At 32.8% G+C, this 72,089-nt stretch overlaps 7 protein-coding genes across 7 annotated transcripts in view; 4 read left to right on the plus strand and 3 right to left on the minus strand.

Moving 5' to 3' along the window:
- Positions 1-16,154: 16,154 nt before the first annotated feature.
- LOC145589702 (rop guanine nucleotide exchange factor 12-like) lies at positions 16,155-19,311 on the minus strand. The gene is made up of 7 exons (XM_081646380.1): positions 18,922-19,311; positions 18,656-18,772; positions 18,002-18,156; positions 17,825-17,899; positions 17,437-17,703; positions 17,028-17,348; positions 16,155-16,824 (listed from the first exon to the last, which is right to left on the minus strand). The coding sequence occupies exons 1-7, from the start codon at positions 19,265-19,267 to the stop codon at positions 16,399-16,401; spliced, it is 1,707 nt and encodes a 568-aa protein (XP_081502506.1). The 5' UTR covers positions 19,268-19,311; the 3' UTR covers positions 16,155-16,398.
- Positions 19,312-21,852: 2,541 nt separating this feature from the next.
- LOC145589701 (glyoxylate/hydroxypyruvate/pyruvate reductase 2KGR-like) lies at positions 21,853-24,608 on the plus strand. The gene is made up of 2 exons (XM_081646379.1): positions 21,853-22,363; positions 23,801-24,608. Exons 1-2 carry the CDS (start codon positions 21,941-21,943, stop codon positions 24,317-24,319), a joined length of 942 nt encoding a protein of 313 aa, XP_081502505.1. The 5' UTR covers positions 21,853-21,940; the 3' UTR covers positions 24,320-24,608.
- A 3,609-nt stretch (positions 24,609-28,217) lies between these two features.
- Positions 28,218-30,979, plus strand: LOC145589703 (glyoxylate/hydroxypyruvate/pyruvate reductase 2KGR-like). The gene is made up of 2 exons (XM_081646382.1): positions 28,218-28,693; positions 30,097-30,979. The coding sequence occupies exons 1-2, from the start codon at positions 28,268-28,270 to the stop codon at positions 30,613-30,615; spliced, it is 945 nt and encodes a 314-aa protein (XP_081502508.1). The 5' UTR covers positions 28,218-28,267; the 3' UTR covers positions 30,616-30,979.
- A 1,220-nt stretch (positions 30,980-32,199) lies between these two features.
- Positions 32,200-33,225, minus strand: LOC145589706 (dynein light chain 1, cytoplasmic-like). The gene is made up of 2 exons (XM_081646385.1): positions 32,871-33,225; positions 32,200-32,619 (listed from the first exon to the last, which is right to left on the minus strand). The coding sequence occupies exons 1-2, from the start codon at positions 33,006-33,008 to the stop codon at positions 32,470-32,472; spliced, it is 288 nt and encodes a 95-aa protein (XP_081502511.1). The 5' UTR covers positions 33,009-33,225; the 3' UTR covers positions 32,200-32,469.
- Positions 33,226-39,059: 5,834 nt separating this feature from the next.
- LOC145589705 (plasmodesmata-located protein 7-like) lies at positions 39,060-41,552 on the plus strand. The gene is made up of 3 exons (XM_081646384.1): positions 39,060-39,869; positions 41,041-41,160; positions 41,290-41,552. Exons 1-3 carry the CDS (start codon positions 39,146-39,148, stop codon positions 41,295-41,297), a joined length of 852 nt encoding a protein of 283 aa, XP_081502510.1. The 5' UTR covers positions 39,060-39,145; the 3' UTR covers positions 41,298-41,552.
- A 14,212-nt stretch (positions 41,553-55,764) lies between these two features.
- On the plus strand, positions 55,765-58,669 carry LOC145589704 (uncharacterized). The gene is made up of 3 exons (XM_081646383.1): positions 55,765-56,758; positions 57,889-58,074; positions 58,214-58,669. Exons 1-3 carry the CDS (start codon positions 56,294-56,296, stop codon positions 58,493-58,495), a joined length of 933 nt encoding a protein of 310 aa, XP_081502509.1. The 5' UTR covers positions 55,765-56,293; the 3' UTR covers positions 58,496-58,669.
- Positions 58,670-68,719: 10,050 nt separating this feature from the next.
- LOC145587968 (UDP-glycosyltransferase 82A1-like) overlaps positions 68,720-72,089 on the minus strand; it is a 3,514-nt gene continuing 144 nt past the window's right edge. The window contains exons 1-2 of the mRNA XM_081644614.1: positions 71,429-72,089; positions 68,720-69,792 (exon numbers count right to left, since the gene is read on the minus strand). The exon at positions 71,429-72,089 is cut by the window's right edge and continues 144 nt beyond it. Coding sequence (XP_081500740.1) covers positions 68,906-69,792; positions 71,429-71,906 — 1,365 coding nt within the window. The 5' untranslated portion in view covers positions 71,907-72,089 and the 3' untranslated portion in view covers positions 68,720-68,905. The remainder of the gene's footprint in view (positions 69,793-71,428) is intronic.

Here is a 72,089-nt window from a genome sequence, read left to right on the forward strand (position 1 = left end):
CAACCTATTGCTCACCCGACCCAAATGTAACCCGACGTGTTATTAACCCGAGCTAAACCCGACCTAAACCCGATAAGATGTATAACCCGACGTGACCTGACTCAAGCATGACCCAACCCGAACCCGACCCGCATAGACTATGGCATTAACCCGAATTGACCCGAACCGAGTTGACCCAACCCACTCTTACCCGACCTATTTATCCGAATTAACAGCTCTACATACTCTTCATGACATCCATCAAATGGTGTTAAAGAAAGCCTAATTGTGCAAAATTAGACAATGAAAGTGCTATAATTACATCAAATACAGCGAAAATTTAGCCTAAGTAAGGTTGTATAGACTAATGATATTCATCTCCCATAAACAATACAATGGGCCAATGGTCCACCACCTGGAAAAGATTTTGATTAAAGAGAGTATAAAACTAAAATTTAACAAACACAAGTAGGAGCTAGCCCCTAGCCCCCAGTCTATCTCTGATATAATACTTCCTCCATTCTACTAATATTGCAATAGTGGACTTTTTGCACTATTCATCACTCTTATTTGAATATATAACATGATTTATACGTTAAGCAAAATATAATAATGTGAAATCTTATTAGATTCGTCTCATAAAATAGTTTTACAATATCAACTTTTTATGATTTTTACTCTTACACAATTATAGATATTAAAGATATAAAATACATTTTGTGATGTGTAATTTCATCCTCGTTGCAATATTATTGGTACGGCAAAGGTAATTGTATTTTCTGCACAAATAGGCTGTGTTTGCTTTGGAGAAATAATTTTCATCAATTTGTTATAGGATGGAAAACAATTTTTTTCCTAACTATTGTGTACTCGTATATCCTTTTCTCTGCTTGGACTGCTTCCCATTTAAAGATACTTCCTCCATTCTAGTTCTATTGACGCAATTTTGACCACATATTTACATGTTAAAAAAAAATACGGAATATATTCATGTAGATTCTTGTCAAATTCGTCATGTAGTATAATTTCATTATATCAATTTATTACTCCTTATAATTTATACTCTTATAACATAGTAGTATAATAAATTAATAAAATGTGTTTTGGGAAATGTAATTTTCTACGAAGTAGAAAGGAGTATAATACAATAGATTTTTAATTATGGCCTTAGAGACTAAGATCAGAACTAGTATCCTTTTAAGATAAGTAATAATAAGACCAAAAGCCAAAAAAAAAAAAAAAAAAAAAAAAAAACAAAAAAAACAAGAATTTTTTGTAACATCAATACTATACATGATACATCTCAAGTTCTCAACAAAGTTTTATATACACTCTTTTTCCAAAAAAAAAAAAAAAAAAAAAAAAAAGGTAATATACACTCAAAACCTCAACAGAGAAAAAAAATTCACAATATATCTCAGTTTTTTTTTTTTTTTTTATAATTTTTTTTTTTGTGACAGAAATGAAATGTACAATGCAAAAGATAAAATTAAACAAGAAACAGAAGAAAGCAAAGCATGAATTTATAGACAATTAAAGAAGAAATGTACAGAAAAAGGAGGAACAGAAGGTTCAAGCATGTTCTGACAGCAAAGTGACTTAAGAGACTGAAGTCAAAGCCTACACTCTAAACATCTACTCTAGGACAGTATATAATAACTTCTACATTTTCCTTGCTCTCCACGGCTCCTCTCATTCTCTCGGTCCCTGGTATACTACTCCCTCTTTCCCTTTATTACATGCCTATTTCTCATTTTGCATGAGAATTAAGAAAGTTAAAAATTTCTTAAAATTAATAATTGGGAGTATAAATATGCATGTGGGGTTAGAGAGAGATAGAGAGAAAGAAAAGGTGGTTGGGAAATAGAAAAGAGAAAGTACTGAGAATTGATGTTAAAGTACAAAAAAGAAAAAGAAAAAGGGTGACAAATTATCAAAAAGAAAATAATATTGTAAAAAAATACAACCTATAAATATAGGCACTTAATTTTGGTCACCCTAAAAAGAAATACAGACATGTAATAAAGGGACGGAAGGAGTAGTACTTAAATTCCAAAATTGCACTTATAAGTAGGATATAGGAATATTAATAGGACCGTTTAATTACAGATGTTGATAGTCAATTAATACTTTTTTTTTTAATCCTGTTTTACTGTAATAATTAAGTGAGATCTTAAAATTAGGTTTTTAAGTATTATGGAGCACTTTACTATTCTCTCTATTCTTTTGTTGACCAATGTTTGTGAATGATACGGATTATATATAAAAAAAAAAAAATATTGTATATAGTCTTATGGGTATTTATTGTAATCATTTGAATAAGTGGATTATTTAAATTTTGTATCGACATATGTGTCATGTTACTACGTGCCTATGGGGTACTTAAAAAGAAATATAGGGAGTATATATGATAATTTATTGAGATTTTTACCCAAGAAAAAATATTGTCGATTGAAAATCTTATTAGATTCATCTTGATATAAACTTTTATAGCATTTTATTTATATACTCATTTCTAATGTAAATAATTGAAAGTAATTTATATTAAATATTAAAATAGTGTGTTGAAATGTACTTTGTATGACCCAATTCCTAACGTATAGAGTCCCCTGGTCTTAATCACTTGATTATTATGGAGTCCTTCGTACGGAGTATGTTTTAGTGACAATAGAAGTGTATGGAAAAAATGCATAATCATGCACGGCCACGGGTAAATTACTTGTATATGTTGGACCTTCCGACTTCCGTGACCCTTGAAGGTCCTCAAATATACAAAGTAGTTCACAAAGCGTCCGAACCTGTGACACTCCCACAAATGTGTATAATTGTGTTCAATATTTACTCAACAAAAGGTTGTTCTTAGCAGAACCTTTATATCAAACCGTAGATAACAACTTCATAAAGGCGAAATTGGCCTTAACAACACGAACTTTTAACAAGGTGTAAGTAACAGCATGAACTTTGACTAATAGATATAACAACACAAACTTCTTCATTAGGTGTACAAAATATCATAAATGAAGCCTGATACTAAAAATTTTACCGAAGACATGGCATCTAACATTTTATTATCATAAAAAATCGTCTGGTATTGCGTGCCTCGATTTGTATGCGGAAAAAAAAATTATCAAACGAGGTTTTAAAGGTCAATTTTGAGATCAAATTTATTAAAAAAAATTACAAAAAACATCGATTTCTGAAGAAAAATAAAGATTCAATCTTTCTGATTTTTGGTTTTTGAAGCTTTCATGGTTTTTACTCTCATTTCATTTCTTTGATTCTGTTTTTCTTACATCAAAAACGGCTGTCAAGCTAATCAGGGAATTTATATACCTTGGGATTATACAAGAAATATATAGCTGTACTAAGAAACAAAATAAATAAACAGCTCATCAAAATACAAAATAATTATCCATTCTTCATACCCCCTCCTCAAGTTGGAGTTGTGTTTAACAAGTCCTAACTTGAAGGATAGATGGTTATGTTGCTGCTCACTCAAAGACTTAGTCATTAAATCTGCTAACTGCAGAAAGGATTTGATGTGCAGAACGTTTAACATTTGACTTTCGATGTTCTCTCTAACATAATGGCAATCCACATCCAAGTGTTTAGTTCTTTCATGGAAAATGGGATTGTGCGCCAAATGCAAAGCTGACTTGTTATCACAGAACATGTCAATTGGCCTGGGCACATTAAAACCAAGATCATGAAGAATTCCGTCAATCCATACTACTTCGCTAGTAGTGTGTGACATACACCTGTACTCTGCTTCAGTTGAGGACTTTGAAACTGTCTTCTGCTTCTTCGTTTTCCAAGACACCAGGCAATCTCCCAAGAAAACACAGTATCCCATTAGTGATCTTGCACTGAAGGCACAACTACCCCAATCTGAATCACAAAAGGCTGTCATTTTAATCCCTGATTTGGCAGGATAAAACAATCCCCAGTCCAAAGTTCCTGCTAAATACTTAACCACATGTATAGCTGCTTTCATATGTGGTACTCTTGGTGCATTCATGAACTGGCTAAGTTGTTGAACACTATAGGAGATATCTGGTCTTGTCATATTCAAATACAACAGTCTTCCAATTATCCTTCTATAGGATTCTGGATCTTCAAGAAGTTCCCCTTGCTCTATGGAGAGTTTCATCCCTTTCGGAAAGGGAAATTTCGCTGATTTACATCCTTCCATCCCTGTGGATTGTAACATATATCTAGGATAAATTTTATTTGATTCAGCATTATCCCTCTTTCATTCCTAGACACTTCTATTCCAAAAAAATACCTCATTTCCCCAAGAACCTTCACAGTGAAAGCTTTATCAAAGGCTGTCGTTATTGCAATTATCTCATTTTCATCATCTCCGCTTATCAAAAGATCATCAACATATACGAGAATTATTGTCTGCAATCCATTTTTCTTCCTTGAAAATAAGGAATAATCTCTTTTTGATTGTTCATACCCATTTTTCAGAAGAAATTTTGTTAATTCAACATTCCATTCCCTGGATGCTTGTTTAAGCCCATAAATACTTTTGATCAATTTACATACCTTTCCTTCTTCTGCCTGGTACCCTTGTGGTGGTTTCATGTACACTTCTTCCTCTAAGCTTCCATGTAAAAAAGCATTATTGATGTCTAGATGGTGCAATTTCCAGTTTTGTGCAGCAGCTAATGCAATCAAAGTTCTCACTGTGGTGAACTTTGCCACAAGAGAAAAAGTGCTTTTATAATCCTTTCCCTTCACTTGCTTGTCTCCTCTATCTACTAGTCTAGCCTTTAATCTCTCCACTTCACCATTGGGTCTGTATTTAATTTTATAAACCCACTTGCTATCTATAGCTTTCTTTCCTCCTGGAAGCTCTACCAATTTCCATGTATTGTTCTCCTCTAGAGCCTTTAATTCCTTTTGCATTGCCTCCTTCCATCCAGAGTCTCTCACAGCCTCATTAAAATGGTATGGTTCCCTGATTTTCAACACATTTTTCAAGGACCCCACATATTCTTCAGAATAATATTCTGAATGTTTAAACTTACTAGCGATGAAATTTGCAGCTAATTCTCCAAATCTCCCTTTTCCTGGTATTTCCGTGACATAATCCTTAATTTTTTTAGGAATGTCACTCGATCTTGAAGATCTCCTTGTTTCTGGTTCCTTGGACTCTATTCCTTCATTTCCTCCCGCAAATTCCTCTTCTCTTGTCTCTAAATGCTTATTTCTTATTCCTTCTGTTTCCTGATTTGCTGTTTCAGAAAACACATCAAGATCTCCATCGTCTCCAATTTCATCCTCCTTTCTAGCATCCTCTATTGATCTTCTCAGTGATATGATTTTCTCATTGCTTTCTTCCTTTATAATGAAAGGAAATATGTCTTCTTTAAACACCACGTCTCTACTCACAAATATCTTTTTATCATCCAATCTCATCAATTTATATCCTTTTTGGCAATATGGATAGCCAACCAAGATACATCTTATTCCCCTTGGAGCAAACTTATCACTCGGTTTCTTGTGAGGACTTGCATAGCATAAACTCCCTATTACTCTCAGATGGGAATACTCTGGTTCCCTCTTCATTGACCTGTAATAGGGTGTTTCCCAATTGATCACTGCGCTAGGAAGCATGTTTATTAGGTGAGTTGCAGCTAAGATGCATTCTCCCCATAGATAACTTGGTAACCCTGCATGCAGCTTTAAAGCTCTTGCAGTTTCAAGCAGAAATCTATGTTTTCTCTCTACTCTAGCATTTTGTTGAGGAACTCCTTGTATGCTTCTCTCATGTTTGATCCCCTTATCAATAAGGATCTTTCCACATTCACTCTGAAATATCTCAGTCCCATTGTCGCTTCTCAAGATTTTCACCTTTTTGTTAAATTGATTCTCAACATGATATAAGAAAGCATTCAATGCTCCCTTCACCTGCTCTTTGTTGGACAATAATTGTGTCCAAGTTGCTCTGCTAAAGTCATCTACAATAGTCAAAAAATAAGTAGCCCCACTCAAGGCTTTGATCCTATAAGGACCCCATAGATCAACATGTATCAGTTCAAATGTATTATTTGCAATAGATTTGTTAGGCATAAAAGGCAGCCTATGGTGTTTTGCCACAGAACAAGTATCACAGAAATAGTTCTCCAAATTTTTACATTTGCAAAACTCTAAATGTTTCATCTTTGATATTGACACATGTCCTAGTCTAGCATGTATCGGGTTCAAACTTGCTAAATTATTACAATCTCTTGCATTCTTCCTCTTTTCTGCAGCAAACACTTCTTCTTTCTTCTTTTCTTCTCCTTCTTCTTCTCTCACATCCACCAGTTTGTACAAATCATTTATATTTTTTCCAAAATATAAATTTTCATCAGTTGAGAGGTCCTGTAGATAACATCTATTCTTATCAAAATTCAATTTCATATCTCCTTCTTTCAACAATTTACTCACAGATAACAAATTATGTTGAAAATCACCCACATACAACACATCATTCAATATCACATTGGGAGTAAGTTTCACAGTTCCTGTTTCTTTCACAACTTTTATCTTTCCATCTGGCAATCCTACTCTAATATGATTTTTTAGAGTTTTTAGATTGCTCAAAACATTTTTATTCCCTGTTATGTGATCGTTTGCTCCTGAATCTATAATCCAGGTATTCCAATTTATATCACTACACTGACTCATAGCATTCAACATTTTCAGATTACCTGCAAAATTGCTATGACTGTTCAAGGTTCGTTGATCTTCCAGCGCCTTCATGACCTCTTACACGACATTTGCCAGAAATTTGGTGTCCTGTCTTCCTCCATTCTTCTCATTGTTTTGCTCTCCAAAATCCAAGGGGCGTCCTTCAATATATTCATTTCCATCTCTGCTCACATTTCCAACTTGTCTCACAGTTGGTTTTCCCTTAGGATTCTTGAACCAATCTGGATATCCTAATATCTCAAAGCAACCTTCCTTCAAGTGTCCTCTCTTTCCGCAGTGAGTGCATTTCTTCGCTTCCTTCTCCATTCTCATTCTCTTGTAGTCCTTCTTCTGAAAGTTAATGAGGGCACCCAAGCTTTTCTCTTGTTTGTTTGCAGCCAGGGCACTTACTTCAGCTCCCATATTCATCTCTTCAGTCAGTTGCTTTTGCTTCTCAACTTGTAAGACCAAGTTGTATGCTTTATTTACTGGCAGTAAGGGATCCATGCTCAGTAGATTCGTTTTCATCTGGTCATATCCGAAGTTTAGCCCCATGAGAAATTTTATCAATCTGTTAATGGAATCCATATCCATCATTTTCTTCAGCAAATTGCAGGTGCATTTAGCCATTGCCCCACAGCTACACTCGGGCATTCTTGCAGTTCAGCAATCTGATCCCAGAGATCCTTAAGCTTGCAATAGTATTCTCCAACTGATAAGTTTTCTTGCTGAAATTCCCAGAGTTCCTTCTTAAGCTGGAAAAGTTGCGGAGCATTGGTTTGCCCATATCTCTCTATCATTTCTTCCCATAACCTCTTTGTGGATTGCATGTTCACCAAGCTACTTGCAATTTCAGGTTTCATTGTTGCCAGTAGCCAAGATCTCACCATATAGTCACATCTGGTTCACTTCTGAATTTCATCTGGACCTTGAGATGGTTTCGGATGCTTCCCTTCGAGAAAGGCGAGCTTGTTTTTTGCACCAAGTGCTATTTTAATGCTTCTGCTCCAGTTGAAAAAAATTGTTACCATCAAAGATGATACTTCCCAATGGAGTTGCAGCACTCTCATTCACAGCAATAAAGAGTGGATCTTTATAGGGGTTAAGGTTGCTCTGGTTTTGGTTTGTTTCTTGAGCCATCTTACGAAAAAAATTGAAGCTTTTAAAATGAAATTGTTGTTTTGTAAACGGATTACTTCAGATCTCTCGAAAAACCTGCTCTGGTACCATGAAGAAAAATAAAGATTCAATCTTTCTGATTTTTGGTTTTTGAAGCTTTCATGGTTTTTACTCTCATTTCATTTCTTTGATTCTGTTTTTCTTACATCAAAAACGGCTGTCAAGCTAATCAGGGAATTTATATACCTAGGGATTATACAAGGAATATACAACTGTACTAAGAAACAAAATAAATAAACAGCTCATCAAAATACAAAATAATTATCCATTCTTCATAATTTCCGTGCCATAAAAATGTCTCGGTTAGAGTTTTGAATCAATTTGAACCTTGAGGACTAAATATGATATCAAAATTTACAAAAAGTTAATAAAATATTAAAGATTCCACGTATTCGATAAAATTTCTAGTCCTACATTTCATTTATAATATTTTGTGCACCCAATAAAGAACTTGGTGCTGTTACGGCCACTAGTCAAAGTTCATGCTGCTACATGCACCTTGTTAAAAGTTCGTGTTGTTGAGGCCAAAACGGCACTAATTCACATCACAAGATTAAAGCCATAGAACATTTAAATCATTAGTCACTACTAGTGAACTCGAAAAATTAGCTCACCTCCACCTAGATTCAGAAGTTCATAATACCAACATCATACTATGTAGTATAAGAAATCCACTATTTGTCCATAAGTTTAAAATCAATAAATAAGCATCCTGCACAATATGCAAGAACTAATTGAAGCAGCTATTGACAAAAAAGACGAACCAGAACCAATTCAACGACGATGGAGGGCTGATGCCAAGATTATTCTATCATCAAATCAAGTGAACATTCCTTGGAGGCTAACCTTCCTATCTTAAACAGCTTCTTTATCTCTGTATACTCCTTTTTGGATTTCAATTTACAGCATAATATCAGCTTCGTCAGCACTTTCCCATACTTGAGAAAATACTTTGTTATATTCAGCTCTTCATTAACCTGGCCTTGAAATGAACCTATGGTAATAGTCTTGAGGTGAGAGGATAGACAAGAAGGCGGTGTTTTCATATCATTCCAGAAGCATCTCCATTTGTCCTCATAAATAAATGTGCTGACTGGGAGCCCCTAAAAAAGTTGATAGAATGGAAGAAAATTAGGAAAACAAATTCAATTGAAATATCGGATGATTTATGCAGAGGAGATAGATGTACTAACCCCAGGAATCACAAGATTCTCAAGCACGAGAGCGCTGTGTAGAAAAGCCAGCAGTAAGTCTCCGCAAATACCACATGGGCTACTCAAATCTATATCTAAGCAGGACAGGTGATTGAAGCTCGGAAGCTTATATTCACCACAACTTAGAGCCTACATACAACCATCAAAGAAAACACGTTGAGATACTTGAGAATTTACATTGACCAAAAAATAAATAAAAAAATCAAAGTCCAAAACAAATAGCAGGGAACTTAAAGAGCTACCTGCGAACCTCCGGAGAGGTATAGATGTTTGGCACTAGAGACTCCTTGTAACAGTTCTATCATAGAATCACTGAAATTCTGCGGAGGTTCATCATCATCATCATATCATCGCGTAAATGCTGTTCTGATACGAGCATCCACAAGAGAATTTAAATTCATGCTGTAATGTATTGCCAAGATATCCTCATAATCGAAATGTAGCAGATTGGGAAGATCGAGCAAAACATCAGTCCTAGGCCGGTCATAATTACTACTCCCTCCGTCCCCAAAATTTCGATCCTTTTGGGTTGATTTCGCGGTTATTAAAAAACTTAAATAAAAAGAAATAAACAAGTTTGTGGTATATTGTCATGCTATAAACAAGTTTCCTATAAAATAAATATCACCAAAGAACAATTTTATGCTATATTGTCATGCTATAAACAAGTTTCAATCCTTCCTACAGATTGTATATGTAGAGGCACGCATAAAGGCTCATGACACGAGGAGAGACGATCCACATAAAAGTCAAATGAAAATTCATATACACTAAATGTTACCTTGTTACCAATCTTCCAATGTTGGATACTATTTCCTTCTACACATAGAAAATCCCCAACACAATCTGCTCGAGGCATGTACCAAAGAGGTAGTCCAAAAGTATTTTGTCCATGTTAATTAGAAATCAGATCTAAATATATGTTCAACCAAAAACATTTTCCTCTACAATGATTCAAAGACGGACTTCTAATACGCAAAAAATCCATAACATTCAAAAGGTACAATCAGGCAGTAAAACCCATGAACCCATCTCACAGACCCGACTCAGAATTCGAATCTCACTTATTTATTCCCTCCCTAATTTTCTATACAAAACCTTAACTTTCCATAAAATGTTATAGATGTACTTACAAATTCATAACATACTAGTCCAAACAACCATAAAAACCCCAAAAAATATGTCCATCAACCCTAGGTATGGTTACGAATTTAAACTCATACTAAGATTCGTAATCAGCTATCACCAAATTCAATTTTGTTTTCAAAAGCAAAACAACACTAATTTTATTAGGGTTTTACATTAGTAATTAATGTTTTGATTAGGTTTAGGTGTACAAGCATATAGCAGTAACAAGTAAAATAATCAATAAGTTGCGCAAATACAGGTTAATTATTCTCTCAGATTAATATAATAAATAAGAGATTATCAAATCCAAAAAGCTTGATTAATAATTTAATTAAAATGTAACACAATCATAAGAATGATAATTAAAACAGAACGAAGTTGAAGATATTTATTCAAGCCATGAGTAATCAAATAAAAATTAAAGAAGAGATTAGTAAAATTACTTGATCGCAAAACTCGTTTCTCCTAGGAAAATGAATAACATATGATGAAATTATGTGAGCAATGGGTTAGAGTGGTAGACTTATCTGGAAGTGTTTCGATCTTTCTTTATTCTCTCCCACTTCTTTTTACTCCGTAATCGTCAGATATTTCCCGCCTTTTTTTTATTTTTTTTTGTTGGGTGAGATTTAGGTCCCGTTCTGATTTATTGAATTAAACTGAATATTTTATGAGATGAAATTAAATTGAACTGAATTGAAAATAAGCTGAAGTGAACAGACTCTTAGATTTTACACCCTCCAATTTCCAGTACACATTTTAGTGCAAAAATATATTTATGTACCCATTATAAAAATATAATATAATGAATTTAAATGTTGAAAAAATGCCAAAAAAAAAAAGAAAAAAACTGAGAGTGGGGGAGTCTACTTGTGGCTTGTCTGGTCAAACCAAGTCCTGTAAAATAGAGAAGGTCATAAACCAATAGTCCAATATTCTGATATAGTGAAATAAGTAGACTAATCAAATTAAACAATTAAAATTGACTGTTTAATAAATTAATGTACACTCGTCTCATAATATAATTTATACCACTTATACTTTTGAGTATGACTATCAAGAAGATTAATAGTTCAATCCATATAGATTTCCACATTTGTGTATGGGGCGAAGCTTTAAAAGTGAACGCAATTGCCAGATGTTCATTATACTAAAAAAAATAAAATAAAAAAACTTTGTAGAAGTTCATATGCAAAAGGACATGGCATAATAAAGACAAACGAATGAATAAGTATAGCTTATGTATAATTAATTAAACTTTAAACTATTGACGTAGTGATCTTATAATGTACATCCATTTTTTGAAATATTTTGTAAGCCATTCCTTATGTTCATAATTTTAGCTATTGCTACAAGTACAATCCTATATTCTTATGAATCTTATCTTTACATCATAAAAAAAAAATAAAAAAAAAAAAAAAAAAAAAAAAAAAAAAAAAAAAAATTACTAACACTTCATTCTGCTCCTTTGTTTAAAATTACTAACCGACTTCTTTCTCTTTACAAATCAAATTAAAGGCAGCTCACTTCCTATTTTTATTCAAAATAATTTAAAAAAACCAACAAATAAAAGAAAAATTATCAAATAAAAAACAAGAAAGGGTATTTTCATTTCTTGATCATAACCGACTTAACTAACTGAGTAACTGCCATAACAAACTCTCAGACCAAAGAAGATAAATTCGTTTGGATAAAATCTTGATTCTGTAACAACCAAACTACCCTTATAAATATCAACCCACCCTTATAAATCAAATCATTCCTCAACCTTTTTTCAAGCACTCTTCATTGTTACAGCAACATTTTCAGAAATACTACTTTCATCACCAAAAATCCTCAGAAATCTCTCTGTTTCTGTTCTGTTTTCTTCCCTTCTTCTGTTAATCACTCCTTCATCAGTACGCAGCCATGTCGGGTTCGGGTTCGAGTTCACAAGCGATGCTACGACGCGGTGTAGCGGAGGCAGATTCCGAGGGGCGATACGAAAGGTACCACATGAGCATATCACACCCCCACCCCATGAAATTAGTCTATGATGGAATTGATACAGATACTGGTATACAAATCTATTGGTGTAAGATTGTCTTAGGACTTTCAACAGAAGAAGAAGTCAAGAAGAAGAAGAAATTCAAAGATTATTGTGTTGAGCCTAAGTTGTTACAGTCTTTACAACATGAAAATATAGTTAAATGTTTCCATTTTTGGCCTGATGAAAACCTGAAGACTGTTCATATGATTACTGAAGCTTTTTCTTCAGAGAATTTGAGGGATTACAGTCTGAAATATGATCTTGTTGGTAATAAGCAAGCAATCAGGAGATGGTGTAAACAGATTCTTTTAGCATTGGAGTATCTTCACGGTCAAACTCCGCCGATTATACACCGTGATGTTAGCCTGGAGAACATCTTTATTAATGGGAATACAGGCGAGGTTAAGCTAGGAGAGTTTGGTGCCGCGATAAAGCTTGAAGAGGGTGCTAATTTACAGGACTATCCTGGTGCACTAGAGTACATGGCACCAGAGGTTTTTCTGTTGGACTATGATCAGCGGGCTGACATGTATTCTTTCGGGATGTGCGTGGTTCAGATGATGAGTAGAGACAAGATTTACAGCGAGTGCAGAAATCGCGTTGAGATTAAGTCGTGTGTTCAGAGGGGTGAAAAGCCTGCTGCGTTTGAAAAAGTGACAGATCCTGAGATTAGGCATCTCATTGACTGCTGTCTGAAACTTCCACATGACAGATCTGCAGCATCTGATCTGTTGAGAAACCCGTTGATTAACTCGGAGGCTAATTTTGAAGGCATACGAACAGGGTTGAGCAGTGCAGGTATAGCTGATGCAGATGAGAGTCTGCGCGGAATGATGCAGGGAGGAGGCAGAGGAAGAAGCAAGCCTGTTTGGCGTCAGAAGCTGTCAAAAATGTCGTCGATCATACGCAAGAACTTGTGATCCTGTCCTAGGCTCGATTTGATTCTTTAGTACAATACTAAACTTTTCCTAGGTATCAATTCTTTTATGTCAGACTACAGATTATAATCAGTCTTTAATTCTAGGTGTTTTAGTATGTTAGTGATTTGATATTACTTAGTATGTCAATAAGTATGATTACACTCAGTTTTAGGTTGATGCTGAGGTTTCTAATCATGCATGTTAGTAGTGTGTGTGTGTGTTAGTCAGCAGACGGAAGTTGTTCGTGTTTGTTGATTGATTTTCATCAGTTGTAAGTGTTCGATTTGTGTCAAGAACATTGCTGAGTTAGTTGATTGTTACAAATTTGTCAAGTTGCTCAGTTAGTTGAATGTAATAAATTTAGTAGTATTAAGTAATTTGTTCTTCTTTCTTTATAAGCAGTTTCTGGATTCTTAAGCTTCAGATTTACTTTTTGATTGCGTTTTCTCTTATATAGCTACTGTAATGTGAGTTAAGCACATGATATATATGCAAAATTCCAAGTCAAATCGAATGTTTTGCTTGAGTCGGGTCATGTAATTAGTACGATATAGTTAAATAAGGTTAGTCGTGTTGTGTCATCAGGCTTAGAGTTTATTCGAGTTAACTCATAATATAAAATGTATCTTATATTAACACAACACTTAAAATGTAAGAAAAGTTTATTACACTAATGCTTAAACCTGAAAAAATTATATATTAAATCAAACAAAGAAAAACCAATTGATCATGAATTAGTGATCAGATACTTTGTAAGCAAACCGAGGTTATTGCAAATTAGCCAATAAGTAACAAGCCAAATTAAACTCAGCTGCATGATTTCACTTGTATTTTAAAGTTAGTTATTAAGTGGTTAGAAAAAATGAGAAGAAAAAAAAGGGTAACATAGTAATTAGTAACATACTACACTGAAATGAACATGGGTGTCATATACTCAATTTCGAATTTAATCAAAGAATCAAGTGTAATTAAATAGAAGTCTGTTTCTCTATTCATGGCCGGACTAATATTTCTCTATAATTTAATCTTTTCTACCATATGATGTGTGTCAAAGTACGTACGTTAATTAGCATTTTATTGTGTTTAGAAAATACTCGTTATCCAATTTAGTGAGCAAAAGTATACGTTGATTAGAGACGAATAAAATGGGACGGATAAAGCATATCACAATGATCTATCTAGTTAGTTAGCAAACCGATCTACTACTATAAGTTATATATACATATCTGATACCAGGCTCACAATACAGAGAATTAAAAGAATAGCAAAGTAACAAATTTGTGAAGCGGATGAACTGCAAAATAAAGAACGTGACCGCAAGATGATGAATTTGTTAGACATCAACATAACAATAACGTACTACTCATTTAGTCAAACTTAATTATTTCATCATAGCATACTACTCTATATATATAGTTTAATCTTATTAGTAATTTTATTTGCACCAATTATCTAGATATGTTGATTTTATACATATATACAAGCTTAACAAAATTCATAATCAACTTTTATATACATTATTATTAGTGCTTAAGCTAAGTCTTTTATTCCCTTTCCAAAAAAAAAAAAAAAAGCTAAGTCTTTTATTCTACCCTGGTCATACTTTGCCTTATTATCACTGACGATCATATTTTGCAAATGGCTAGAGTTCTCACTACAATTTTCATCACCACTATTATGCTAGTGGCTATCCTAACCATATCAGGTAAACTTACTCCATCCCCTTCTTATGTATCACTAGGGCATTGCGTCTTTTTAAATTATAAGATCGCGCCTGCTCAATAAATTACATACACTTGAAAGGTTAGCTAGGACATAGTGACCTAGGAGCACCACGGTACTCCGATCAAATGATCAAATGATTATACTACAACTTAACCTTAATTTTGATTTTCTCAATTAATGTATAGATTCACGGCTTTATTTATTTATTTACTTTTTATTTAAAAAGACGAGTGAGTGTAAGAAAAAAGTGAGTTAATATATAAAGATTTAATAGGTTTTTAAAAAATGAATTAACATGTAGTGAAAAGACAAAAAATAACACGGTAGTATGTTTCTTTCTTGAGATAATCGATTATTCTCCGTTCTCCCTTATGTTCAAAAATTAATATTCATGTTGTATATCGATATGGATTTTGCTTCATATTTCAAATGACTTGCATTATTGTTTGAGCTTTTAATGTTGTTTAGAATTTTGATATTAACCAAAATAGTGAAAGAAAAACACATAATATCTTTATAAAGTAATTAATATTTCACAAACTTTATGTTTGACTAGATCAATTTCTCTCTTATTCAACTTAACTCTTATAGTTGCCGCTAAATCAAAGAAATGTAAGCAAGCGTACGACTTATGTGGAGGTGATACCGGAAGAAAATGTTGCAAAGGACTCAAGTGCATTACTAAAGATGATTCTCCGGACGATGAAGTCGGAAAGTGTATACCGAAAAGTACAAAATGTAAGAAGGCGTACGACTTTTGTGGAGGCATTACAGAAGCAAAATGTTGCAAAAAATTGAAGTGTGTACGTATGGATGATTTCAAAAACGCGATTGGAAAATGTATACCAAAAAACCCGAAGTGTAAGAAGAAGAACGAGTTTTGTGGTGGCCTTGCCGGATACAAGTGTTGCAAAGGACTACATTGCATACTCCTAGGTGATTTTCAGCATGCTGGTGGAGTTTGTAAGAAAGGGAAATTGTGTAAGAAAAAGGACCAACTTTGTGGCGACTTCACGGGTGTTAAATGTTGCAAGGGACTTAAATGTGAAGTTAAAGATGATTTCTCGGATATTGGAAAATGTAAGCCTAAACACCATTAGAAGCACGAGTTTAATTTCTTTTACTTGTAATGCTCATAATATCGACACCCTGTCTTCAAAATCGGACATGTCCCATTAATCATGTTGTAAAACTAAGAATTATAAATTTTAATGACAAATGAAGTAATGATCAACAACTTAACATCTGAATTAGCTGATTATGTCTAAAGATTCTGTGTACATGCATCATCAGTACTTATACGCTGAAGAAAGAACAATTTGCTTGCTGTCAAACCCAATGCATTAGCTTCCCCAACCACAAAAAACAAGGGAAGTTAAAACTGTTGAGGAAACTAGCTTAGCTATAATTAGTTACATGTGGTTTGAGCATATATATCTCTCTAAGCTCTGTTAACAAGTGCTTTCTCTCTCGCTCTCTCCATTATATCTCTCAAGATCGAAGTTACAATCATTTCGGAATGTAATCTAACTGTCTCTTGTCAATGTCGAGCTGTTGGACTTCTTAAGCCACCCAAATTCTCTAGGTAGGATACCTTCTTAGGCACTGCAATGTTCGCGAGTTTTCCAACTTTTAAGTCACTTATATCTTTTATGTCCTCATTTCCTGCTCCTTCCTTTGCTTTCAAGTCTCCTTCGTTGTTATCCATAGTCCAGCCCATGAAGTCTGAGAGTGTCATTGATGGCGGTGTTCCTACAGCATTTAGCCTCTCTATTTCTTCATCTGCATTTGGGAACTTTGTTGAAGTGATCTTGATGTCTGCTAGGGGATTCCTCTTCTTTTGCGCGAGTGATGGGTTTTGAGCAAGAGAGTCTGCATACAGAACATCTTCTATTCGCGATAAGACTGTGTGTGCTAAACTCTCTAGGATTCTTGAGTAGCTTTCGAGAAGTGCATGACCAATATCCTGCAAAAGCCATAAAATAACCACATTACACAAACTTTTTTAGCCGTTTAGGTTTCTTGTTTCGAGTTATCTGAAACCTAACTCCCCTAATTTAGACTTCATACTTAGTAAGTCGTGTAAAAAATAAGTTCAGATAAGAGCTGACCGGCTGATTAAAGCTAAAAATGACATGAAAGGAGGCCTTGATTAGCATGTAATTTTACCTTGTTAAATTGAATCTTGCTAACATCGAGTTGAGATTGAGATATTCCAGGGAATCGTTGCTTGATGATAATCAAGATGGTTTCCGCCCTCTCTTCAAATAGTTCCCTCTTCTCTATACTCACGGCTGAACCCCAAGGAGACTTGGCATCTTTGTTGGTCATCTTTCGTCTCCAAATCACTACTGAAGCCTCAATTCTGTTCTTGAGATCAAGAATTTTGTGCTCGGATGATAAGTCCATTATTGTAAAAAATTGCTCAGGATCAAAATATTCAACTGTTATGCTTTTGTATAGTGCATCTCCAAGGCTAGCTCTTCCATTCTACCAAGAAAACGCGACATTTTTATCAGCAAAAATCTAGGAAACTTGTATTTCTAAAACAAAGAATTCTGTTCTTTAGTATTAAAACCTTAGGCAGGGATTCAATGTAGTTTTCGGGGATTTCCATTTCTGATAAGACTTGTGCATTGATAGCCATCGCGGCCTTAAGCACTTGGTTGACGGAATCCTTCTGAAACTGCAGCCATTTCTTTGTGACTTCAGATAGACCATTTGTAGGAACTTTGACTGTAGGTAACCACCATTTATCATCTCTTTTAGACCCTTTCTCGGAATCATCAGCATCTTTAGCTACGTAATAGAATTCGTTTTGGTCCTTGAAATTGTCTAGACAGTCCTACATTCATAATACATACAACCAATTCAAGTTCTGTTTTTATAAACAAAATTACTTCCATGTACAATAGTATACTACATGAAATGATAACATATGAATTTAGCCTAATTTGAAAACTTACAATTAGCATGGTATCAAGTTTTCGAAGGGCAGGGATATTCATTTGAAGATCCGTTCTTTGTTTTGTTATCATGATCTGATACAAAGTCAACAAAGATATGATAATACAGTTAGTCCAACTTGTAATAAAGTATGAACAAATTTGACAAAATGAAGTGTTAGATAAGAAGAAACTTGCCTCCATATTAGTTCCATTCGCGGATTTTTGTTGAGAAGGAACAAATTCAACTATATGATCAGTAACAGATAACAGCCAATCGATTTCCTTCTTCCATCTAGACCTGTTTTCCGGGGCCATTGGCTCTAGTTTCCTCTGTTCTCCAAACACAGATGCTGCATTATAATGCACAAGGTACTACTTTGTGTTAGTTAATCGTGAAACTAATCTAATATTACTTTCTCAATGTGATGCAGGGCAGGTGGTGGCCTCAAGAAATTGTCCTGCAGGCCTTGCACGCCCGTGCTATTGCTCAAATCATCGCTATGGTTCGTGAAATGTACTCTATGTATTTGGATATTGTTCTAGATAAATATGGATATACAAAAATTAGACATCAACCTTAGACATTAGCCTATGTTTGAAGGTTAAAATGCAATTCTAACAAAATTTACTGTTCTATTGTATCAAAATGCACACTTGTGCATTAAGCTTGTGCAATTATAAACATATACACATATATACAATATGAACAATATAAATCAATTTTCCTATAAGTTTATTCAATCTTTAATTTTACTTGAATTCCATCTGATATTATTCCAATTATAGACCTCTGTTGAAAAAAAAAAACAACTAAAAACAGATATATTTACGGGTTGTTATAGGCCTTACCTGCTAAATTGGTGACGGCGTTGGACAAGGCCAAAGCTGAGGACACACCCTTTCCTCCACCAGACATATCCTCGCCGAGGAGCAACTTGGCAAACCTCTCCTTCATCATTTCCATATCTAAAACCATAAATCAAAATCGTTAAATAATTACAATGTACCTATAACATTGTAATACTATATTAATATATCATCAAAAACCATAATTAAAATCATCTAATGATTGTACATAAACAATATATTGAAAATGTTATGAATTATGTTCATACCTTTCTGAAGGCCATCTCTATCACCTCCACCATACGCAGTCAACCTTGATCGCGGACCAGGGCCTTGATCCTTCTCTAAGCTTGAACCAATCCTATGGCTAATCAAGAAAGGCTGTTCTACCTTAGAAGCATAACTTTTGGTACCCCTTGGATCTTCTACCAAGTCCTCTGCGCTCGAGCTCTCTAGGATCATACTTTGTGAATGGCCGCGCCTCATGCTATTATTCCCAACACTTTCTCTATTCATTCCACGAATTTGGTTTAGCCTCGCCTTGTAATTCTCTTGTTCTTGCTCCAACGACGCGCGCACCATTTCCTTCCTAGCTAAATTTGTGTTAACTATCATGGAATGGATGTGGTTGTGGTTGGAACAAAATAATTTGCATGACACAAAAATAAAGAATTTTTTGTTAATGGCAACAACAAGGATGTTTTTGTGTCATGAAGTATAATAATTAATAAGAATAAGGAGAGAAAAAGAGAGGAAGAAAAGTTTGTAATGAAGAAGAAATCTTTATTTGACTTTTGTTTATTTTTTATTTTTTTAAAAAAATTTGTAACAAAAAAGAAAAAAATTGTTAAGAGGGAAGAGAAAATTCAAGCATAGTTTAGGTTGGCAAAGAATTGGTAGGATGATTGTTTTTGTGATAGTTTACTATTTTTGAAAAGAAAGGATGTTAAGAACGTGGGGTGCATGTTTTGGGAGGAAAAGTTACAAGTTGTCATGAAAGATAGAATATTTTAATTAAGATTTGATTATGATTTAATTAGGGGGTGATTAAGGGTAAAGTGGAAGTTTTATCTAAGGATAAGGAGAATAATGTTTGGATTTTTGGCTAATTAGTGTTTTGGACAGTCAAGAAAGTCCAACCAACAGCCACGTCTAAGGCATCATCATGATTGATTAATAATGGATACGACAACTATTTCTTCTTGTCAAAAAAAAAAAAAAAAAAAAAAAAAAAAAAACTATTTCTTCATTTTCATAGGGAACATTATAAGGTGTATCTATATAATTATGTTATGTGTATGTTAGATGATATTGTTATTATGTAGGTTAATTATAAATGTATTTTAAGAGTGTACCATTTTATGGTCAACATATAAAGAAGCTTTATTATAATGAAATTAGTTATCGTAACATTTGATATTTAACATACATAACTATATAAGTATCTGTTGGATCGTCTATTACAAGTTTACATATGTATTCGCACCGATAACATTGAGAATGATGCCTTAACGCAAAATTTCATATATGACAAGCGCTCTAGCACCATCATAATTCATAAATAATAGTGTTTCACTTAGAATATAACCAAAAAAAATAAAATAAAATAATAAAATAAAATAAAAAATTGAAACAAATAAAAACTCTAACAAGACTTGTTGTCAAAATTAGAAAGGAATATTTTTAATAATTCAACAAAATAAAAAATATAAGCCAATTAATTGTTAATTTGTTATTAGTATGAGTATTAGTTAATTATCGCTAAGTCCAACGGTATTTGAGTGTACCTTTAAAAATATATATATATATATATATATATATATATATATATATATATATATATATATATATATATACTGAATTAAAAAAAAAAAAAAAAAAGGTGAGCACAAAGATTTGATCCTTAAAACCACAAATCAAAAAAATAATGCAATTGACCATCTTAGCTAAAGTTAAACAATGCTTAAAATATACGAAAAATAAATAATTAATTTAATTAATTTTAATAGTGGTACATTACGGTACGTTGCTTTAGTGGTACATAGCGGTACTCGTCGTTTACTGTAGAATTTTCGATAATTCTATTTACCTATATATGCTCCCTTTTTTTTCTTTTTTTTTTTTCTCATTTGAAATCTTTTTAGGAGATTAAAAAAAATTCAAATTAAAATGGTGGATTAGTGGGAAAAGTCAATTTGTCTAATTAGTTAGGTCACTAATATAGGTCAAATTGTTAAAGTGTTTAAGACACCTTTGAAGAAAAATGTATTAGACAATGGGTTCATGACTTCAAGAAAAGTAGAATAAGGATTGGGGCCTTGAAGCATGCACCATTGACATTTCGCCCTTATTAGTTGTCTAATTGGTATGAAAGTAGTCGGCTCTTCTTTGGGTCAAGTTTGGTGATATATATAGGATAAATATTGACAAGGTTTTGAAGTTGTGGTGCTCGGTGACAACAAATATGCTAGTGATGAAGAGAATGGATTCCCTTTAGAGCGAACCCACTCATCATGAGGAGAAATTTCCTCATAAAGGAGTTTGTGGCCTCTTTATCTCATGGCATCCCAACCATGAGATGAAATCTCTTAAAGTGAAGGAAACTAGAATATCCTCATTGTGCATTAGGCCATGTGAAATTAAGCCCCACAAATCTTCATTTATATAATTTGTTATGCTTGTTTTTTACACAATAGAATTTGAAAAATATAACATTCATCATCAACTGCCATACATTAATTCTCTATTAAATAACATTTATTTTACTATAATTGATCACATTTATCATTATATACTCATTTACTTGATGAAAGGAAAGTGGGAGAGGGAGTGATGAGAAATCTTTTAAGTGAATGTAGAGAGGAATAAACTTGTAAGTTGCAATGCTCGGAAATAAGAACTACCTAATTCTCAATAATCACTCATCCAATTTTGTTTTTTTTTTCTTTTTTCTTTTTGTTCTTTTTTTTGTGCAAGTGATTTGACAATACAAATTACAAATAAACATACTCGTGTGAGACTCGCATTTATACCCTTAGTCATAACCACTTGACCGAGACCTCAGTGGTACATTCCTATCATAAAGGACTCCCTAATTAAAGAACGTGTCACTCAACTATATGCTACATGCCCAACATAAACAACAAACAAATCACACAAGATACGACCAAAACCAAGTCTAATTTCCAACCACTAATTCCACATTTCCACACAAATTTATTCACAATCCATAAACACACTCTCACAAAAACACACTCAACTCAATCAACAACATCATCACCAACAAAAATGGAGTCAATTGGAGTACTATTAGCATGCCCAATGAATTCCTACCTTGAAGAAGAACTCACCAAACGCTACAATCTCTTCCACTTCTCGAACTTTCCAGACCGAACCCAATTTCTCTCTCAACACGCCAACTCCATTCGCGCCGTCGTCGGTAACGCTTTCGCCGGCGCCGACGCCTCCCTTATCGACGCTTTGCCGAAGCTCGAGATTGTGTCGAGTTTTAGCGTCGGACTTGATAAAATTGATCTGGGTAAATGCAAAGAAAGAGGAATTAAGGTTACGAATACCCCTGATGTTTTGACTGATGATGTTGCGGATTTGGCGATTGGGCTTATGCTTGCTGTTTTACGGAGGATACCTCAGTGTGATCTTTATGTTCGTAATGGGTTGTGGAAGAAAGGGGATTTTCGATTGACTACTAGGGTATGTTCATTTAATTTAATTTAATTTGATTTAATTCCCCTTTTGTTTATATAATTGGGTTTGATTCATTTTTTATGATTGAATTATGGTTGTTAATATTATGGTGAAGCTTAATTGATTGTGATTTGGTTTAATTTGAGTAAATGGTACCCAATTTCACTGTGTTGATGATGAATTATTGAATTCCATTAATGTCGATGTTGATTGTTTTTCAATTCGGCAAAGTTCCAAGTCTGTCATAATTAGATGTTTAACATTTCCGAAATCATCTGATCGACTATGGTTCATCAAAACCTAACTGCAAGTCTTAATCACCAATTTACCATTGTCACTCACATAGCTATTACCATGAAACTTGTCAAGAACTTAGAAAAACTGCCATTCAGAAACTTTGAAATTTTAATTAGCTGTTAAGCATAAAACTTGAGAGAATATAGATTTTTAAAATGGCGATTACAATTTACAAGAATAGATGTTAAACTTTAATTAGGGTTCTGTATATCAGCACTGAATATTTAACCGGCTCTGTCCTCGTGAACCACAAAATGGGATGGATTGTGATTGGGGAGGACTTGGGCTTGGAATCTTTGTTGACAATGAGTTTAGACCTCATGTTTGATTCACTGGATGATGAACTGCAAAGTTCATATTGGATTACTCAACCTAAGACATGTTATTATGATGTTCTCTTGTAAAGAAGATTGCATTTAACTGGAATCTCTAGATATCCTCGTGCTTTAGCTGTTTATAAAATTAGCAGTCATTTTATGATCTTTGCTTTGGTTATGTTGGACTGTAGAAAACGGGAGATCGTTATGTGGTAAATAATTATATGTGTTAGTGTGTTAGTGTGTTACTAACAATATAAGTGGTGATGTTATGTTATAAACACTCAAGTCTTAAAATTGTCTGTGCAAATTGATACTGACCCTCCATTTCCCCATGTAATTTCCTCCTTTTGTTTGTTGTTCATTTCAATTTTTTTTAAAAATAGTTAACTTTTGCTTGTCCATAAGGATGTTCATTATGAAGTTGTAAAGCCTACATCTATACTTTACCATACCATGAAGCTGTACCTAGTTGGATGACTTGGGCAAGTTTTGACTTGTTTCCAGCATATATATCACCAATACTCACTTCCTCCACCAAATTTCGTTCAGAATTGAATGGGGTCTTGCCATAGAGTTGCTTGCTTTACAGAGCAAATATGCCAATTGGTTTAATCCACATGCTGAACTTTGTTGGATGCCTCGATACATGCTGCACTTTATATACGTAGTATTAGGTGACTTATCCCCTGGGTATTAATTGCATTGAGTATCGAACAATCTTTTTGATTTAACCTATTGACAACTTTCTACCTTTGTATTTCATAACCATGAGTGTTCCTTGATTAAGAGCTCAGCACTAACTGCTTTTTTTGCTTTGTCTTTCCAGTTTAGTGGCAAAAGGGTTGGAATTATTGGCTTGGGTAGGATTGGTGCTGCAGTTGCCAAGAGAGCTGAAGCATTTGACTGTCCAATTTCTTATTACTCAAGAACTAAGAAGGCAGATTCAAACTATAATTACTATCCTAGTGTCATCGAGCTTGCCTCCAATTGCGACATACTGGTAGTTGCTTGTGCCTTAACTGAAGAAACACGACATATTGTCAACCGTGAAATAATAGACGCTTTGGGGCCTAAAGGTGTTCTGATAAACATTGGAAGGGGCCCTCATGTTGACGAACCGGAGCTAGTTAAAGCACTTTCTGAAGGCCGGCTAGGTGGAGCTGGGCTTGATGTCTTTGCAAATGAGCCTCATGTTCCTGAAGAGTTGTTCAAGCTTGACAATGTAGTACTCTTGCCTCATGTTGCAAGTGGGACTGAGGAGACTCGTACTGACATGGCTAATCTTGTTCTTGGGAACTTGGAGGCTCACTTCAATGGAAAACCGCTGTTGACTCCAGTTGTTTGATTGTCGAGGGTAATAGTAGGCCTTTAATATATGATTCTTGATTGTGAGCAAACTATTTTGTTAGGGAAATGAACCGTTTATTGTTTGACTGAGCACGGCTGTATTATATTGCAAAATTGAATTCCCTGCTTAACATTTTTTATTCCCAAGATCAGTTTGGGTCATAAAAATGGGCCATTTTTTAGGTACTTAAAGAGGGGCTAGGCCTCGAACATAGAATAACTTCGTACTCTGTAACTATTAATGTCATTATGAAGAATAAATTCTCCCTTTTCAGGAAGTTGATCAATCTCTATATTTGCACTTTGATTGATCCCGGCATTGGGTAACCAGTGTGCAGCCCTGTTTCCTTTGTGATAGACATGAGTAATTAAGATCTCCCAAGCATTGTTTCTTATCATCATTCTCCATCTTCTACACCATTGCCTGTAAAAAATAGGTCAGTTCTAGACTTCTAGTAAACCATTAACCGGGTAATGTGGCATTTTCAAGGAATGGGTTATACAACAAATTAACAAGGTTCACCAATCATATTTTTATGTCATAAGGTTTTTTTTTTTTTTTTTTTTTTTTTTTTTTTTTTTTTTTTTTTTTAACACAAAAGGAAGCATATATATTACTTAGGCTTTGGCCTTAATAGTACAGATTAGTATTCAAAGCAGTGTGCAAAGCAAAATGCACTCTTTGAATGCCACAAGTGCCAAAGTTCCTTAAAACTACTACATAAAAGGTGTTCATAAGCTTAACTAAGATAATACAGACAAACTGAAAACGACTAGGGGTTAGGCTGAGCTTGCAAAGCATTGAGATTATCTTCATAGGCTGCAACAGCACTAGTTGGAACAATATAATGTGGTGTATGACCCACAGCCATAGTCATTACATATTTGGCCAAGTAGTGGGCCGGAGAATTCAGCTCCCTTGGAATAGTATTAAACATGATGATCATCTTCTTGTTGTTAAGAGCTCTGGCCACATCAATGATAACTGCAGCTAATTCATAATGCATGTAATCCCCTTCTCTGTTCAACAACCCTTCTATAGCCTGCGCATCTGTTTCCACTTCCAGGTACTGCAGAGGCATGGCTTGAGCAAAGTTAAGTCCCTCCCTTAAAGCATACAGCTCTGCTCCTAAGGCATTTGGAGCATTATACTTGCTGGAGTAGCCAAAAAACCACTCTCCCTTATCATTTCTGAAAACTCCACCTCCTCCACCTTGTTTAGAAGAGACCCAAGCAGCATCTGTATTGAGCTTGATCCAGCCATGTCTAGGAGGACGCTAGCAAGAAGGTCTAACAATGGAAGGACCTGCACCATCTGAATTTTTCCCCTTGCAACCAGAGGTACCCCGTAGAACAAATGAATTGATTTGATAATCTATAATGAATCTGTTGAACACATAATTACAGTTATAGACCTCATTGTTAAAAATAAATCCATTTCTTAATCTCCAGATATGCCAAAGGCCCACGATAAAAATAGCTTTAAATTTTGGTGTTTGAGAGAAGTTATACAACAGCCAATCATTCCAACCAGAATTCATAAAAGATGAATAATTGAAATTAGGAGGTGGCTTGATCTTTTGTAAAATCATTTTCCAGAGAATACTAGAAGTGTGGCAGTCCCTGAACAAATGAATAAAGGTTTCAGAAGGTGATAAACACCTTGAGCAGACAGGATCAAATCCTTGAAACTTGGAAGCAAGAAGAGTTGAAGATGGTAAAATGGAGTGCACACAATTCCACATAAACATCTTATATTTAAATGGAACTTTGAGCTTCCAGAAAGCTTTCCAACTAAAGGCAAATGGGAGGATGAAAGGAGAGGGATCTTTAGAGAGAAAATAAGCTGTTTTTATTGTGAAGACTCCAGACACATTATGTTTCCATCTTAGCTGATCTGAAGATAAAGGAGGATCAGAGAGGCAAATAGGAGTGCATAGGATTTGGTTGCAAATGTATGTTGGTAAAAGATACTTGATGTCATCAATATACCATTGGCCATGTTTGATAATATTTAAAACCCTCCAATAACACTTTAATTGTGGTATATCAACTGGTAAAATTTTATAAAGAGGTGCATTTCCAACTCAATGATGATACCACAAAGAGGTATCCTCTCCATTCTCAATCCTAATAATAATGCCCTTAAACAACAAATCTCCTCCCCCCCCCCCCCCCCCCTTAAAATATCTCTCCACATGGAAGATTGAGAGGAGTTGGGGATACAATCTTGCAAATTAGTCCTACTAGCATACTTATCCTTCAAGATTTTCACCCAAAGTTTATCAGGTTTAGTCAAAAAAGTCCAACCTAGTTTGTAGTTTTGCCATAAAAGAAAGGTTCCAATTAGACAAAGATCTTAGACTCAAGCCCCCCATAGAAATAGGGATGGTAACATTATCCCATTTTGTTCTAGGAGTATATCTAATTGAATCAGTTCTATTCCACAAAAAACTCTTGCAATGCTTTTCAATATCAGTCAAGATGGAGATAGGAAGAAGGCTATGCTGCATAGCATGAACTGGATAAGAACTTAGAACTGATTTAATTAAAGCGCATCTACCAGCCATATTTAGAAGCTTAAGCCTTCCAACCTTTAATTTTATCTGGAGTTTTTGTGACTAACTCCCAATAATCTGCCTTTCTCAGCTTGTTTGGAGCAATGTTAATTCCCAAATACTTACCAAAAGAAAAGCTAGACTTGAAATGATAGAGCTGGACTAACTGACTCCTAATATTATGTTCCATTTTTTATGGGAAAATAATACTACACTTAAGATCATTGACTTTCAGACCTGAGAAGGCACCAAATTCATCCAAAATACTCGTCATATTGTTAAGATTTTGAGTAGGAAAAATTGATTCTAATAGCTGCCCCAAACAGAAATACATCATCTGCATAAAAAAGATGTGAAAGGCTATAATGTTTAGAAATTTTGAGAGACTTTCAATTCCCTTGTCTCACACTATCCTCAATTAAAAGAGATAATCTTTCCATACACAAAATGAAGAGGTAAGAGAAGATCACCTTATCTTATCCCTCTTGAAGGCCTAAAGCTACTTGTGATTTCACCATTCTAGAGAACATAAATTTGTGTGGAGGTAACACAATGCATCACTAATTTAATGGTGGAGTCAGGAAATCCAAAGCAAGACAAAGTATCAGAAATAAAGGACCATTCTAAACCGTCATAAGCTTTGGCTAGGTCAAGCTTTAAAGCCATCACATTTTTCCCTCTTTTGCATTTATGAAAAAGATGAGCTATTTCCTTAATGAGAATAATATTGTCTCCCATTCATCTATCCTTGATGAAACTTGACTGGAAGGGACTGATGACACGATGTAACATATTCCTAAGCCTTGAAGAAATGATTTTTGTGATTAACTTATAGACTGCGTTACAAAGGCCTATAGGTTTGAACTTAGAAATTGACATGGGATGATCTTTTTTAGGGATAAGGGATATTTATGAGTGATTGACATCAGCAGGAATTTGAACATCAGTAAAAACTTTAACAACAAATTCAAGCATAGAGCTTCCAAGATCATCCCAGAACTGCTGAAAGAAGAGGGGTTGAATACCATCAGGCGAGGGCTTTTGATTGGATCCATTTTAAACAAATTTAACCTAACCTCATCTAAGTCTGGGATAAATGCTAGAAATGATTTTTCAGAATCAGAAAGAGGTGTGATATAAGGTGGTTGTATATAAGAAACTTGTATGGGATCAATTTACATCTCAATGTCCATTACCAAATAATTTCGGCATATAAAACCATAGAGGTGATACTCATAACCTCAATTACCTGCAATTTAAGATTGAATCTTGTCTACATTATTAATTTCGTTGCTTGCTAAAACAATAAACAAAAACCAATTTTACCAAACAAAATAAACCATAAATCTTCTCATCACTCCTTTTCTCTCACATCTCTCTACTTAGAAATGGAGAAGAAAGGCGTACTAATGACCTCCCCAATGTTACCTTACTTAGAACACGAACTCAATTCCCGCTTCACCCTCTTCAAAATCTGGGAAAACCCTTGTTCAACCCAACAATTTCTCAAACAAAACTCAAACTCAATTCACGCATTTGTAAGCAATGCAGCAAACGGTGCCAACGCTGAATTGATCGAATCCCTCCCTAATTTAGAGATTATCGCAAGTTACAGTGTTGGGTTTGATAAAATTGATCTGGGTTTGTGTAAGAAGAAAGAAATTAAGGTTACTAATACTCCTGATGTTCTTACTGATGATGTTGCTGATTTGGCTATTGGGTTGATTTTGAGCACTCTTAGAAGGGTTTGTGTTGCTGATGCTTTTGTCAGAAATGGGTGTTGGAAGAATTCTGATCTTCCTTTGTGTACTAAGGTTGTTCTCTTAATCTTGTAATTAAATTTTATAGAAAGATTATTTATTTACTAAGTATTTGTTTGATTCATGTTATTTGATACATTCTTAGGTGTTTGATTGGTGATGTTTATGACTATGTTATAAGCATTTGTTTGTTACTTGAGTGTTTGAGCTTTTTGAGAATTAGGGAATGCCAAAATTGCCAATTAGTGAGTTGGTTGAGTCTTAGGACGTGGTATTGAAGACTTGGGATTTAATCGCGCCATTGTTCTATGTGTATTGTACTGGTTATTGACCCTGGATGACTCGTTTAATTTTTGTAAAATGTTTCATGTAATCATACTATTGTCCATTTGGTTTCCTGCCACCAAAAGATTATTGATCAAACTGTTCTTGTATTTGGATTAAGGACTTTCTAAGGTTAAGCTTATGCAGATTCTGTATCGTATAAACAAGCTTGGACGTACATTATTCTTCCCCCCTTTACTAGGAGTTAGTTGATGACTTGATGGTCTTGTTCGAGTTCTGTTATGGGACATTTATGAGAGAAGGTTTTGTATTGGAACTGTATTTTATTTCTCTGTGATAAATTGTTCAATAAAATCTTGAGATAAAAGGGATAGGAAGAATTATGAAGAAAAGGTTTGACCTCATGAGTTGCATTTGTACAGAGATAAATACCAGCCTGTTAGAAGAAATAAGCCAGTACTTGTATTTCACTTCAATTAGAGAAAACCCCCATCCCTACGTAAAGGTGAAGAGTTATAGGAGATAAAAGGTTCATTAGCATTTAGCATATGTCATCACTCATCAGCAACCAAAATGTAATGGTTGGATATCTGGTGGATGATTCAATTGTAAATAAGATGATAATGCCATCATTTATACCTTTTTAAGCTAGTCAGCCAGACTTGATAAGCTGCTCAATTAAATTGTCAAAACACTTTTAAGCCAGTAGTGTCAGCTGTTCAATACGAAGTATTATAGAATAAGATTTAGCAACATTGAGGAAGTAAATTTTCTTTCTTCGGTATGATTGACTGAAGATCACAATTTCATTTAAAAGTTGATCAGAGCCATTTAACTGGTCCTCAAGCCTACTGTGTTGAATCTTCAGCTTGTTGATTATATCCTTCAAAATGAGAAGTTTGATCATAATTTCATTTGACTTGTCTTCCTTTCCAAACTGTAAATGTTTGCTTAGATTTACTAAATAATACAAATAGAAGTACATAATATTAAAGATGCAATGCCAACTTTTAATATTACGCTAACTGTTTGGTATAGTTGTATGTTTTACTATCTTTTACGAATGTTATAATGGCATAGGTCAGCTTTGACATTAGTGGAACATAATTGTGATTGGTCATCTGTATAGTCTTTCTCATATTCGTTCTTTTTCCCCTATTATATCTTTCCAGTTCACTGGAAAATCAGTGGGAATTCTTGGATTGGGCAGGATTGGCTCTGCTATTGCAAAGAGAGCAGGAGCATTTGGATGCCAAGTTAGTTACTGCTCCAGGTCTAAGAAACCTGATGTGCTGTACAAATACTATGAAAAGGTTGTTGACTTGGCAGCTAACTGTGAAATCCTTGTCGTTTCATGCTCCCTAACTGAAGAAACCCGTCATATCATCAACCGTGATGTCATTGATGCACTGGGTCCAAAGAGTATCCTCATAAACATTGGAAGAGGTGCTCATGTTGTTGAAGCTGAGCTTGTATCTGCTCTGCTTGAAGGTAGATTAGGTGGTGCAGGGCTTGATGTGTTTGAGAATGAGCCAAATGTTCCTGAAGAACTGTTGAAGCTTGATAACGTGGTGATGTTATCTCATGTTGGAAGTGACACTGTTGAAACTTGCAAGGCCATGGCTGATCTCGTGATCAGTAATCTGGAGGCACATTTCCGAAAAGAGCCATTGTTGACTCCAGTTATTTAACATTATCTGAAGGCATGGAAGACTTAGGATCATTGAGATCAACACTATCTGTTTTATCGCCGCATTACCTATGAAAAGGCTCTGCTCGCCTGAGATTCTGGTAATTCTCTGATTTTTCACTGAGATGCCTCGTATTGCTCTCTGTATTATCTTGTGAGCTTTCTCTCATCTTTGCAGTAATCTAAGGCGATGAAAGGCATCATTGATTTTCATACATACACTCAATATCTGCCTTTTTTTAAAATAAAAACTTTCATTTACATATTGTTGATCTGATTTTGGATGTACAAAGTTGCAACAAAACTTCATTTTACAGTGATTCACTTTGTTACCCTTAAAACTAATGCAAGTAGTAATTTTATCATCCGTTCACAGTCTGTAATGTACTAGCACTTCTGATGGAGACACCGAGAAGATCGAACCATTTATAAGCTAGGCAACACCACAGCAAACAGTGGATATTATGTTCTAAAACCTATTATTAGTGAACTATTGTTGATCTCAAGTAAAAGCACCATTGATATCAAGTCTCGGTTAGTTGTGTAATTGTTAGGCAATTAGCCAAATTCGTTAGATTGAAATAAGTAAATAACTAGAGGGTTAGTCAATTAGCCAGACTCGACGGATTGGAATAACTAGTTGACAACCCTTTGACATGATGATGTGAGTTGAAGGCCATTTCCTGCACCTCCATATCTGTGAATGGCCGTTTTATTATCTTCTGCATCACAGAAAATGCATGTATGGGTAGGTTGCTCACCTCATCCTTTAGACTAGCTAAAACATTAGGTGGCTCACCTTATCCATGAATTAGCATCTTAGAGCACATGTATTTTGTTTAATTCAACTGTAAAAAATTGCTCGATAATAGGCCCTACTTTTTGGGGGTTTTGGAAGATGCACTGAACCAACTGATTATTAGCACTTAATTATGTTAATTTGGCATGATTTAATAATCATTTATGTGTATAGTGGATGAATAAGTGATTCAAGATTCAATTTTTTTGGGCACGTCAATGTCAATGTGTACGGGTCTATCTCTTTTTGTTCGTTTTATAAAGTTCGAGAACATGTATTGGGTCTTTATAAAATAGAATTTGGAGGAAGGTTCCAGCTCTATGGACTTACCTCTGTACACTCTCTGTCCTAAATAAAATAGTCGTATAAATAAAGTAATTATCTTGTAATGTTCAGAAAAATTTGCTATAAATGTATCTAATTAGAGATGATAATGGTGAGGGTAGATGCATGACACTTGAGGGCTTGAACGCACCCTAGAATTTTAACCAAATAAGCTAGTTTGAATCCAATCGAATGATTTATTTAAAGTAGTACTCTTATTTCGTAAAATGTCATTAATAGTTTAATAGTCGTACATTATAAACACCATTAGCCATACAAATTAGAAAAGAAGACTCCCATACGCTTAGATTTCTTAAATTTATAAGAAATCACAATCTTATCGTATACTCATCAAAACAATAAATGCAAACATGCAGTATTGAGACTATTTATTTGACAAATTACATAATAATATTCCATGGTATGAATAAAGATTATTAGGATTATATTGCAGTAATGCTTCATGATAATACTTCTACTAATAATCTAATATAGTAATATTTACAGACTGCTGAAACCGGGCTGATGAAATTGTCTTCATCAGAGCAAGGAAAATACCTAAAGTAACCTTGCATCTGCTCTCAAGACTGAAAATACCCAGTTACACTTTAAAGTGGGATGACATTAACAAAGCCTAGAAAATTAAACAAACATTACAAATATAAGAATAATAAAAGGGTAATTAATTGCAATTTTCCCCTTTATTGTTTTCTTTTCTATTTACTACATAAGTCAAGAAGAAGAAACAGCCCCTTTGAAGATGAGGAATTTGAGTGTCTCAAGTGTGAAGTAGATGAAACTTCCTTTTGAATGTGTGAAGAAACACCCAAAATTTGATCCCACCACACATTGCCATCCTCCTCCATATTTCTTGTCAAAATCCTGTTACATTTTGCACATAACATATCAGAAAACAATCATAGTATTTATTACGGAGTATATGTTACTCGGACTTTTCATTAAACCCTCAAGTACCCCACCTATGTGGACATTTGACACTTTGTTTATACCAAACCATGAAGTTGTTTCATTATATCACTAAGCCCGACGCTTTGACACATGTACCTATGTCCGACATGAATAACAGATAAAAATTAAAATGAAAACTCGAGTCGGGGTTATTTGTAGAATACCTTTTTAATGTGAGCAGCAATTGATTTGCAGTCAAAAACATCATAAAGATCAAGAGCATGAGAAGCAGAAGCCATAGCTTGGATCTGCATCTTCAAAGGCATATCAGTATCCTCTATCAAAGCTTTACCTTCCAACATTTTCTTTGTTTCTTTCCAAAACAAAAACCCAGATGAGATATGATCTGATTGATTCTTATCTTAGAAACCCAGAAAAGATAAACTCAATTGTACTATTTTTTTCTTTTATAAAGAAAAATAAAAAGTTTCAAGTTTCAAAAGCTAAATGTGGTAAAATATAGAAAGTTAGCAGAAGCAGAGGTTGGCTTTTTATACACAGAAAGAAGTGGGAGCCTGAAATGCCCATCTCTAGCCTTCCAAATGTAAATGATCCATTTGTTTGCGTATTTATGATTACATAATTGAAGTCTGGCACATATTCCAAACTTTGCTTACATTTTAGTGTTACTAATAATTTTTCCTCCCAACTTTGAGGGTACCCTTTCTGTTCTTTAGTGTTATGTTCATTAATTACTCTTTTTAACTATTCATTAATATTGTACATAGTATATTATTACAATAAATCATCTATACTCGGGTGTAATTTCGTACTCACTTCAATTTGTCTATTGGTTGTATTATGATTGACAATCGCCCCTCATGTGTTATGTCATTGTACCATTTTTCTAGTTGAACACAAGAGATTAAGTAATTCTTCATTCCTTAAATATTGACCTGTTTTCTTTTTTTTTATAGAATAGGTCAGATTCATTCATTGTAATGAGAATACCCTTGAAATTACTCTTCTTAAATTTATCATCTCACATATTGAATAACAAATCTACATTGCGACTATAAGTTTTAATTAATAAAGTGAAAATTTATAATGGACACTTTAAGGAACAAAAAGAATAAATTATCCAAGTAATATTGGTTGGTAGAGTGTGTAAAATCTAAAATGCCATCCTAAATTTTGTGTATTATATGTGAGAAAGAGGGAGTAACTTCTATTAGTGCAAAGTATAAAAATGGGGATAGATATTTACTAGTATGATGTGTGAATGTGTTGGGAGTATAAAATTTTGACGTGCCAAATTTGGATTAGATGGTAATATGATGACGTGGGTGTGTGTTGTAGTAGTAGAATATGAAATATCTTATATGCTTTAATTTAGGATTAACCATGGAAACTGAATTTGTGTGTCACCCACCTGCTTTGGAGTTTATCCATTAACATCACTCTTACAGATAAACATCAACTGCCCAACACCATTACATTTACATTCACTGTCATCAGTCTCATCACCATTCAACATTGTTTCATCTATGAATCCGCAACTTCATTTGTAACCTCATTTATGCATGGTTGGTAAATGGTAATAATTCTATTTGTGATTTTATATATATACTAGTTTTGTATCCGTGCGATGCTTGGGTGTTAGGAATTGATATGCTTTTGTGACGATTTGTTATCTAATTGATATGTAATGACTAATAATAATGTTGGTGAAATGTACGAATTAATACATTAAAAAAATAAAAAATAAAATAAATTAGAATAAATAAAATAAATGTTTAAAATCCGTTGGGTTGACCCAAACCCAAAACTTTGGGCAAGGGTTGAACATTTCATGACTCGTAACCTGAAATGACACAATGCGAGATGACTCATGACCCGACCCTAATTGACAGGTCTATATAGTAATAAATTCTAGGAAAAATACACTTTAATAATCCCAACTATTGGCGATTTACCTTGAATAATCCCAACTAAGGTTTATTTTCTAACAGTCCCAACTTTGCCTCTTATTTTCTTTCAGCGGTCCCAATGACCGGTAACCTGTTGAAAAGGTAATTTTTTTATTTTTTTTTACAAATACCACGTGTCAACACATGATTAGTTTAGCATTTAAAAAATTAGAAAAAAATCAGAAAATTTCATTAAGAATAAAAAAATAAATAAATAAATAAAACAGAAAATTTAAAAAAAAATCAGAAAATTCATTAAAAAAAATCGGAAAATTGAAAAAAAAAAACAGAAAATATCTTTTTAAAAAATCAGAAAAGTAAAAAAAAAAAAATCAGAAAATTAAAAAAAAGTAAAGAAAAAAGAAAAATCCCAAAACCTACCCAGCCACCCTCCCACCACCCCGTAACCCTAGCCAGCCACCCTCCTTCTCTTTCCCCGCCGGCGGCCAACCCCCATAACCCCCAACAAAGGCCGGCCGACACCCACTCATCCCGGAAACCACTCGGCTGGCCCAAAACCACCCCCCGTAACTACCCCCTCACTATTCCCCACCCCCAAAACCACCCCTCCCTCTTCCCCGACCCCCAAAACAGCCCCTCCTTTTTTCCCCTTCGCCGAAATGGCCGGTTTTGATGGTGCGGGAAAGGAGAGGGGGTGTTTCAAGGGTCGGGGAAGAGGAGGTGGTGGTTATGGGGGTCGGAGAATAGTGAGAGGGGTGATTTTGGGTTGATCGGATGGTTTCCGAGCTGGGTGGATGTCGGCCGGCCATTTTAGGAGGTTATGGGGGTTGGCCGCTGGCGTGGAATGGGGAGGGGGGTGGCTGGCTAGGGTTACGGGGTGGTGGGAGGGGTAGCTGGGTGGGTTTTGGGTGTTTTTTTTTGTTGTTTTTAAAAAAAAAAATTATAAATATTTTTAATATTTATTAATTTTTTGAAATTTTTCTAATTGTCTGAATTTTTTTTTGTAATTTTCTGTTTTTTTTTTAATTTCTATTTTTTTTTTTAATTTTCTGTTTTTTTTTTTGAATTTCTATTTTTTTTTTCAATTTTTCTTAACTATTTTATTTTTTTTTAAATTTTCTGATTTTTTTTTTGTATTTTCTAATTATTTTAATGACATTTTCTGTTTTTTTATTTTTTGATTTTTTTTTATTTTGGACCAATCGTGTGTTGACATGTGGCATATGACCTGTTGTAACAGGTTGTTGACCGGTTGGGAACGTTGGAAGAAAATAAGAGGCAAAGTTGGGACTGTTAGAAAATAATCCTTAGTTGGGATTATTCTAGGTAAATCGCTAATAATTGGCATTATTAAAGTGTATTTCTATTAGATTGTGAAGTATATTATTTTAACCGATTAATATATATTATAAATGGATGTTTTATGCTTTGAACTAATTCCTTCGCTCTAAAACAGATTTTATGATATAAAAAATAAATTTATATGATAATTTTTGAGAATTATAATCTAATATTTTTTTGAAACAAATTATAATTCAATTTGTACCGCTGAAATATTTGTATTTTATCGAAAATAAAACTCTAAACTAACAATTTTATCCTAAAACTCTATCTAAATTTAATTCTAAATTAACTTTAAGTCTATTTAAATCTATCCAACGTGGCGCGACACTTGGCGAAAAGTTGGAACGACAAGTGTCGCTGCCTCGTGACCTGGCTAAAAGTTTAACTTTATATATTATAGTTATATGATATATATCTTCCTCGTTTCTTTTTTACTTGACCTGTTTCTTTTATTACACTTGCCGATGCACAACTTTAACCATTATTAACTTTATTACTCTATAAGTAAAAATTATAAAAGTTGTAAATTGTGATAATACTTATTGAAACGATTCCAACAAGATTTCATATGAATATGTTTTTCATTTTATATAATTCACAAATACAGTCAAAGGAAGAGTGGTGAATAGTGTAAAAGTCAAAGTGGATCTAGTAAAAAGAACGGAGGAAGTATATACATATATGCATTGTCAACAACATTATTTGAATCAATCGGTCAAAGTATCACATTCTACTGAACTATGGAGTAATGTTGTGGCATGTGCCGCATTAGTGGCAAAGCCACCTTATGTGAGTTATGTCCTGGTAAGGCACGTGCCCTATCAGGAAGAAAGAAAAAGGGAAAAAAAAAAAAAAGAGTAAGTTAAAATTTTGTTTAAATAAAATACAAAATGCTTTATTATGTTTAAGGTTATCGACAACCTAGTGGTTAGATTATTACTTTTTCTATCAAAGATCATGGGTTCTAATCTCTTACCTAAACATTATTTCATGATTGATGTGCAGCACGTAAATGTGTTATTATTTTTAAAAATATTTAAAAGGTTTTTAAATGATACAATGCAGTACCATTATAAAAACTCTAGGTCCACCACTAGCCGCATAAAAGAATTTGTTTTGTATACTTAGAAAGTAATTGGTTCGAGGGATATCAAATAGTAAAGTTACGTGATATAGTTGGTGCCTTGGCTAGTTGATCCCCTCTGAACGCGAAAACTTGGCCTTTATATCACATTTGGCATGCGTAGCAAAAAAGAGTTGATTATGGACCTTTTTTTGATTGAATGTAATGGAGTCCAAATGGACTTGAACTGCCCATGTTATTATAAGAAGCCCAAAAAAGTTATTCGAGCACTCAAACCGATAGTATCCAAATATCTAGGCAATCTAGCTATCAGACTCTCTACTTCTCTAGCCATTACTAGATATACAAATATCTACTGTAGTTATTATTACAAGTTATGTAGATGTAGACATGTAGTACACTCATTTGTACATTGTACAATATGGTAGGCAAGTATGTGATATCAAACCAGTCATGTTGCCCTTTTGGCGTAGATCATTGCTTGCGAGATTCTCATGGGGATGGGAAAGCTCGTCCTTTTGATCGCAATTAAGCTGTCCATTGTCCCTCATCAACTTCATTCAAACACATTTGTGTCTATATAACATAGCTAGGGATGAGATTATTGAAGGGTCAAGGAAAGGGCTTAAACGTTGCATTGCACCCATTAAAGGGCAAGAATTGAGCTGCTCGAATTTCAATCACTCTTATATATTCGGGCATGAAGACAACATCATAATTTGACGATCCAAATCCTAGTGCTATCCAACCCAAGAATGATCCATATTGAACTTAACTCATACTTCGTATTTGATTTGCAAGAATTCATTGACTTAATATAAGCCAAATCTAATATGACTTGGTCAAATTTAAATCAAACATGATTTGTACACCCGATTTGACAACTCTATAATCTAATGCGAGTCTGTCCAAGGCTAGTCTAGGGATTGTGGGCTAATGGGCCTTCTACAAATGGTCCAACAAGTAAGCTGTATCATTCATCAGATTACTAAAAGCAGCCATTAAATCATAATATTCTTATTAGATAAACTTTTATAAAGTGAGCAACAGATGATCCTTTAGTCTTTAAGCATCTTTTTTTCAAGTTTCTCCCAATGAGATTTGAGTAAATACATTATAGTGTGCTCTCCCTTTAGCCTTTACCTATGCTTTTTGTAAAATTCAAAATGAAGAACCTTTATTTCTTAAGGATTTAAGCTTTATTTGAACAAACCGAATCTCTTTCCCCTAAAAGCTACTAATATGAATATTTATGAATATGATGTCCAATTATGATGAATGATGATAAGTCATACCTACCCAAAAAATCAATGTAAAAGGGAGTTAGACCGAATATACAATCCAAATTCTATGACCCGGTTACAAATCCGATTCATATACCATGTTTATATTTTGTGATTTGACTTTAAACTAGTTAAGACCAATTTAATAAGCTAAGTGTTGAGTCAGTCTTGGAATTGGTGTGAACTTGATACCATGTCTGGTGCAACTGTACAAGTATATATCATACTCCGTAATTAAAATGAAGCCATTTTTTTTTTTTTTTGTAGATAATGAAATCTATTTTGTAATTTTTAAATTTTAATTGTTTTCATATGTAAAAATCATATTATTGAACCTAAGAAAATCCAATGATGTAGAGAATAATGTATGTATAGAGCTAAAATTTTGGATTAAAAATTAAATGAAACATAGGAATAATTATTAATTGGGTAAACAAAATCAAATTAACAAGAGATCTATCGAGAAAAAAAATTTGACATAATTCTACTAAAACGTCCTATGATTCACTAATCTACTTTGATGTCCTATTAGATAATTTATCAATAATGAATTAAAGGAAAACTGACCTATATTTCATTTTATTTTATTCATTCTTGTATACCTTATGTAAGATTGTAAGAGGTATATATATCAATGATAATATTACACACTCTAATACTCTATATATATTTCTATAGTTTTACAATAATACCCCTAACATTATCCTTAAAGACCTTAGAAGCATAACATTAGGAAAAACAAGTAACCCTAGCAAGTGATATATGCTAATGTAAGCTTCCAACACTACCAACTTCATTCTGTACATCATTTTCTTTCCCTTTTCCTCCCAAAGCTCAAACCCTTGCATTATTATCACATGGCAACTTCACTTCCAATACTCACTCTCTTACTCCTCCTCTCCCTCGCCACCGCCTCCGACTCCTCCACCCTCAACTCCTTCGTCTACGGTGGCTGCTCCCAACTCAAGTACTCCTCCTCCGACGTCGCCTACACCTCAAACCTCAACTCCCTCCTCACCTCCCTAGTCAACTCAGCCACCTACATGGCCTACAACCACTTCGCCATCGCCGGTACCTCCACGCACGAGGTCGTCTACGGCCTCTACCAATGCCGTGGCGACCTCTCCATGCCGGACTGCGCCACGTGCGTAGCCAACTCGGTAAGCCGTCTAGGAGCCTTATGCCCCGGGTCATGCGGTGGGGCCATCCAACTCCAAGGGTGCTACGTTAAGTACGATAACGACACGTTCATCGGGGCCGAGGATAAGACCGTGGTGATGAAAAAGTGTGGACAACCTACGGGGAACCAAGATAAGGTAGCGAACCAAGACGCGGTGTTGGAAGGGGTGGTGGGGAACGGAGGAGGGTTTTATCGAGCCGGCGGGTCGAAGGATGTGGCGGTGATTGCGCAGTGTGTAGGGGATTTGAGTGAAGGGCAATGTCAAGATTGCTTGAAAGAGAGTGTTGATCAAGTAAAGACGGAATGTGGTACGAGTGGTAATGGTGATATGTATTTGGGAAAATGTTACGTTAGGTATACTATTGGAGGTGGTCGTGGATATTTCAATAATAATGGTATTGGTAAGTTTTTCTATATATACACAAATTATTATCTAGCCACTTCTTTCATATAATGATTTAATCGATATTACTCTCTCTATTCTTTTTTCAATACGTACTAGTGCAACACGAACTCATTACTTGTATTCTTCACAATATGCTTGACATTTAAACAATAATATGTTACTTATAGTTGTAATGACAATATGAATACTTTTATCTAAGCTTAACTAAGTTTTGATTTTGCTATCGTAACTGATAAATCACATAAGTGTGAATGGAGAACCAAATCAATACTATTTTTTCTACTCTATATAATCGATGAGCTTATATATTATTATATAAAGTGTATATATACGGAGTATTACTCCCTTCGTCCCTAATTTTTTTGCCCCATTTGACTTTTTGCGATCTCCAACAAGTGTTTTAATACGGTTATATCTCCATTTTCATACGTGTAAAAATTATAAAAACTAAATATCAATAAAATGTACAATGAGACACATCAAACAAGATCTCACATGACTATATTATCACTTATAGATTAAGAGTATTTTATGGTCGAAGTTTATAAAAGTTGAGCTAAATTTTTGCAATGGGGCAAAAATTTAGGGACAGAGGGAATAGATTTTTAGATCTTTAACATGTACTTGTAGTGAATGACAGCTAATTTAATTGGTTTATGTATTGAATGCTGATACCACAGGCCAATTAAAGATTTATTATCGTGTATTTTTCATGTACCTACATTACTTGATATATGTAGCTCTCTATACAACAAAAAAAAAAAAATTTAACATTAAAAAATGTAGCTTAAAGTAAAATTACAAAAAGGCAAGTTTTAGCAAAATATTTCATGTTATGAATATACTCTAATTAAAGCAAGAGTCATTCGACAACAAAATTCTATGTATATATGAAGTTACTTTTTGAAAATGTCCATTTCCATAGTTGGAAGCTTGGACCATAATTAACCTAATACGTAGTACAATCAGTAAATAATCAGTAAAGATACACCATATAGTACTTCGTATACATGTAAATGTAATGTTATATTGATGTGTTTTAATTTAGACTTTGATTAATTTAATTTCTTTGTGGTGACTAATGACTAGGATCCATATCATTGTAACATTAATTTGTAAATTTGACTTACTCATTTTATCTTTTTTTTTCCTTTTTTTCTTTGTAGGAGGAACGGACGACAAAAATAGGGGAGTGAAAAATTTTGCACTGGTAATTGGACTACTAGCTGCAATTGTGATTGTCATCATATTTCTCACTTTCATTTGCCGAGTTTTCGCTGGAAGTAGTAAGCTATATACTCCTTTACACTACTTACATTCGATTTAGTTGTCATATTATACGTTAAAACTACATAATTTACGTGATAATTATCTTTTTTACGTTATGATTAATCATACTTCTTTCTCTTTCGCAGGTAAATAAATGATTAAATTATCATCGACTTTACATCCAAAAAAAATGGCTATTTTTACATACGCCAACCCTTCTCATCTTTTTTTTTTCTCTCTACATAATGTCTACTTTCCATCCATTCTTGCTTCTCTTTAAATATGACATTATTATTACTCTTACCATTGTTAATGTTGCTTTTTACTCTATATATAAATATTTTTATAGATAATATTGTATTCATTCATCAAGCAAAGCTTTTATAAAGGAAGAAATTAAAGCAAAAAAGAGGATGGATCTGTGTACATGACTCTGCATATTCATGCCAAAAAAAAAAAAAAAAAAAAAAAAAAAAAAAAAAAAAAAAAAAGCAAGAGGAATCCACAAACTGAACGCACTTTTGTCAAAGCTTTAATTTTTTGTAGTATTAAAGTTGCATTGTCAGATGTTAAGATATGCCACATGCATTTCCTTAAAGTTGCATGGAAGTTATGTTATCTTTATGCATTGGATTCCGAGAAATTTTACTACATTGTTCGTTCTTTAAACTATTTATGTGTGATATTTAACACCGGCCATTTTACTGTTAGCCATATATGAGTGTTCATGCAAGTGGTTGATGTGTAAGACTGTAAGATAAAGATGACATTTATGGAAGTAGGGTAAGAAAAATAAAAAAAATAAAAAAAATAAAAAAAAAAGAGTAAAGATAAAAGTCATTGTTTGGTAATTAGTTGTTAATAATAAACTAGTTTGACCGAATGATTTCATTGAATGTTTAGACTAGTTGGTTGATAAAAATAGTTTAATTTACAGTAATTTATATATGAGATTAGCATAAAATTTTATATATATTGATGGGGAATTATACCTTAGTTTTAAATCAAATAAAAAAATTTACATAAATGATGAATTGAGCATGATTAATCTTTAAGACTTACTCGCATATCCAAGTGTCATAATTTAAACCATTCGAACTAGACTAAATTGAACAGAACTTGAACTATCCAAACCCATCCCAATCGAATGTAGCGTAGCTTAATTAGAAAACTGATCATATTGGACATATTCACCGAATCGTGCTAAGCTTTAGAGCATGCAACTTGTTCGAAGACAATGATATATATATCACTTCGTATTCGTATCCCTTTTGTTAAACAGAAATAAGCTAATTAAGCTACTCATATGGGGCATTGTATGTCATATAATGTTCTTTTATAAATTAGGGGCATTGTATGTTCAAAATCGAGATGCAAAAATTATGCTACTCATATGGAATCCTCATGAAGAAAGATTATGCACTATCTTTGAGAATATTGATAGACATGATAGTCCCCTACTCCTCTCATAATGAATGAGGCATGATCTAATCATCTAACAACCTTTCTAGACATCCTTTACCTTAAAAAAAAAAAAAAAAAAAAAAAAAAAGAAAAGAAAAGAAAAGAAAAAACCCTAATTTGTGACACTTTGTTGGTTGATAGGTTTACCTTGCATAAATCAAATTTAGATTGGAGCTGATTTTATCCAGAGATCAAAGCTCAACCTCCATCTAAATATCTAGGTTTCCATTAAATTCGACCTAAATAAAATATTCATAAGAGGAGTATATTATTTTTAGATCACTTGGTGTTTGGATAATGTAATGCTATATGTATAAGCATCAAATATCCATTAAATAAATAAATAATAATAATAATAATAAATAAATAAATAAATAAACATTAAATATCTTCTAAATGGTTTGATTGACTTTTAGAGTTGCAAACTTTGTGAAAATAGGAAAGAGAGAAATGGTCATAAATATTTGATCTCACTATTTACAAACTCATTTTAGCTTCATTTTGTGATTTATACTTGAGAATAAACATAGTCGTGTGTAATATTGTCAGATTCGTCTTAATGTATATTATTTTTCAATATAGTCATATTATAACTTTATACGTCTTATTGATATTAAAGATATTAGTTTTTAAAAGGAAATTTTGTATTAAACTGTTATAAAATAAGGGGAAAGGGAGAATATAAGAGAGAGAGATGTAGATGGTAATTGTGTTGTCTATATTCATCTATTTTATGAGCCATCTATATATATACATGATGTGAATAATGTAACCTATATGCACAATGAAGAGTCCATTCATGAAGGGGTTACAATGTGAACTAATAACATATGGGGGTTACAAAGGATGTTACAAAGATACTTAAGATAGTCATTACAAGCTATAATGACCATCCATAATAAACATATTTTATAACACTCCCCCTCGGATGGGCATTATCTAAAATAGATTTAATGCGTATATATGCTGCCTCATTAAAAACCTTTCCAGGAAAAACCCTGTGAGAAAAAACCATGGATAAGGGAAAAAGAGTGCAGCGCGCAATTACTCCCCCTCATTATTATATCACTGAAGATCTTTGAAACGACGCAATCCAATACGATAAACTAACTTTTTAAATGTTGCGGTCGGAAGAGCCTTAGTGAATAAGTCTGCTAAATTCTCAGTTGAACGAATCTGAAATACATTTATATCTCCATTCTTCTGAAGATCATGAGTGAAGAAAAATTTGGGTAAGATGTGCTTTGTTCTGTCACCTTTGATGTATCCTTCCTTAAGTTGAGCAATACAAGCTGCATTATCCTCATATAGAGTTGTCAGTGCCTCTTTCCCAGATGATAAACCACAAACTCCTTTTATATGTTGAATTACCGACCTTAACCATACACTTTCACGACTAGCCTCGTAAATTGCTAAAATCTCAGAATGATTGGAAAAAGTAGCTGCAATGGTTTGTTTCATGGAACGCCAAGAAATGGCAGTACCACCATATGTGAACATATATCCAGTTTGTGATCGACCATTATGAGGATCAGATAAATAACCTTCATATGCAAAACCAATCAAATTTTCTTTGGACAACTTAAGGAAAAATAAACCCATATCCTTCGTACCTTGAAGATAACGAAGTATATGTTTAATCCCATTCCAATGCCTTCGGGTTGGACATGAACTAAACCTTGCTAATAAATTAACTGAAAATGATATGTCGGGTCGTGTATGAATTGCAAGGTACATTAGTGCTCCAATTGCACTAAGGTATGGTACTTCAGGACCAAGAATTTCTTCATCATTTTCCCGAGGTTGGAAAGGATCCTTCTCTACATCAAGGGATCTTACAACCCATAGGGCTGCTCAATGGATGTGTTGTATCCATAGAATATTTTTTAAGAACTTTTCCTATGTATTTTGATTGGTGCACAAGGATTCCATTCTCTATGTGCTCTATTTGTAACCCCAAGCAAAATTTTGTCTTTCCAAGATCTTTCATTTCGAACTCTTTCTTTAAATAATTGACAGTCACTGAAATCTCTTCAGGAGTTCCAATGATATTCAAATCATCAACATACACTGCAATTATAACAAATCCTAATCCAAATTTCTTAATAAAAATACATGGGCTAATAGGATCATTCTTATAACCTTCTTTTAACAAATACTCACTTAGTCGGTTACACCACATATGCCCAGATTGTTTCAATCCATAAAGAGATTTGTTCAATTTAATACAAAAATGTTTTCGAGAACTAGACTTTGCTGCTTCTGGCAGCTTAAAATCTTCTGGGAGTTTCATATAAATGTCATTATCTAGTGGGCCATATAAATAAGTTGTGACTACATCCATCAAGCGTAAGTCAAGTCCTTCTCTTATTGCCAAACTAATCAAAAATCTAAAAATAGTTGCATCCACCACATGAGAATATGTCTCCTCATAATCAATACCGGGTCTTTGTGAGAATCCTTGTGCAACTAATCGTGCCTTATATCTTACAACTTCACTCTTTTTATTTCTCTTTCATACAAAGACCCATTTATATCCCACTGGCTTTACACCTTCAGATGTACGGACTACAGGTCCGAATACTTCTCTTTTTCCAAGAGATATTAATTCTGCTTCAATTACTTCTTTACATTTTGGCCAATCATTTCTTTATCTACATTCTTTAATGGATTTTGGTTCATAATCCTCATTATTATCCATAACATCTAATGCTACATTGCATGAAAAAACATCATCAACGTCGATTTGATTTCGGTTCCATGTAATTCCAGACATGATATAATTTTTTGAAATTTCTTCATTATCAGGTACCTGAATTTCTTCTTGTATCATGTCTAGAGTCTCTTCTGGAGTTCCATCAAAAATTGTTTCCTCAACTTGACCATTATCAACCTATTGGTTTTCCACGTTTCTGACGTAGTTTAGACTAATTAGCAAATTTATTTTGTCCTTCCGGGACATTTATTTTAAATGGAGCATTTACAACTGGAATATGTGACCTGGTCAGTCTTTTTGGGTCAGCAAACGAGTCTGGCAATTGATTTGCTAAACTTTGTAAATGAATTATCTTTTGAACTTCCAGTTCACATTGTTTATGTTTATAACTTGTAAAATATGTTTATTATGGATGGTCATTATAAAATATGTTAGAAAATGAGGAGGATTGTTATAAAATATGTTTATTATGGATGGTCATTATAGCTTGTAATGACTATCTTAAGTATCTTTGTAACATCCTTTGTAACCTCCATATGTCATTAGTTCACATTGTTTAGTTCAAGGATTAAGATAGGATAATGATAATTCATTCCATTTAATTTCTTTTTCCAGCTCTCTCTTTTCTCCCCCTAATGTTGAGAAAAGTGACTCGTTAAAATAACAATCTGCAAAACGAGCCATAAATAAATCCCCTGTTGTAGGCTCAAGATATTTAATTATTGACGGGGATTCAAACCCAACATATATTCTTAACCTCCATTGAGGACCCATCTTAGAGCATTGTGGTGGAGCTATTGGAACATAAACCGCACATCCAAAAATTCTTAGATGGGAAATATTTGGTTCGTGACCATAAACTAATTGTAATGGGGAGAACTTGTGATAACTTGTTGACCTGATGCGAATTAGTGCTGCTGCATGTAATATAGCATGTCCCCAAGAAGAAATTGGGAGATTGGATTTCATAAGCAATGGTCTAGCGATTAACTGAAGACGTTTAATTAATGACTTTGCCAGACCGTTTTGTGTATGAACATGTGCTACAGGATGTTCAACATTTATCCCAATAGACATGCAATAATCATTGAAAGCTTGAGATGTAAATTCACCAGCATTATCAAGCCGAATAGTCTTAATAGAAGTATCTGGAAAATGTGCCCATAACTTAATCAATTCGGCAAGTAATCTCGCAAACGCCAAGTTACGAGTTGATAACAAGGACACATGTGACCATCTAGTTGATGCATCAATTAAAACCATAAAATATCTAAATGGTCCACATGGAGGATGTATGGGCCCACAAATATCTCCTTGTATTCGTTCCAAAAAACTAATTGATTCAAAATTAATTTTAGCTGGTGATGGGCGAATTATCAACTTGCCTTCTGAGCAAGCGGCACATGAAAAATTATTATGAAGAATCTGCTGGCTCTTCAAATAATGTCCTCATGAATTTGTAATTATTTTTCGCATCATTATTGAACCGAGATGGCCTAACCAGTCATGCCAAACAACAAAATTATCAGTAAACTTCTGGTGTACTATAGCATGAGTTTCAATAGTATTGATTTTTGTGTAGTACAAACCAGTGGAGAATGTGGGGAATTTCTCCAAAACATGTTTTGTGCCTTGAGTTATATTCGTGATTTGAAGGAATTCATTATTTTCTTCATTGATTGTCTCAATATGATAACCATTGTTGCAAATATCATTGAAACTTAATAAATTTCTTTGAGACAATGGGGAGTATAAAGCATTAATTATTTTAATTTCAGTTCCCCAAGGCAATTTTATGTTGGCTCTTTCGGAGCCTTTAATGATATTTGTACTACCCGATATGGTACTCACATTAATCCTTTTCATCATCAAATGAGAGAAATATTTTTTATTTTTAAGTATTATATGAGTAGTTGCACTGTTAGCAAGACATAATTCTTCATCATTCATAGCAAATTGTACTTGAGTAGTATCCATGTTCTTCATGAAATAAAATACATGTCAAAATATTAAGCATAAAAATAAAGATGATAAATAAATAAATCAATAAAAACACCCAAATAGTTCATAAATTCATAAAGCAAAAAGTCCTTATTACAACCATATAAATTAACATAAGTAAATAACTAGATAAAGTCTAATACTTAAAGCTGACACAAAACAATATAAATTTAATTATTCCCTTTCGGGGAATTGAAGAAATCAGCAACTTCTAAATGAGTTGTATTGCCAAAATCAAAATTATTCCCTTTCGGGGAAATAAGAAAATCACCAACTTCTAAATGATTTGCATTGTCAAAGTCAAAATCACCTTCACCATCTTCAAGAACAAGGTTTGCCTCAACTTTCTTTCCTTTCTTCAAAGATTCTTGGTAAAGTTGGACAAGATGCTTTAGAGTTCTACAAACCCGAGACCAATAGCGTTTTCCTCCACAACGGTAACATATATTGGTCTCACTTTTCTGTTTATCATCCCTACGTTCTCACTTCTAGTGGGAATGTAAATTTGTGAAATGACCTCCACGACCTCTACCATATCCACTAAAACCACGCCCACGACCGCGACCTCTACCTTGACTGTAACACCCCGTCTAAAAACAGAAGGCGAGACGTTAGCGGAAATAACGTCGAGACGGTAATGTCACTCTAAAGGTTACTAAAAAAATAAATAAAGGAAACAACTGAATAAATAAATTATTTAAGTGAAAGAAAACTCAATAAACATAGAAAACTTCAAACGAGGCAGAACAACCTCAAATCCATTTGTCCCAAAAAAATGGTCTAAAGATAACATAGGGAAGTCTATAAAACTGTTAAGAAACAAACTAAACACTCTGCTCTCAGCCCAGACTCAACAGAAGCTACTCTTCACCTGCAAATAACATTTAGGTTCCACAATCAGTGGGGAGTAACTAGCAGTTCTCCCAAAGACAAGGAGATCACATAGCAAGAATCAAGACAAGGTAAGAACAAAGAAAAAGGAATATGAAAACAAAGTCACAAGACATGAACTAAAAGAAAATAAAGATATTATAAAGAAACTAGTCAATGGAACATATGGTTACTTAGTAATTTAAAACTTGAAAATGGAATAAAAATAATTGTTAAAATTCATATAATAATTCAAACAAGCAAGACAGGTTAAACAGTTTAGTAATAATATTTATATCATAGAAAATAAATTTGACTAAAGTAGGATCGAACGCTAGTGGAAGCCCGCAGTCCACTTCCTAAGGTTTGTCAGGCGAACCTCCAGTCAACTCACAAGAGACTGTGTCTAAGAATGGCCAAACTCCCGGTGCCGGATAGAAGCCAAATATGGTCTTACACCTCCGAACCTCCCGGACGACAACAATTAACCCAGGTTATACTACTTGAATCCCGCAGCCAAGTAGTTGGCATGTTCTAACCATTGGAATCCCGCAGTCCAATGGCACCTAACTTACAGTCAATATAAGATTCGATAGAATAAAATAATATAATTTTAAATAAAATTATCAATGATCAGCAGAGATGCCACATATGGTCTTATACTCAAATATTATCAAATCAAACACCGCAATATGCATAGGTTAAATATTCTGTTACCAACACCATGAGAAGTCTTTTAATCACAAAATATGCACACTATACACATTCATATACATGTTGTCCAACTTATAAAAATTTTAAATACATACTTCTATAAATCAGAATAATAAGATTGTTACTCTAAAAATTATCAAACTTGCACACATTGACCCACACATTGACACAAGTATAATAAGATATAATAAGAGACATAACAAGGTTTAATCATGATTATACCCAAAACTGATCCCAACCAACAGCTTACATAAAAGTTCAGATTTTAATACGACACAACCAAGCCAAAAATTCACATATTTTAATCACTAATCATAGTACAAATTACATACATGAAACACATCATGGTTTCTATGTGAAAATGACTTTTAAACTCACACTATGTTTATAAGAATAGCATACAGTAATTCGATCCTCACTCCACGAAACCAACAATACAACTCCTCTGAACAACAATCATGCTAGTTAAAATTATCACCAACCAAACTAGGAATTCAAGCAATTAGATTTAATCATCATTATACATGAAAGTCAACTCTATAATACATATAGATTCAAAGGAAGTTGCAGGTCCAATATGATATAATGCACCAAAACATGACGGAGAAGTAAACCACGCAATCGAGTCCAAGCAAATAGATATCTACTACAATGATCATTATTATACATGGGTTTTAATCCTTGAAATCAGACATAAAAACTAGAAGACAGTAGGCTCGTGATGCATATAATTCGCATAAAATCGGTAGGGGAAAACAGTTAATAATTCTGTCAAATTATAAATAGGCAACTAGCGATCGTACTAATTTTCGTCATACGACTTTCTCAATCGTTCTAGCCTAAGTCATGCATTCTAAACTAAGTGAAACCTAGTCTAAGGGATAGTACTAGTTACCTTGAAAGTAGAGTGCGAGATTGAGCACAAACGAGCCCCAAGGAACAAGAATCAATACTCCAAACGCCCTCCAATGGAACCTGCTACTTTGTGGACTTTTTTGTGAGAAATTTTGTGAGTTTAGAGACTAGAATGCAGCAAGAATGATATAACATGGCTGGGCAGAGTGAGGTTAAAATAGAGGGGAAGGAGAGAAGTTTGAGGGTTAGGCAAAATTAAAGGGATTGGGGTTACAATCATCAATAGAGAGGTAATTGGGATGGGGGTTACAAGGAGCATTAGCAGTCAGCAAACCCCTTTAATTTCTCCCCTTTACGTGACTTAGTAAATGGGTCAACACTAGTGGGTAATATAGTTTGGTCTGGTCCAACACTCTATTAAACTAATTCGCACGCTTAACTTAAAATTACTACTACGACGAACTAGCACTAAGACGATCAATACTCAAAACAATAAATATTTTTATTACTTAAATAAGAAAATAAAATTCATATTAATTTAAAGAAAATATTAGTATAAATATACATATTAAATAATACTTACGTCAAAAACAATATGGGGTATTACATTGACCTCTACCTCGACCACTACTGCTGGAATGGTCTCAATTTTTAGTTTCTTTCCCGTTATGGGTTGTCATATTCGCTTCAGGAATGGAGTAGAGCCAGTAGAACGTGATTCATGATTTTTCATTAACAGCTCGTTATTTTTCTCAGCCACAAGAAGACAAGATATTAATTCAGAATATTTTTGAAAATCCTTTTCTCTATAGTGTGTCTGCAGGACAATATTATTAGCATGGAAAGTGGAGTATGTCTTTTCAAGCATTTCTACATCAGTAATATTTTCTCCACATAATTTCAATTAAGAAGTTATTTTAAACATAGCTGAGTTATATTCACTAACAGATTTAAAATCTTGCAATCTCAAATTCAGCCATTCATAACGAGCTCTAGGGAGTATCACTGTTTTTTTGGTGGTCATACCTTTCCTTTAGATTACTCCAACGGATTTGTGGGTCTTTTACAGTTAAATATTCATTTTTAAGTCCTTCATGGAGGTGATGGCGAAGGAATATCATGGTCTTTGCCTTATCTTGGGGTGTTGTTTTATTACCCTCCTTAATTGTTTCACCAAGCCCTTTAGCATCTAGGTGTATTTCAGCATCTAACACCCATGATAAATAATTCTTTCCGGTAATATCAAGGGCCACAAATTCAAGCTTGGCAAGGTTCGACAATTTCACTATACAAAATAACAAGACAAAATTAAATAGCATACAATAAACATATACTATATGAAAACAATTATTCTACTGTTAATGATTTAATCACATATGAAGGGGTTATCATGAGTTATACAATTCTTAACAAATTTACGAGACATTTTAGTAGTCTAAACAAAATAGTCATCAAACTAAAATAATATAATCCGAATTATTAGAAAATAAAAGTAATCATGAAACGAAAATTAAATGCTTAAACACCCAAAGTCATGAAAAATAGTCGTCAATTCTTATGTGGTATAACAAGAGTAAACACTATATACTACTGACATATACGAAGTATAAAGCTAATAATCATAAACTTTAGCAAAGACAATGACATCATGATATAAAACAATTCCTAGCATCATATGATACATGTCAGAAGCAAACCACAATATCAAATTAACATTACACTATAGTTTTATATATGTAAAAGGGGCTCGTAAGTCTTAACTATAAGTAACAGATTTGTTATAAAATGAGTACCTTTGGACTTTTTTTTTCATGGCTAGTATACTTACGGAGTAAGATCGGTCTGATCAATATAATAGTTTCGTTTAGAGTATGGTACTGATAACGTATTATAAAATAAGGGAAAAGAGAGAATATAAGAGAGAAAGAGATGTAGATGGTAATTGTGTTGTCTATATTCATCCATTTTATGAGCCATCTATATATATACATGATGTGAACAATGTAACCTATATGGACAATGAAAATTCCATTCATGAAGGGGTTACAATGTAAACTAATGACATATGGGGGTTATAAAGGATGTTACAAAGATACTTAAGATAGTCATTACAAGCTATAATGACCATTCATAATAAACATATTTTATAACAAAACCACTTTTTATAAACATTTTTTTGCAAAAAACCACCTTATAAATTTTTTTTTCACAAAACCACACCTTAATCTTAAAATTTTTTAAAAGGCCACACCTTTCGCCGAAAAATAGACTTTGACCTTGTATTCCGGGGTTGACCCGACCACGTGCCTCGCACGTGACATCCTAAAACCACTAACCCTCTCTTTCTCTTTCTCTCTCCTCAAATATTACCCAAAATTTCCCTCCAATTACTCCCTCTTCCTCTCTCCTTCGTCACCCTTCTCATTAAACACGAATCCATCCTCATTAATTCCTTTTCTGCTGCTTTGCCATGGCAGGAAGGAAGGTGAAAGTAAGTTCTAAATTTCTCTCTCCTTTCATTTGTTATTGCATTATTCTGTGCTAATTGAAATGGCCTTGCATTTCTGCCATGGGTAAGAAAAGGAAAGATGCATCCAGAAAGCATGGTGGGGGAATTCGCTGGGAAATATGGCCAACAATGGCTTCAATCGAACAATAATTCCCAATCACAAAACCCTAAATTTTCGAACAAAACCCTAATTTTCGCAATTGTAATCAAATAACATCAATTAAGTGTCAATTACTTGGCTCAATTCAAGTTTCTTGGAGAATTCGCTGGGAAATAGGGCCAACAATGGCCTCAATTTCGACAGAGGGTGAAGAACAAGGAAGAGAGGGGAAAGATGACAGAGAGAGAGATCGAATGAGAGAGTAATTGGAGGGAATCGGGGATATAAGGAGAGGAAGAGTGGTTTAAAGACGTCACGTGACATGCACGTGTGGTCAAACCCTATTTTCCGGCCAAAGGTGTGGCGCTGCTAAAATTTTCTTGATTAAGGTGTGTATTTGCAAAAAAAATTTATAAGGTGATTTCTTGTAAAAATATTAATTATAAAAAGGTGATTTATTGCAAAATTTCCTTTTTAAAATTCATACATTGACAATTTGGCAAACATGAAAATATGAAATGTGAGAACACTAAAATACAAACGGATGAAGAATTTAGCATTATTATAAGCTTAGACTATAACCCAAGTGTCCACAAATAAATGAATGAAAGACCAAGTCCTTTTAGGCCCAAACTTAGCCCAATATTAAACTATAGGCCTGCTTAAGAGTGACCACTGTATATTTGGGCTATGATGTCGATCCATGAGATGGGGTAAAAGACTGAGGCCCTAGCCTGTTTGGGAGTTAGCTATTAGCTGTTAGCTGTTAGAGGTTAGCTGATTAAGTTAGCTAATTTAACTAACTAATTATATTAGCTGTTTGTGTAAAACTGTTTAGTAAGTAGCAGTTAGCTGTTAGCGATTTCAGAAATAAAATAACTAAAAAGCTATAAGCTCTTCCAAAAAGCTCTTAATCTGAGCTTTTTGAAAAAGAGCTTTTTCATCCCAAAACTCTCTTCCAAACCTCTAACTACCAAACACTCCAAATATCTTTTTAAGTTGGTCAAACCCCTCTTTCCTCTCAAACCTCTCTTTTTTCCTCAAACCACTATTCCACTAATAATTTGGGCAACGAAAGGTGTTTAGTCTTAATCCAATGTGGGCCAATGTTATTGGCTGGCTATTATAATTAAAAGGTGTATAGTGTATTAATACTTTGTCGTATTCAGTTTTCTTTTGGTTTTGTACTCATTTCTTCATTTCTATTATTGGTAGGTAAGGAAGTCTTGGAGAGCTTTCTTGCTTTACAGTCCACTATTTTAGAGTTGCATCTAGTTCTTCCATTCTTTAATACTTCGCACTTTATTTTTATCATAAAAAGTGTTACATAAATTTAGTTCTTCCATTCTTTAATACTTTGTAACTTTTTTTTATCATAAAAAGTGATACATAAATTGGTATATCGTTATAGGTTGAGGGGGAGGGGGTAGAGAAGTAGTATCCCGCAAATGTTATCCACCTCAAATTTATGTCTAAACATTAAATTTTATGGAACTTATCCAAGGGATAGGATTTTTTTACCTCTCCCCTCAAAAACCTTTTATTACTCCGATAACGCTTTTCTTTTTTTGGTCGAGATTGGGTTGGTCTTCAGTGTACTACCTAAAAAAATACATAGTAATAGATAATGTCAAATTTAAATGTTACAATTGAAAATGAAGATATGAAGTAATAAGCAATATTTTCCCCTTACATGATTAAGGATTTGATTTTAAGGTATGACCTTCATAGGCCCTGTTCTCTTCACCTTAAAAAAATAATATTAAATAAAAATAATTTCAGTTCAGTAAAATTAATTTCAGTTTAGTAAAAATAATTTCAGTTCAGTAAAAATAAGTTCGGTTCAGTATTTTCTTAAAGAAGAATTATAACAAAAAATCAGTAAAAATAATTTCAGTTCAGCAAAAATAATTTCATTTCAGTAAAATTAATTTAAGTTCAGTAAAAATAATTTAAGTTCAGCAAATATAATTTTGTTTCAGTAAAAATAATTTCACTTCAGTAAAAATAAGGTGAAGAAAACGGGGCTTTATCCAAGATAATTCAAGTTTCAATATTTTTCAAATTTGATCCATCAAATAGACTTATATTGAAAAAAATGAAATCTTGAGGAATTATAGTCCAATTTATATCCTTATCATAAGTTTTCATCAATTACTTTCAAAAAGATTTCATTATTCATCTAAGTTTGCTTAATCGCATTCACATCCTAATCATACAATGATACAATTGGTTAGCTTTCTTTCATTTATCCAAGATATAATGATACTCCCTCCATTTTTAAATACTTGCTCCACTTTTCTTTTGTAGCCGTTTTTAAATACTTGCTCAATTTCCTTATTTGGAAAGCTTTTATAATATTTAATTCATTTTTCTCAACTAGTGGGATCCAATTTTATTACTTTTAGATTCTCTCTCCTCCAATTTACCTTCTTCTAACCCCACTACCTTTATATTTTATTACTTTCTCCAATTTCTCCTAAAACTCCACGCATAGAGAAATGTAACAAGTATTTAAAAACGGAGGGAGTATATATCAATCATGGTTTGTTTAACTTGTTTTTATATATTTGTAGTATTTATCATAACCTTAAAAGTTAAACCGCTAAAGACATGAACCATAAACGTCAATAACATTTGATGATTTTACACCTTAAAATTTTTTTATTTTTATTTTTCAAAAAATAAAAAATAAAATACACACATCAATGAATGATAGAGACAATATTGACAAAATAATTTGTGTTCCTTATTGCATTATATATATATACGTAATCCTACACCCTAATTAATCACAATGGTGATGTAACAATAGGGAGAGTTCACCAATTATGCATTCATTTTATAACTCACGATAATCCAAGTTATATATTTAAAACTAATAGGTGTAGATTCTAATATAAAAGGTTATTAGGTATATATTGTCTTCTTTAGATTATAGAGTGTTTAATTAGTGTTTTAAAAATTATTATGAAAAATGTTTTGATCTAACTGGACATTACAAAATGAATAGACAATTTAATTTACACCTACTAGCAATGAAACTATGTCATATCTCGTGTCATTCATACCACCCAACCTAAAACAAAGTTGAATTTCAAAAATTAAGGTATATGGAAATCCCATCACAATGACATGCTAATTATAATCTCTAATAATTTAACATAATCTTACATTGTCTAGTTTTTGTAAAAGAGATTCTTATTCGATCTCTATCATAATTTGGTAGAAATTCGTCGGTTGCCGACACTTTTAGCCCTACAATCGAACATATCCACACAAGTTAAAGGCAGTTGCACTTGCACTATAATATTAGTGGTAGTAATTTTGAGGTATATATAGTCTAGTCCTCACTCTTTAATCCTTATACTGTGGTATCCCTTGTCACCTACTACAGCATATTTTTCTGTTGGCCATCTTTCAATTTTTATTATTTGTAAATGCTTATTTTATTCCGTTTGTCTCATTTTACTCGTAACATTTTCATATAGGGTTTTCAATTTACATATACTTGTACGTTTTTTCTTATTAAGCTAGGCCACATAGTCACTCATCCATTTATTTTTTAAAATTCCCTTCATCTCAATTTACTCTTAATTTTCTATATAGGGTTACGAATTTACATACCCTATCTCCATGTTTAATAAATTTTCTCTGAACCTTTTCTCCTTAGTTGGGCCACACAATCACTCATTTATTTAAATTCTTTGTAATTTTTCAATTGCATAAAATCTTGTACGAATGGCTATAAGGAAGAAAGTATATAAAACGCGACTAACACCACTTGCTTCACTTATTATTATAGGTCCCTCCCTCCACCAAAAATAAAAACTCCCCCCTCCTTTCTTATTAAATTCCCCTGTTTTTTTTTTATTTTTTTATTTTTAATCACCTTTCACATTTGTTCTCCAAAATAGAAGGATGATACACACAAAATCAGAGTCAGATTTAACAAGTTCAGCACCATCATCACCTTCAAGATCACCAAAAAGACCAATATACTATGTACAAAGTCCATCAAGAGACTCACATGATGGAGATAACAAGTCAGCTTCATTACAAGCAACTCCTATGTACAATAGTCCTATGGAGTCCCCTTCACATCCTTCCATGGGTAGGCATTCAAGGAACTCATCCGCAAGCCGGTTTTCGGGTGTGTTTCGGTCTTCCTCGGGGCGAAAAGGAAGCCGAAGGAGGAATGAGAAAGGTTGGCCTGAGTGTAATGTAATTCTTGAAGAAGGTAACTATGATGGTGTTGATGAGAAAGGGTTGTCAAGAAGGGTTCAAGCCTTAATTGCGGTGTTTAGCTTTGTTGTGTTGTTTACTTTGTTTTGCTTGATCATTTGGGGTGCTAGTAGACCTTTTAAAACTCAAGTCACTTTGAAGGTAATAACTTTTTTATTTTTCTCGTCTTTTATTTCAAATTGTCTTGCTCATAAATTGATAAGTACTATGTTAATTAGTTTTTTTTTTTTTTTTTTTTCTGAAATATTGTTAATTAGTTTTTTGTTGTTAGTAATGGACAATTGTTTGGTTCTTTGTTTTTGTTAATTTATTAATCTCAATATTATCCACTAGCTTAATATTGTTTAGTATATACTTTATTAGGTTGTTAACTAATTACGGAGTAACTAATTATAAGATGGCTATTTACTTCTTTGGTTGACTTTGAGTTAAACTATTGAGTTTCTTTTTGTTTCAAAACACATTCTTTCGAAAATGGTTTTGAAAAAAAGAGATTAAAAATGTAAAAGCATAATTAGTCAATCAAAATTATTAAATTACTTAAATATGGTCGTTAAGAGTGGTTAGGATATCGTAGTTTTAAGTTGCTTTTATTAATTTTTTCATATGTAATTAAATCTCATTATTAGGTTGTGTGCCAGGAGATTGTGTTATAAATGAAATGAAATAAATGTATGGCCAATCATTAAACTCCTTTTTGGCACAAGAAAGCAGTATAATATTCAAAATATAAGAAAAAGAATTGTTATTTATAAACGTTTATAAATATCTATATGCCTCATTAACTCATAAAACTCTCATAAAATTAATCAAAAGCAAGTAAAAGAAGATTGGGAGAGTTAACTCATAAAACTCTCATAAAATTAATCAAAAGCAAGTAAAAGAAGATTGGGAGAGTAACTGGTTACAATTGATATCGATATTAGTAGTCAAATTTGGCTAAGACCAATTTCACTATACCTTAAGAAAAATATTCACTAAGTATAACTAATAAGTAAAAATTATATTTGTTTAGTGTACAATTACACATTACAACAAATTAAACAAGACCAACTTGATAATTTTGTTCTTAGCATACAAATACGACTCATATTAGACCACACCAGATTAGACCACAACTGGAAATATACCACGAGAGTACGAGTACATGATCAAAGCAAATGAGCTAATTAAGCTCCCTACAATGTTTACGTTGTTACAGAATTTGATCAATGCACAAGTAGTTGTATGTAAGTTAATATTGTACTGAATTTGGCTTGGCTTCTTGGCAGAGCTTATCAGTACACTACTTCTCTGTGTCGGAGGCAACGGATTTCTCCGGTGTACCAACAAGAGTAATGACATTCAATGGCTCACTGAAGCTAGGCATACACAATCCTGCTACATTTTTCGGCATCCATGTTAGCTCAACTCCCATTGCGCTTCTATATTCGGAGATTACAGTTGCTACTGGTCAGGTTAGTATTCTGTTTCTACATTTAGCAGTACTAATTTTTACCATTATAATAAATTTTAATTTATCACGACCTGATAAAGAAATGTAGCCTATTATTTAGGATTAAGCGACAATTATAATAATACTCGTCATCATTACAGTTATCAAAACATTATCAGCCGAGAAAGAGTCGAAGGACTACTTCAGTTACAGTATACGGAGACAAGGTACCGTTGTATGGTGCTGGATCAAGTGTAGATGTCTCTAACGAGCACGGTGGCCAGGTTCCGTTCATTCTCGAAACGGAGATCCATTCTCGAGGATATGTCGTAGGGAAGCTAGTGAAAACGAAGCATCGTTTGCACGTATCCTGCAACATTACAGTCGACTATCTAAGCACCAAGCCTATCAAATTTAGGAAGAATACTTGTTCATACTTTTGATCAAAATACTTAATTTGGGTAATGCAAGAGTTGTCAATTTGTTATTGTTATCATAGTTTTGGGAAGTGTATGTAGTGATACTTGTAGATAACTAGCTAGATGTCTTGTGTATTCAAAAGTAAACTTTTAAATTGCATTTCTTTTCTTTTCTAATTTAGATTACAACTTTTTTAATTTATGACCCTTTTTTATATGATTGGCAAATGAATAAAAAAAATAATAATAATAAATAATGCTTTTTATTTTATTTTATTTTTTATTTTTTTTTATGGTAAGGAAAAGGTCTATCCTAAAAGGGGTGAATTTAAGGGAAATCCCTCCTAAAATGAGGTTAGTGAGATTTAACCCCTGACCTCATACCTGAAAGTCGAATAACTAGCCAACTATTCTAGCTTCCTATCTCAAAGATAATGCTTTTATGCTTGTGAAGCTTTACATAAGACATAGTCAAGGTGTGATATTGTTTGTGAAAAAATCATAAAAAAAAAAAAAAAAAAAAAAAAAAAAAAAAAAAAGTAAAGTGGACATATTTGGACAATTTGGTGGTTCTTTGATAGTCTTTCTTCCTGACCACTCCTTGATAAGGTGCATTATCCAAAGATTAAAAAAAAAATAAAAAAATAAAAATGGTACATGCTATACAAAATAACGAAGTAATTTGGAATATTTCAAATGTATATACTTAAACCCCAAATCACATATTTTTATGATTGATATTTACTTGTTGATCTCTAATTCATTTAATTTTGAAGTGAATTAAGCCATTGGAATCCCATGGTGTGTGATTGGAGTCATAGTGAGTTGTAGGTCAAGATTTTATTAAGTAATGTTAAACAAAACAAAACTAAAACTATAATCCGTAGTTTAAAAATAGTAATATGTTATGAAATTAAAGAGAAAAAGAGAAAGTAGGGAAGAGAATAGGTCTATATTCATATATCTGAATGATGTATATATGTGTGTGTGTGTGTGTGTGTGTGTGTGTGTGTGTGTGTGTGTGTGTGTGTGTGTGTGTGTGTGTGTGTGTGTGTGTGTGTGTGTGTGTGTGTGTGTGTGTGTGTGTGTGTGTGTGTGTGTGTGTGTGTGTGTGTGTGTGTGTGTGTGTGTGTGTGTGTGTGTGTGTGTGTGTGTGTGTTGTGTATATGTGTGTGTGATACAATTAGGGTTTCCTTTTAGAATAATAAACCTAGTATACTTAGAATATCCTAGAATTATCATAAGGGTATAATGGGCATCCACTAAATACATATATTATATAACACTCCCCCTTGGATGATCATTATCGAATAGCGTGCCTCGTTAAAACCTTAATAGGAAAATCCAATGGGATAAAAACCTAGTGAACGAAAAAGAGTAAACACTTTCGTAATATGCCTTGACATGCTGCCTCGTTAAAAACCTTACCAGGAAAACCTAATGTGGGACAAAACCATGGTTAAGGGAAAAAGAGTGCAGCGCATATTTTCTCCCCCTGATGAATGCATAACTTGAGATCTTCCATTGTAATGAATTCAATGCCTTAGTATCTTCACACTTGTAGCTGAACAACATTCCTTGATAGTTGATCCTCCCTGATATAATCAAACTTGAATCTTCTAATCTTCACTGTGAGGTATCTTCATTTCTCCACACTTGTGAGAACAATATCTATGTTGCGTTTATCACTATCTTATATGACATTTTTTTTTCAATTTGCCTTACCATCAAAATTATACCTATTTCTGGAGGTCATTAAAATAGCTATTGATAATCAAATATTAATAATAATTTATGGCAACTCGTGATATCTTGATATCATTATCTAAGCTTATATGAATTAGTAATAACATAAGTAATTACTATGTACTTTACTCATATATGGTTCTTCTGGACCATAACAAGATTATTCTTACTGTTATATATCTCATTACTATTCTTGTTTAGACATTTTGCATTTTATACGAGAGTTCTCCAATGTGAACAAAATCGATTAACTTTCACATTGTTAAACTTCAGGTAAATATATCAATAACTTAGTCACCAACACTCTTCATGAGTTTGATAACAATATCATCAACATTGTCATTTTATTAGAATATAGTATTTGAAGGGCTAGATATTTAAGTATGTTGTATTTAAGTTCTTCGGGAACTTTTCATGCATGATTTATAACATGCTATTGGATGTCATCATATAAACTTTCATCACAATTATAAGCCCATCGAAGTATAAATTTCTTCTTGTAAGCCTTCATCATAATTATAAACTCATCATACCACAAACATTCACATATAACACAATTGTTGTATAGAACTAATTCATGCAATATGAGATGTAGAATTCATAATAAAATATAAAACTATGTATACATATATATATATGATGAATAATGCATCAAACTACATCCTATACATACAATGAGTAATGCATAAATCTAAAACTCAAACATGCACATAAATAAAAGACTAAAAAAATGCAAACACTATATAGTGTGGATTTCAGAAATCCATTTTCTAATTGGACTACTAGTCCATGATAAACTTTTGATCATTAGCATTCATATTTCGTTGGACTTCTTGTCCATGATAAGCTTTTTGATTTAGTTTCATGTCGACACTAAAATGGACATATATTTCTGATCCCTTATTCACAAGTCCATTCCTTATGCATATGCATATTATTTATCGGTTCCATCATATACCGGTATCATATAATTCCTCAAGATACAATTTTAATTTGCATGCTATTTTGACAATAATATCTGAATACATTTCTCATTGGTACCATTATAACTTTTCTTACATAATAGGCCATCTATTATAATAATTCAGATATCTATACCACCTACCAAGGGTATTTCTCACATCATGGTATTATTATACTATAATTGTACTTTAAAAGTATCAAACTGCACTATCTTGCCATATATCAAATATTTATATTGGAACCGATCATACAATTGACACTTCAGGTGTAGTGATTTAAAGAAAACTTGGCAAGATCAATCTTAATGTATGCACATAATATCATTATCACTATAATAAGTTGGCATGTAACTTTACAAAGTATTATTAGAGGGATCAACGGATTATAATTTTACAATTTTGCCAACTTACTTCAATTCTTCCCCCTAAATTGGTAAAATATCTCAAATATTGGGGCAATTCTTCACCAACTTAAAATATAATTTCGTGTGCAAAAAATTTCATCTCGTAAGATAATCATATATATTCAATAAATTTCTATCTCTTCTAGAGAATAATGAAATTTTGTTCTCTTCTAAAGATTAATATTAATAGAGGGATTATGAATTGTGTAGTTGTCTATTTTCTTATTCTCTTTCTTATGTGCTGACATACAATAGCCCCAATCAAGAGAATTGTTATACAAACATAAACTTTTCTGTAATTCCACTAGGTGGTGATCTTTGGGATCACTAGAAACATTGATAATATTATACTAGTCACTTAAAATTTCCACATATAAATTGTACTTGGTGAGCTTCTGGTCACATAATATTTGTAAGAATATAAATTACTCTAATGAACTTCTGGTCACCAACTATATTATCTCTTGAACTTTTTTTTTAACACAAACTATTAAAAATCACAATCCAAATGTAGCTCAATCTCAATGTTATGTCTTGCCATTCAATTTATTTCATATATTTAAACATTTTTTTTTTTGAATAGCTCATATATTTAAACATGAGAGAGCGTCAACACATTATTTCTTTAATATCAAATGAAACTTCAGGTTTCAATAACGGGAATTTATTAAACCCCAGATGGCCTAATATTTAATTATTACATACAATCACTTTTCCTTTAGTACTTAAATTAAGGTCATTTTTATAATACTGGTGATCACCTTATTAGAGATACTTTATGCATGGCCATGAGTATGATGTGATCGATATAAGTACACCAATGTGTTTCTTTCTACAATTGCCAAGACAATTAACTAATACTCAATTGATTGTAATCATGATACATGTTAATCTTGTTGGACAACATTTTATACTCTTTTGGAGTACTTTATATAATTATAACATATTTTAATGTCTAGAAATGATCTCTTCAGGAGATCCATCAAAATCTATCACTTTCTCAAATTTGTCATTGTCAATTATTGCGGATTTCCTCTTCCAATGATTCTTATCATTGTAACCTTTTGAATTACCACACTTCAGGTGTGCTAGTTTCAATAGCAACTGATCTTACCTTCTAGGACATCAACTTAATATGTACATTTATAACTAGTATATAGGTAATGACATTTATTCATATCCATTTTTAGGATGATATCATACTAAATATTTGATTATCATGTGACCACCTCTATTAAATAAATTATTGATATTTATGCTAGTGTTTATACCAAACTGACCATCAACATATTTAATTATTCATCTGCAAGGATTACATAAAAACAATGGAATAAACACTATCTCCCTCTAATTCTTGCATATGGGGGTATAAAAATAGTCTAACAATCTTTAAATCCCTTGCTTCTTTTAAGCCATAAATTCTTTTGCAATGCATGTAGCAAACAAAGCAAAGTTATTCTTTTCCTTTTGCCCAGTTATATAAATCTTTATATTGAAAATTCTCAAAATTAAAGTATGGGCATAATGAATACATTTTTTTTTAAGAACCTCATAATGTCATGCTAATTTCTTTAACTCATAATTTTTTTTTCTTACTCAAATGAATATTATGTAGTCATGTTTGCAATTCTTATGAGCTTTTTACACAAATTATTATAGTCATGCAAACATTTACCCTTTCAATCATACAAATTCTCATTCAGTACTGAAAATAATTAAATCGAGTTACCTATAAACACTCATATAGAGTTTAGTATCTTAAATATCCATTCAAAACATAATATGTTAACTATTGAAAACATTTACTAATATTTTTTTATATGCCAGAGTGTTTATAGAATCTAAGCAACATGCTTTAGAGGCTCTTAGCTAGGTAACATTCTTGTGGGTCTTTAAAATTATCACATCATGGATGTTTAAGTAATATCACTGATTGCACAATTACACAATTACCAATAAATTAATTTAAATAATTTTGTGAAAATTAGTACACAAAATATTACAGAGTTGCTTTTGACAATTTCAAAAATCCCAAGCTAACAAACAGTATTCAAATTCCATTTGACGGATGATTTACGAAAGTATGGTTATTTTAAAACTTATTTACACTTTTACGTCGGAATGAAACTTAATTACGAAATTACTGTCCACGTAGGCTCGGATAAGTTTTTATTTTATTTTTTTATTTTTCAAAGTAAAACCGCTACCTCAAGTAGCAGTTTATGTACTAAAACCGCTACTTGAGGTAGCCGTTTACCCTTCATAGATTGATTAAATGTCTCTTTACTTAGAGTACTAATGACAAACCACTACCTCAAGTAGCGGTTTTGGACTATAACCGCTACTTAAGGGTTCGTTTGGCATTATTTGCAGTTTTCAGTTTTTTGTTTTTTCAAAACTGAAAACTGGTTTCAGTTTTTAATTCTTTGTTTTTAAAAACTGTTTTCATTTCTCAGTTTTGAATTCACAATAACTCTCATACTACCAAATCATTTATAGCTTTAATCAATCTTTTACTACGAAGTACCTATAATTTATTTATTATTTATTTATTTTTTGAATAGCTGCTTATTTATTTTCACAAAAAAAAAATTATACATATATTTCAATAATAATTTTATTGATTGAATAAGGTTATAACACTTGTCAAAAAAAAAAAAAAAAAAAAAAAAGGTTATAACAAAATTTAAAGGAACAACTATGAAAAAAAAAGTAACAATAAAATAATCAAATGCAATGTAATATTTATTCCTCGTTGATAACTTTCATGGTGAAATTTGCCTTTCCCACAATTGTGTTGCCAAACGATCTTTGAAGCATTTTTTGAAGTTCTTACTGATTTATAGAAGGAGTCACTAGGTCCTCGGATCCATAGTTGTTGATTGCATATTCTTCTAGTTCGACATTTTCATCCGCATACTGTATGAACAGAGGAAACAAAGTGTAAGAAGATGGGTCATGTTATAGGAAGTTTAAGAGATAACTTATTCCTAATAGTACTGTACAAGTAGTTTATTTTGTAATTAATGTTTAAACTAGCTCTTAGGAGGCACTCTTTTCTTAGTATTAGAGCATTATATATTCTTGATAGAAGCAATAGATCAGAGACAGGGGAATCGTCAATTACATCCCAATTTTATCACATGTCTATGGTCTACACTTAATTAGCAACAGAAGCAATTCGAAGACTGAAAACTCCAAACCCAACTCACACAACCAGATCACCAGATCGATACTACATAGAATTGATCTCATATTCTGCCCACAAATTCAAGTAATTCAATTTGCAACATGATATAATTATTCAATTTATACTAACAATAAATCAACATACACTCATATTATTTCAGAAAAAAGCCCCAATTATAAACCCCAAAATAAATTATACACAAATAGACTAAAAACGATTAAAATTCAGAAAAATAAAGAACAAAGATAACCAATTTTGATGAAAGAAATTGAATACAGCCAAATTTAATAACAACAAAAACATCAATAACTTTACAAATTAACAAAGTAGAAAGAAAAACGAGGAGAAACGTGGCGATTAAATGAATTTAAAAGAGAGATCAAAGAGGAAATGCTCCATACCTGTAATTGCTTGCTCCTTCAATCTTGACAATGATTAAGGTTTGAGGAAGAAAGATGAAATATCGAATTTGAAGGAGAAACCATTGATGAAACAAGCGTAGCTTTGATAGGGTTTATTTTTAAAAAAAAAAAAAAACAAAACCCCAAAAACTGCTTTGAGGTGTTTTAGGTTTACTGTTGTAGTTTTTACAAAATAGATGTAAAGTTGTTTTTTTAAGCTATTTTACCAAACACTGTTTTGTTTTATTTTAGAGGTAAAAAACAAAAAAATCAAAAACAGCAATGATGCCAAACACACCCTAAGGTAGCGGTTTGTCTCTAAAGAAAAAAATTACCCCAAATGTATCTCCAAGCCTACGTGGACTATATTTTCGTAAATAAGTTTCATTCCAATGCAAAACCGTAAATAAGTTTCTTAAAAGCTATATTTTTGTAAATCATCCCCATTTGACTCGACAAGATAGTAAAGTTTATTATTATTATTATTATTATTATTATTATTATTTTTAAATATAAATTCACTTATTTCGAATATATGAATCAGAATACATGCTCAAATATGCTCAGAGCTTTATACTAAATAAAATATAACTATACACCTTACTATTTCATAAGTAAACAATATGTTGCCTAAAAGAGTTATGGTTATGTGATGTGATACCATGTAAAGCATATACAAGGACGGAAAACTTACCCCCAAATTTTATTCACCATTCACAATTAATACATAGCACTCCATACATCCGTAATATAGTATAGATTGGAGAACAAAACTACCTCATGATAAAATAAAAAAACTCAAGATACACTAAGATAATAACAAAACTCAACAAATCTTAAAGTTTAGGAAACAACTCTAAAATCTGTCAATATACATATATTCAGTGACATATAGGGCCTTAAAATCAAGTTTTGTCAGGTTCGACATAATTTGCAATAAAAGAGAATATTATAAATCCAATTCAAAATTATAATGATATGAAATCATGATAAGACATCGATAATATACAAGTATGTATAAATAATATTAGAGACATCAATACAAAGTATTAGGCACAAAGAATGCATTACAACATGAAATTAATTATAATGTTATTTATATGGAGTATAGTAAATATAAAACATCATATAACTAATATATAAAGCTAAACTTTTAAGCCAGGTCATGAGATTGCGACACTTGGCATTTTAATTTTTCGCCAAGTGTCGCGCCACGTTGGATAGATTTAAATAGATTTCATAAGATAAAAAAGTTAGTTTAGAATTCTATTTGGATAGAATTTTAAGATAAAATTGTTATTTTAGAGTTTTATTTTCGATAAAATACCAATATTTATGTACAAATTGAATTATAATTTTATTCAAAAAAATTATTAGATTATAATTATAAAAAATTATCATAAATATTTATTTTTTATATCATAATATTTTTTAAGTGAAGGAAGTAGTTTAAAGCGTAAAACATCCCTTTATAATATACTACCTCCGTTTTTTTAGTTGACACCTTTCTATTATCACATTTGCCAACGCATGTTTTTAATGCTTAATATCTCTGATTATCAAAATTGTAAAATTATAAAAAATAAATATTAATAAAATATACATCGAAAAGATTCAAACAAGATCTCACATGACTATATTTTATCAAATCTATAAGTCACAAAATCGAGTCAAAGTGTAGTGTGTGAATAGTGTAAAAGTCAAACGGTGTCAACTAAAAAAAAATGGAGGTAGTATATTAATCGGTTAAAATAATATACTTTACAATCCAATAGAATTTTATTGCTATGTAGACCTATCAATTAGAGTCGGGTCATGAGTCATCTCGGATTCGGTCACTTCAAGTTACGAGTCAAGAAATGTTCAACCCTTGCCCTAAGTTTTGGGTTCGGGTCAACCCAACGGGTTTTGAACATTTATTTTATTTAATTTATTTTTTTACTAATTTTTTTATTTTTTTTAATGTATTAAATTAAATCGAACATTTACACCAACATTATTTTTAGTCATTACATGCCTACTAGGTAGCAAATCATCACAAAAGCACATCAATTCCTACTTAATTTTGTATCAATGATATATTTTAAAATATACATTAAAGTTTATCTTAAAATTCAATAAACAACTCGGGCATCATCAATGATATATTTTAAAATTTGGCATATACATAAAAGTTTATCTTAAAATTCAATAAACAACTCGGACATCGCGCGGGGCACAAAACTAGTATTCAATAAATCAATGGAGAGTAAAAACCTTACAAAAGATAACCAAAACTAAAGTTATTAAATTGTTGAAAATTAAACTTTGGTTACCACAAAATGATAATGATAGCAAGTCCTAAGTCAAAGATAATGTCAATTAATTATCTTTGACCCATGATATTCTCTCTGTAATTATATAGCTTGTTTGTTAATATTTGCTCCTTAATTCTAGCCGTACAATAGGATTTTATTATTGTAAAATTTTTTTGTTACCTTTTGTAATTATCTTAATTAGTTATATATAGCTAATCCCCTTAATGGAATAGTCAACTAATTCCTTCATACACTTATACGCAAGTACATGCTTCGAATATTATCTCTCGTCAATGAGAGATAGACTATACATGGCAACAAATGAAGAAAATTGACTGCCTTCAAGGATATATTTAAATCTATGTATATATATACAAGATAATCAATCACTTAAAATAAGGAAAAGATTATGGCTAATATATACAAAATGATTTATGCACTTAAATAATACATAGAATCATATCAAAATAATATACGAGATAATTGAAAATACTGATCTTGAGTATGCCTTTTGTAAACTACGAAATATCTTGAGCCTTTACAAAATTCAAGACCAATCTTTTTAATATATCTACAATTATGTACTTCTGTAAATTTCATAATTATGAATTAACCATTCAGAAATTATATACAATTACAGTTGCATGAATTATAATTAAATATGGTCTCATACTATATACTCGCATGAATTACTCTGTTATACTATTGTTATCATATTATGTATGTAATATAGGGTTATGGAAGGCCAAACTTGATAGCCGCATGAACTCAGTGCAACAAAGGAGAATGAGAATGATAAGAAAATAAGAATTAAGAAAGGCAGAAAAAACCCTACTTTTGGGCATCATCAAAACCAACGTACACCGAAAGTATATGCACTAAAATACCCATTACTATCCCATGAGGATTTTTATAGATTTGAATTGATAAAAAAGGTTAAATTTATTAAATTAAATAAATCATGAAAAACCATGCCATCATTTAATTCGATCAGTACATAATCAATACTCAGATTTCAATAAGAAGAATCAGTACTCAGATTTCAATAGGAAGAAATTAAAAGAGAATACTGACCTTAAGATTCCGTTCGCTTAGTTGGCTAAGAATGGTGCTGATAACGTGTTATGAAATTAAAGAGAAAGAGAGAAAGTAGGGAAGAGAATAGATCTATATTCATATATCTGAATGATGTATGAGTGTATATATATATATATATATATACATACATGTGACACAATTAGGGTTTTCTTGTAGAATAATAAACCTAGTATATTTAGAATATCCTAGAATTATCATAAGGATATAATGGACATTCAACTAAATACATATATTATATAACATAATAATAAATATTTAAAGATAGTTATTCACAAAGTTAACAAGTGAAAGATAATAGTTCACAAACTTCACAAGCTTTCCTTACAGTATGATTCTTCATATATTAAATTGTAATGCATTGAATGGTCTCTTAAGATCTTTCACGAAACCCAACAAATTATCTTTAACTTCCAAGCTTGCCTTCTCCCCCATGACCCTCATATTCAAAGCCTCGATTCTCTTCTTCAACTCTCGATCCTCCATCACCCTTTTAACGCCGTCACAGACATCCTTTAAACTAAATCCATTCATCTTTACCCCGATTTTCCACACATTAACGATGTATTCGCAATTCAAGGATTGATCGCCGGCTACCGGAAAACACAAGAGGCATTTCTTACATTGTATAGCCTCCATAGTAGAATTCCATCCACAATGTGTGATGTAACACCCAACTGCCTTATGTTGCAATACTTCAACTTGTGGTGCCCATGCAACTATCTTCCCTTGTTTATCTAATCTTTCTATGTACCCTTTGGGCAGCCCATCTCTCCATTCAGGCCCAAGAACCCAAACAAATGGGCTTCTTAGCTCTTCCAATGCTAAGGCCAAATTTCTCACCTTCGCTTCGCCAATTGGGCTAACCCAACTTCCAAACGATATGTATATCACTGAGTTGGGCTCTTGTTGCTCAAGCCAGCCCAAACAGCTTTCATCTGCTTCCCAAAAAGTTGGGCTTTCACTCACTTCATTACTGCCTAATGGGCCGATTGAATAAGTGGTTGGGCCGTACTCTGGAGTTTTGGCCCATATCTTTTGTGACTCGTTTGGGAAAGAGTTGACAAGGATCCACCTGAGAGATCTGGACCGGTCCATGGTCTTGGCCCAAAACTTAAATCTTGCCTTTTTAGCAGCTTGAGTTCCAATTAACCATGGCAAATCTTCACTCTTAAGAAGTGGTTGATCATGTTGAAATGATATTGGTCCATGAAATTGTGGGAGCCCTACAAATTTTGAGTACCATATTTCATGTTAATATGACATTATGTGGTAAATACAACTTTTTGTTAAGAAAAGTCTCTACTCTGAAAAGGAGGGGTGGATGAGATTTAAACTTATACCCTTCTATTGTCATGGTGGCTCTGATTCTATGTTAAAGAACCAATTCGATCAAAAGGTGTAATTAGAGTCTTGAATTTGAATTTTTTTTCGCTGTCATTATCATTAACACTTTATATTGAAACAAATTCAACAACACAAAAAAAATCACAACATAATTATGATAAATGATACGGAGTAAATCACAAATTAATACGGAGTAGTAAATTGTAAATGTGAAAATATTATTGACTTGAGAATTTTTTAACCAAGCTTAAATTAAAAAATAGTACCATATAACAAGAGCATCAACATTCATTTTGGACATTTGTAAGTGGAGATCAGAGGAGGGAACACTACTTAAACACGCATAGCGGCTTAGGAACATGGGTTGATTAATGTACATGAAATTATTTAAATATCACTTGATATGAAATACGTTTGATTGATTCATGGTATTTTATCGCAAGTTGACTTGTTAAGTTATTGACTTGAGAATTTATAATAAATAAAAAATAAATAAAAATATTTGTTAACATCACCTTATATTTTTTATTGTTAAAATATATAATACTCGTAATATTTTATAATGTACGTGGCTACAACGTGGCACCCCTTTTAAAAAGTAATCTGGATCAACAACATGTCAACATGCATGAAAAGATCTTGTCTTGAGAATTAAGTAGATTTTACTTCTTTACAGTATATAATATACCTTATTACCTTAATTGCGTGTGATAACAGAAGGCGGTATAATTGAATAATTATTTTTGTACGGAGTATTAACATGGTGACACGACAACAACATTTTAGATATAGTCTTCTTTAATGTCATGAGAATTGAACTCAAGATCACCTAAAATTAGGAGGAAAGTTCTAACTAGTATAATGTCGCGTGTATACTTCAGGAATTCCTCACCCTCAATGTATAATGTCGCGTGTATACTTCAGGAATTCAGGTATTATTATTACTACCATGTGTATACTTTACTTTAGGCTTTTAGCCCTTAACTTAAAGGAGATTAACATATTGTATCTTTCTTTCGTCCAAGGGTAAATGTCAACTAATTGTACTATAATAAATAGTTATGTGGCTATTAATATAATTTTAAACGAATATGATAAAGTAATTACTCGAACGTGTTTTTTTTAGTTAAGCACTCTCTAGATAGATTTGGTTAGAGTACTGTTGATGTACACTTGTACAAATGAAACCTCCTATATTAATCAAAATAGACGAAAATTAATAGATACACTGTCACACTAGATCAAAGTTGAGCATTATTACTAATTTAAATTAGACTGTCTAATAACAAGCATGTTCTTATATTATTAGTACTGTACTACAAGTTACACATTGATGTTATTTTATGCTTAACTTTAAATAAATTATAAAATACAAGTATTTAATTTACAAAAGATCGGATCTCTTAAAATTCATATGAGAGAAACCTAATAAAAACTATATGTATGTTTTCTCCTAACACAGTCATAAGTCGAAGTGTTGTAACTACTCATATTAAGAACGGGAAATATAATTACCTGACTCGGAGATGAGACCTCTTTGAACCAAGTCAGGAATGGAAGATATCAAAGAATAAGTAGCCAACATCGCAGGCCAAAACCCAGCAACAGCAACACCACATTTTGCCCCAACATCAAAAGCCCAAGAAGCTAGTAGATCAACAACCATGCATGCTATATTCTCACCACCATTATTATTAGTCTTACGAATAAGTCGCTCCATATAAGGCGGCATGTGATCCTCCATTGCTTTCTCAATATTAAAGAAATCGCGTGACTTACTCTCCTCATCCAACCCGTCTGGGATCGATACACACACGATCCCGGCGTTGACTTTGTTGAAAATCAACCGGTGTATGAACTCCGGCAACACCACCAATGGTCGAAACCCGAAGGTTGACAAGGATGAGGCTAGTTTTAGCATGGGTGTTACATGGCCTTGTGCTGGATATGGTACTAATATGATCATTTTCTTTTTTGGCTCACCATAAACCATATTGTAAAGAAACTATATTATTTTGATATATACTATATGGTTTTTTTAGGATGGTTTTGGGTCTAATATGTTTGTGATTTTTGGTGATTCTAGAGAGATTTTCAACATGAAAATCATATACTTGTAGTATAATTTTATAATATAATATAATATCATTAAAAGAATGTAGTAAGTTGTTGTATT

This window comes from Chenopodium album, chromosome 17 (genome assembly GCF_948465745.1).
Source record: "Chenopodium album chromosome 17, dcCheAlbu1.1, whole genome shotgun sequence".
In the NCBI taxonomy this organism is placed as follows: Eukaryota; Viridiplantae; Streptophyta; class Magnoliopsida; order Caryophyllales; family Amaranthaceae; genus Chenopodium; species Chenopodium album.

Bases quoted from the DNA above. Each gene is read 5' to 3' on its own strand.
- LOC145589702 (XM_081646380.1), bottom strand. From the start codon at position 19,267: ATGATAGTTAACACAAATTTAGCTAGGAAGGAAATGGTGCGCGCGTCG. The intron at 17,900-18,001 runs GCAAGTTTCTTC...ACTTTGTATCAG, and splicing joins CGAATGGAACTAATATGGAG to ATCATGATAACAAAACAAAG. The intron at 17,704-17,824 runs GTAAGTTTTCAA...TTATGAATGTAG, and splicing joins AACTTGATACCATGCTAATT to GACTGTCTAGACAATTTCAA.
- LOC145589701 (XM_081646379.1), top strand. From the start codon at position 21,941: ATGGAGTCAATTGGAGTACTATTAGCATGCCCAATGAATTCCTACCTT. The intron at 22,364-23,800 runs GTATGTTCATTT...TTGTCTTTCCAG, and splicing joins ATTTTCGATTGACTACTAGG to TTTAGTGGCAAAAGGGTTGG.
- LOC145589703 (XM_081646382.1), top strand. From the start codon at position 28,268: ATGGAGAAGAAAGGCGTACTAATGACCTCCCCAATGTTACCTTACTTA. The intron at 28,694-30,096 runs GTTGTTCTCTTA...ATATCTTTCCAG, and splicing joins ATCTTCCTTTGTGTACTAAG to TTCACTGGAAAATCAGTGGG.
- LOC145589706 (XM_081646385.1), bottom strand. From the start codon at position 33,008: ATGTTGGAAGGTAAAGCTTTGATAGAGGATACTGATATGCCTTTGAAG. The intron at 32,620-32,870 runs GTATTCTACAAA...AAAATGTAACAG, and splicing joins TTGCTGCTCACATTAAAAAG to GATTTTGACAAGAAATATGG.
- LOC145589705 (XM_081646384.1), top strand. From the start codon at position 39,146: ATGGCAACTTCACTTCCAATACTCACTCTCTTACTCCTCCTCTCCCTC. The intron at 39,870-41,040 runs GTAAGTTTTTCT...TTTTCTTTGTAG, and splicing joins TTTCAATAATAATGGTATTG to GAGGAACGGACGACAAAAAT.
- LOC145589704 (XM_081646383.1), top strand. From the start codon at position 56,294: ATGATACACACAAAATCAGAGTCAGATTTAACAAGTTCAGCACCATCA. The intron at 56,759-57,888 runs GTAATAACTTTT...GCTTCTTGGCAG, and splicing joins AAACTCAAGTCACTTTGAAG to AGCTTATCAGTACACTACTT. The intron at 58,075-58,213 runs GTTAGTATTCTG...TCATCATTACAG, and splicing joins TTACAGTTGCTACTGGTCAG to TTATCAAAACATTATCAGCC.